We start from the raw sequence: 65426 nt of genomic DNA on the forward strand, positions 1-65426 counted from the left end.
ACTAATATATAATAAAAATGATAAATTACTGATTTATTAATTTTTGAATAAATAATAAAACAATTACATTTATTAATTAATATTTTATTACACTCAAAACTCATCCCATGTCACGTATCACTATCTAGTTGGAGGATTAATTTTATTTTAATATAATATATTTATTTTTACCAATCAAAGAGTGACATGTGTCATCCTTTAATTGAAAGAAAACAAAAGAAAGTAAATTATGTTAAAATTTATTTAAAAATATGATTAAATTGAGAGAATATGTAAATAATAGAGATTGAATGTGTGATTATACCTATTACTATCACGTCACATTAATTATTAACAACAATTAATCCGTAATTACTACGTCTTAATTAATATTTTATTACACTCAAAGCTCATCCCATGTCACGTATCACTATCTAGTTGGAGGATTAACTTTATTTTAATATAATATATTTATTTTTACCAATCAAAGAGTGACATGTGTCATCCTTTAGTTGAAAGAAAACAAAAGAAAGTAAATTATGTTAAAATTTATTTAAAAATATGATTAAATTGTGAGAATATGTAAATAATAGAGATTAAATGTGTGATTATACCTATTACTATCACGTCACATTAATTATTAACAACAATTAATCCGTAATTACTACGTCTTAATTAAATAAAAACAAAAGTGACATATCTTATATTTTTTTTAAATTAATAACCAGACAAAACATAAACGTAAGTGATATTCTATACAATTAATCATGATTATAAAATATTATTTATTCTAAATAATTTCAATCATTTCATAAATAAAATTCAATCATGCTATTACAACTTATAACTTACAACGGTGACGTTGGAATCTATAACTGTTAAAAATAATAAAAGTTTTTATCTACTAAGGGACTGTTTGTTTGCCTCTTAATGGAATCATTAAATGCTGAATGCTGAATCGTTCAACATTCAACGCATTTGTTTCGTACCTCTGAATGATTCAGTACTGACTAATTTAACAAAACAATGTTGAATAATTTAGCACAGAAGTACATTCTGAATGATTCAGAGTCATTATTAAATAACATGTCACATTCATAATTAATTCATATAGAATCTCTGAATAACACTTAATCATTCTAAAATAAACAAACATCCTCTCAAACATTCAGTTTCAGATTATAGCCTTCAAGAAATATCAAAATATCAGTCACAAAATTTTACCCACCGCAATATACCCCGATGGCTCTTTCACTTAACCACCCTCACCATCTCAAAAACAGCAAAATAAATAAATAGATCAAAATTCCCAAATCCCAAGGCAACCGTTTACCGATTTCTCCGTTTATTGCTCTTTGAATCTATCGGAAAAAAAGCTCCGTTTTGCTTTCCGGTGGATGGAAGCGATCAGAAAACAAGCTACGCGACTCCGTGAACAAGTCGCCCGCCAACAACAGGTCCATCTATCTCTTTATCCTAATTCGAACTCGAACTTCATTTTTCTTCATAGTTGCTTTAGATCCAGGTCAACGCCTATTTCTCAGCTGCCTACATGATGTATCTCTATATTTTTTCACGCTCACGCGCTCGCGCACATACACACACATATTTGCGTTTTGTCGTCGATCTGATTTTCTTTTTAATCTGCATAATTTCGAATCAGTGTTCGAATTTCAAGTAAGTGTCGGATCTATTTCCACGTGCCTAATAGCGCGTTTATGATTCGTGAATCGGATCAAAATAATTCGGAAATAATTGGAGTAGTTGTTGTGTGAGTATTAAACTGAAAATGAAGAGTTATTGAATGTTATATTATTAGCTAAATTGAAATTTTTGAAGTTGAAGGATGGAATTTGAAATTGAAATCTGTAGTCTTTTGAAATATTGTGTTTCAATCGAATGATAAAAGTGAAAATAAATGTAAATTGTTTATCTTTTTTCCTTTTGCAATTTGTTAGAAACTCCTCAGTATGTTTTATTTGTTTCGGATTGCCATATACGCGGAGAGCTTATCTTGTTTTAACTTGAAGGCCTTACTATGTTCTTGTTCTTTTGAATTTATTCTTTAACTTTTCCTCCTGAATGTTACTCCAGGCTGTCTTCAAACAGTTCGGGGGATATGTAGGCTCAGACAATGTAGTTACTGATGAGGCAGAATTCCAGCAACATCAGAAGCTTGAGAAGCTTTATGTCTCGACTCGTGCTGGCAAGGTTGCTAAGTTGTTCTACTGCATCAGATTTTGTCTCCCGTGTTCTCTTCATTTACCTTTGCCAATTTTGTGTTTCAGCATTTTCAAAGGGATATCGTCCGTGGTGTCGAAGGATATATCGTCACTGGGTCCAAACAAGTTGAAATAGGCGAGTTCATGAAGCATTTTTTAATTTTTAAAAGTTTCCACTTTGAATTCAATGGAACTGACATTATTGTTCTGTCATGTACATCTTTTCTTGACAGGGACAAAGTTGTCTGATGATAGCAGGAAATATGGTTCTGAAAATACTTGTACCAGTGGTAATACATTATCGAAAGCTGCATTAGGTTATGGACGTGCTCGAGCTCAAATGGAGAAAGAACGTGGGAATCTGCTAAAGGCTCTTGGGACACAGGTTGGTGTTAGTATTTTCATTACTAGAACATAAAACCGTAGAAAGTTAGTCTATTAAGTTCATGAATACATGGAAGAAAACTTTTTTGTTAATATTGGTTGTTCGATGAGCTGTACATGGATTACTCATTTTTACATTTGTTTATCTTTTATCCCTAATTATATAATAGACCATAAAATCATCTGGATATTTTTTCAATGATTTGAATGTTAGGTTGCCGAGCCACTAAGAGCAATGGTAATGGGAGCCCCTTTGGAGGATGCACGACATCTTGCTCAGCGTTATGACAGAATGCGACAAGAAGCTGAAGCACAGGTTTTATAAGCTATCAATTCCCTGCTGATTGGTTGAATACCTGCCTGTTTTAGTTTCTGAGGAATATACACTCATTTATGTAAATATAGTTCCAAACAATTAGGGGTATCACGTGAAAGGCTGGAAAGCCAGCTAATAGTTGGGAAGATGGGCTTATTGCAGGTCTATTCACGATGTTTTGTGTTCTATTTTCTATATAATAGTTGGGAAGATTCCTTGCGTTTGATGATTATGAAATCTTAAATTTGAGAGGCTGATTGTACTACGTAGTTACACCATTTCTTGAACATACGACAGGCAATCGAAGTTTCAAAACGCCAAGCAAGAGTTAGGGAAACACCAGGAAATCCTGAGAATGTCATGAAACTGGAATCTGTGGAAACAAAACTGCAAGATCTGATGTCAAACATGGCAATATTGGGGAAAGAAGCTGCCGCAGCAATGTCTGCTGTTGAAGCTCAACAGCAGAGGTTGACACTTCATAGACTTATTGCTATGGTAATGCAAATTTCCTTCTGTATAAAATTTTAATTTTATTTTAAATGTCTGCGAACTTAATTTTAATATTTTTTTCCTATTTTATCTTGAATCGGAAGGTTGAAGCTGAACGTACATATCATCAACGAGTCCTTCAGATACTCGATCATCTTGATGCCGAAGTATGAACATGCTACTGAATCATTTCTCAATATTCTTTTGCTGAAACTTACGGTGCAATATTAGTACTACCATATAATTTTCTCCATCTTAATAGATGAGATCCGAACGACAACGAATTGAAGCACCTCCTCCCCCAAGTGTAGACACCATGCCTCCACCTCCACCTCCACCTCCATCATATGAGGAAGTTAATGGAGTTTATGCATCTCAAACAACTAATGGGTCAACAGACAGCATGGGCTACTTTTTAGGCGAGGTTTGTGACTTGTTCGTAAATACCATCAGCAGATTGGGATCAACAAGTTGCTTTAATCTGTGCGATGGCCAACTAATCGATGTATTACTACAGGTCATGCACACATATAACGGTGAAACCGATGTGGAGCTATCTTTGTCAGTTGGTGACTATGTAGTTGTGCGAAAGGTTTGACGACGACTCAAGTTTTAACAATTTTACTTTCGTATATGATTTCCTAGCATCTAGTATAAATCCAAGGATCCATTTTGTATAAACTCGTGGGTCTTTTACAGGTGACGAACAATGGCTGGGCTGAGGGTGAATGCAAGGGGAAAGCGGGTTGGTTCCCTTTCGGATACATCGAAAGAAGGGACCGTGTCCTTGCAAGCAAAGTAGCAGAAGTTTTCTAACACTTTCCCTGCGTGTTGGTGTCCGGGAAGACTGATTTTGTATGTGCATCTTCTCTCTCTTTTTTGGTGGTTTATTTGTGCTTATATGTGTATTTGAGTTGGAGAGTTCGTCACAAATAGAAATTTTCTTCTCAATATGTGAATACGTTTTTGCGTTTCAGTTCATCTTTAGGGTTCATGTTTGATAAATAGTTCTTGAATGGTTTGATTTTTGTTTGTTTTTCAATTTAATTAAGCCAACACAAACAAGATTTTGAAGTTTGTTTATTGAATGAACCGAACGCCATCAAGGCTTATTCGTTGTTGATGATCAAAACTCGTTTATGATTTTTTCATTTAAAGTTTATTTAGTAAATTACTTAAATCTCGTAGAATTTGTTTTAATTTTTCAATTATTATTATATAATTAATATTTTTTGTATATGTATTTATTTAATTTTAGTTATAATCAAATTATTAATATTTAAAACATAAGAAATATGATTTAAGTATTTATGTTTAAAATCTTGTTTTTATCTATCCATTGTTATATAATTAATAATATTTTTCTTAATTATTTGTTAAGGGTCAATTTGACATTACTTTTGAAAAGTGAAAAGTGAATTTTAAAAGTGTCGTAAAAATTATTTTTTTTTAAAATGTTAGTTCAAAAGTAATTGTTATTAAAAAATGGGTTTGAAAAGAAAATTTTCATTACAGACATTATGTGTAGATTAAAAATATAACATTTAAATTATATTTACATTTGTATAAGAATTATATCAATTAAACTATAATAAATTCATAAAATATTATTATACACAAATTATATTAATTTAAACTATAATAAAAATATAAAAAATTCAAATAAGAAATATAATTATAATAAAAATATATTTATATAATTCATTATTAATATTTTATTATATAAATTTTGAATTTTACTTATTTTTTAAATAATTAAAATAAATTGTTTGTAACCCCTTAGACCTGGCCTGGACATTACGACCGAATCTAGGTGGTCACATGTCGTATACAAAAATCATTTTTCAGTGAATAAAATTCGTATAATGGTAAATATACAAAAATTCGTATAACGGTAAAAATGTGAAAATGTGCAACAGTAAAGTTCAGACGGTAAACATATACATATACTATCATCGTAAGTTTGTATAAAACATGTCCAGAAACAAAATATCGATAAGATAGATACATAAAAACAATAGTAAAAAATGTGTCACCAAGATATAATATAAAAGACATATAGAAAGATATAGTGGGTACAAAATGGAGAACTGCAGGTCCTCATGATGCCAAGTCTATTAGCCTATGGACTGGTAGTATCTGAAAGGTTAAAAATTAAAGAGTGAGCTATAAAGCCCAATGTCCTCTTTGCGGTGTATAAAAACATTTATATAAATACTTCGATAAAAATTGATTTATAAAATAGGTTTTGAAAACATGAATACTACCCTCATCCGAACTTCAATCTTACACCCACATGTACACCCAATAAGAACCTTATACTAATAACATAAGGGCCTGTGGTAAGGACTTACCTTATGCACAAAGTAGAGGAGCCTGCGGTAAGGTTTTATAAGTCATAGATTAAGTCTGAGATACTACCTCCAATCATACCCCCAATGATGGTAGATATATATGTATTTGAGTGAAAACAATAGTTTAATTTACTAAAACATTAAAACATACCATATACCAAAATCATATATAGGAATAAGTTAACCAAAGATTATGGTAGAAGTATATAGTAAATAAAATATCATGCAATCAAAATATTTAATAAAATCAGAAATTTAAAACAATTTAGACAGATATTTCAAAACAACACTATAACACCAATAGGAACACATATGCATCGATCTGAGAAGTCTGGAACGATAGCCTACTCTTGGGTCTGACTATCACGGTTGACGACAGTATTAGATCGAGTAGCTATCGAAGAACGTGGACCGTACGAATCTGCTGAACGAAAAGTGTCGAACCTAGTCGGCCCTCGGCTAAGGGAATCATGAGTACCTTCATAAAAATATAATCCTAGATTAATCCTATAATTAAATCCCAAATAACTATGCAGATGCTAAAAATACTAAGCAGTTTCGATTTAACGGGCTCAATTCCAGGCTTTTGGGTTAGAATTTGACAAAACAGACCGCAAAATTAGATTCAGGACATCAAAAAACGTAAGGGAGATTTTCAAAAAAAGTCAACGCTGGTCAACAATCAACAGTTCGGTACGTTTGGACCAGTTAGGTGCGGTTCGAAAATAGGCCTATCTGGTTGGGCCGAATGGGTCAGATGGGTCGAACAGGTTGGATCGGGAAATCAGGTCGGTTATGGGTTGACCCTCTTTTAGAAGCCCACCTGGGCGATGGATAAGCCCCACGTGCAAGTGCAGTGCATGAGGGGCGTGCGACGACGTTTAATATCGAAAAATTTTAGAAAAATACTATAATTCATTTTAACTGGTTTTGAGACACTTACCTAGCTTGGTTCATAACAATGAACGGCGGGGAGCTCGATTCGATAACGTCAAAAATTTTGTTTCACCTCACCCCTTCACACGCTAGCAACTATGATGAATAAACAAACACCTGTGAACCCAATGTGACACGAAGAATCCAATGATACAAGTGTTGTAGTAAACGGAGCAACGAACACCGTTTTAAAAGTTGCTAAAAAGGAAAGTTTGGAGAGAAAGAGAAAGTGAGGTTTCAAATGGGGAAGGTTTATGGGGAAATTATACAGTACCGCAGTCTTAATATACGACTAAGGAAAGACGCTACTTGAAATGTTATTATTTTTTTAACATTTCTAGTGAAAAATTACCTAAAACATTATTTTTTTACCTAAAACATTAATTTTTTTAACATTTCCAGTAAAGTGCCCAATATTAATATTTTCAGTAGAAAAATTAATGTTTTAGGTAGCGCTTTACCACCTATTTAACAAACCCGGTAAAAAATCCAATAATAACATTTCCGGTAGAAATAATAATGTTTTAGGTAATTTTTTACCGAAAATATTAAAAAAATAATAACATTTCCGGTAATGCCTTTTCTTAACCGTACCCAGGTTTTTAGTTTTGGGTTTTAAACCCAACACATTTAGGAAATGACAAAATTATGCTATAAGTCGTTAAGTCCTTCCTAATTTGTGAATTTGTCCCAAATTTAATGAAAAATTCAATTTGGTCCTCAAATTTAATCAAAATCTCAAATTGAACTCGGAATAAAGTTAAGAAAAAGATTTAACCCCGAAATTTGGGTGTGACATTGCTAAAAATAATAAATTAATTTTTAAGGATGTTAGTATTAAAAATAAAATATAATGGAGCTCATGCATCAGTAAGAGTAAAAATATAAATTTACTTCTAAACACAAAGTTGAAATGAAAAAGATAGAAATTTTAATTTTTTTATTATTTTAAAATTATGTATTCTTTTAATTTTTGTCCGTTTGACATTAATTTTATAATCAATACGAGCTTTTTTAACTAAAATTATTTTTAGACTGCATTACCAAACAGGGCATAAGACTCGTTCAATTTATTTATGTTCTTGAATGAATTTATTTATATGTGTTTAAAAACTTGTGTTTTTGTTGTATAATTAATAATCAGCTACAGCGGACTACAAATATACATGAAGAGTTCATTTTTCATACACTCAGAATGATATATGTTTTAAAAACTTGTGTTTTTATATGAACAAAGAGTAAAGACGACGACGAAATTGTTACATTTTTTGTTATTTCAAGTCTAAAGACTTGAAATTCATTATGCCCTCTAACAATAAAACATGGCCCTGCACAAAGGAAAACGACAAGTGAAACCATCACATCACGGTGAAATTCATTATTTTTACGAGCTATATCGATCTGGATGGACACATTATTTTATATACAATACAAACTTTTAAGAAATTATATTGCACGAAATTATAGAATTTCAAGAATACAAAATTAAATCATCAATAAAAAATATATACATTTCTATGAGAATTTAAAAAGGGAGGTCCATCTCTAGGTATCAAGAAACCATCTTGTATCCTTAATTAATATTTTAATAAATGAAAGAAACAACGGATTTTTTACCCAGCTTGTGTAACTTTTTTTTTTTAAAAATCTATCTACAAATGATAACACTTTCATTATACGGGTAAGAAAACTTACTAGTTGTTAGGCCAATTGGAAATCCGATTAGCCAAAATAACGGCCAATATAATGAAAAGGGTGACGGCCAATCAGTACGTATCCTTGGAAATATAGATAAAAGGATGCCGGAAAACGGTCACGGTAAACTCACCAGAAGTGCAGTGTAATTGGACTGACTCGGAATAATGTAAGATTTCCTCGTAAAAATGTCTTTTCAAGTATGATGATACGAAATAACAAAAATAAAGCAAATAAATATGAAACTTTGGTAGACCTTTCATTCAGGACCCCAGAGTGCCTGCAAGTCTTGAGGATTGAATCTAGTCTGCTCAACGTTTTTTGTGCATTGGGATCGTTACGGTCGACCTAGAATGCGGGATAGAATATGAATATGAATATGATGACATTATCGTGCTCGGATTAAGTTGGTATACCATTACCAAAATATTAAGAAGAATTGCATACCTTAGCTTTCAACATACAAGAAAAATCATAAAAAGCACAGTAGACATCAGCCATCGTGTTTGTTCGGTCTATGACTTTCGCAGTGAGACCTGGAAACACAGCCAAAGATAAATTCAAGTAATGTTCGACACAAAGTGGCAAATTCGATTTACATAAACAAGTTGAAAGAACTTCAACCCCTTTAAGGGTTGATGCCTCTGATGTTTAAACTTCAAAGAAAACCAATCCGAAGACTAATGAACTTGCCACGTCTCATTTTCACTACGCATCTGAAGACTTCTATGTTGTTGAAGCACATGGCTAGTGTTCCAATAGCCATGACCTAGTAATTGACGGACACAAGGAAAATAGAGATAAACTTGAACAGATCAATATTTGTCAAAGATGACATGCAACTAAATCGATATACAAGAGTGAAAAAGAAGTGATGAAATACTGTCTCAAACCTGAGGTATAGCACAAAATCAAAAGATTGAAGGATTACGTAAAGCAGATAAGTACTTCAGGCAATCGTCCACATGAATTAGAGCATTAGTGATCATGTCATTCAATCACTGCACAGCCTTGACTGAGTTCTCGTATTTACGGGTGAAACTATAATATAAGAAACACATGTGTAAAAGATGTTCCAAAAAATAGATTCATATGAATTTAAAAGTTACCCAAACTGGCATGGAATTTGGTTACGACTTTTAAGTGGAAGTTAAGATGGAAGGTGTAACAGAAGCATACCTCGAGTTTGTTGGCATACTTGCTCCAAATCTCACGAGGCCAAAACATGCGCTACTTTGGTATCTCATTAATATCCTCTAGATAATCTCGGATAATATTTGTTTTCTGACATTTTGTTAGACCCAAAACACAAGGTTAAAGAAACATATCTTTAAACAACTGTCAAAATCCATGCATGAGAAATGTTGCTTCGTTCATATCTGAAGAAATAAACCCATTGAGTTGGAGAGAGAATCGGGAGCCAAATCTTCTGACCCGCAGGCATGGAAAAGTTTGGATAGACCTAATCCCACAAGCCCTGCTACATGGTGACAATATTCATCATAGTCATCGACTGTTTCTACCTGCAATAAAAGATCCTAGGATCATAAATAGGATAATATGAACACAATTAAGAGTTGTATTCATGCATAGATATTGCACAGATTAGGCTAAGCTAGAAAGGTCAAGTTCTTACATATGGCAAGAGACAATCTAGAAGAGATCAACCCGAGATTGATATTCGGCAAACAAAAATTCATTTACAATAGTCAAATATCTAAAGCAAAAAAGCCTCTTTTTCTCATTCATACATCCTGGTATAGGTCAGCACTCAGTAACTCATTAGTCTTGACAAATATAACAAATTCATATTAAAATGTCCATTGGTAAACCCATTTGTAAAGTTCATTCCAGTTTTCAAATATTTCAGATAAATAATGAGCAGGTGAAAATAAATAATGCATGCATGTAAAACCTCCTTGTAAATAAATTTTGCCATCCCTGAACCCATTCTCTTCGTAATGTCCTCGATTGCCTCCTGATTACTACAGAATCGATCGAGAATTGTTGATTTTTTTTGGGGGGGTCAAATTCCAATAAAGTAAACAAATAAATCAGCATTGCATTGAAATCTTCATAAACGAGAAAGATCAAGAAAAAAAATAACTGACCCATTTTCAAGTTCCATAAAAGCAGTAGATACAAGATGAAACTGGTCCATAAGGATTTTGTAGTCCTTTGTACCACCTGAAGAAATAAATCTATATAAGCGAACGAACCAAGACTCTTTAACCAGTGAAGTTTTCGACAATAAAATGAGCCCAATTCTCGTGATACATTGCTATTCCAGGGAAGACAAGAGAACCCTCCGAGGAAAATTTTCAAAATGCTCATAGGAAAAGTGCCAGTCTCGATTGTATATATGTGTCATGGTGGAAGGAGAAAGACGAGAGCACAAAGAGGAATTGGGGGATGAGACGCGAGGGTTAGGGATTGAAGAGGAAGAATTGGGGATTGAGGCACATGAGGGAAAGATAATTCTCACTTACCTTCTGAAGTGGATGAACCGGAGCAGGCTGAACCGGTCCAGGAGAAGTTGGAGCAGCCCGAGTCCAATAGCCAATATCTGTAAAAGAGAAAAAGATAAATGAGTTGTTATAGTCTATTAGAAAAGACAACCAGCTGACAATCCTTAGAAAATTCTGTTAAGCCTTGTAACTAAATAAAATGAGGCTATGAATATATTTTTCTCATGTTATGAATGAAAAGCATTTCCTTCTCTAAAATTCTCTCTATTTCCTATTACCTATTTCTCGATTTCTCTTCTATTTCTCTCAAACTATAACAAATTGGTATCAGAGTCTCAATTCCTGACAACTTTCAGTGGGTATGACAAAGAAGAATCAGAATATGGCTGAAGCTGATTTCTCTACACTACAAAAGCAAATTGAAGATTTAGCTGCGTTGGTGAAACAAGGCCAAGATAACACTAATCTACCTAGATGGTGGGAAACTCAAGAAAATCGAATCACTGCATTGGAATCAAGAATGTCTACTAATCAGGGTTATGTTGAGGAGTTGTTAAAGATTTTAACAGACAGAAATGGTGAGCAAGAACATTCTGTCGATGAACAGGTACAAACTCCTATTACTTCTAAAAATGGGGAGAAGAATCCTATTTTGGTGATTGTAGTGAATGATAAATCCAGATTCACTTATAAAACTGATGAACCTGGGATTTTAAAAGCTAAGCCTGATGCTTGTTTGGCCCTTAAGAACAGTTATAGACATGAGAATCAAATGGGTGAGAATAGTGAATCTAGACCTCTTATGTTTGGTCCAGAAGTAGAAAGAAGAGGGCCAGGAGGTTCATTTAACAATTCAGGAACTATGTGGCATAAACCTAAAATTGAATTACCATTTTTTTGAAGGGATAATGCCTTAAGTATTTTTCTCTCTGTAGTGTTTCTGTAGATCAGAGAGTTGAAGTGGCCACTATGTATCTTACAGGAAAAGTATAAATTTGGTTTGATGGCTATATTATACAGAAACATCATGTAACATGGCATGAGTTTGAAGCTGATCTTTGTCACAGATTTTGTGATAGGTCTTTTTCTGATATAGTGGAAGAATTCATTAAGCTGACTCAGAAAGGATCTGTTGAGGATTATCAAGAGAAGTTTGAGGAGTTACAACCACACATGTTATTACAGAATCCTACCTTAAATGAGGATTTCTTTATATCACTTTTCATTAGTGGACTTAAAGAAGACATCAAACATAGAGTCAAGGCTCTAGATCCTAAAAATTTGTCTGAGGTATGCAAACAAGCTAAGCTTTATGAATTGTCTGTTGAGTTTGAAAATAGAAGATTGAAGCCTTCTTTAAAACCCCACCCTACCCAAACCCCATAAATACTTCCAAGACAAATTCAGTGCCAATACCCACTAAAACTACATCAGTTTCCAATCCTAAACAGAACCTTATTGACTACAGAAGGCAAAATGAACTCTATTTTAAGCGTGGAGAAAATTTTCTACTAGGCCATCAGTGTAAAACAAGAAATTTAAATATGATGATTAAGGAGGAAACTACTATTCCTACAAAATCTTTACCTATTGATTCATACCAGCAGATAATCCAAGAAGATGAGAGCCTAAAGATATCTATGAATGCTATTACTGGCTGCATTAGCCATAATACATTAAGGATTCAGGGGATAATTCAAGGCAGACCATTGAACATTCTGATTGACAGTGGTAGTACCCATAGTTTTTTAACACCACAATGGGCTGATGCTGGAATTCAAATGCTTACACCATACTATACCCCTTGGCTATCACAGTAGCTAATGGTCAATAACTCTACAGTTCAGCAAGATGTAACAAAGTAGAGTGGCAGATACAAGGACACTCTTCCATACATGATTTTAGACTACTTAAATTGGGTGAGAGTGATATGGTCTTAGGTGTTGATTTGATGAAATTATTTAGTCCAATTTTGATGGACTTCAATCAAATGACAATGAGTTTTGACCATCAGGGTGAAAATATTGTTATACAAGGACATCAACCATCATTATTATTACAGTAGATTTCAGGGGCTACATTATTGAAAATGCAGTCTCAGATGCACCTATTTTGGGACATGTGGTGCTGCTAAGTATGACTGAGACTCCTAAACCTATTCCTGCAGCTTTACAACCTCTTTTAAAGAGGCATAGCTCTATTTTTGTTGAGCCTAAAGGTTTACCACCTACAAGAAATCATGATCATGATATTTCTCTCAAACCTGGGTCTAGTCCTATTAATATAAGACCCTACAGATTTCCCCATAATCAGAAGGCTGATGTGAAACAACAAATTGCTACTATGCTCTCCTCTATTATTCAACCTAGCAAGAGTTCATTTGTTTCTCTATGCCTTTTAATTAAAAAGAATGATGATACTTGGAGGTTTTATGTTGATTACAGACAGCTAAACAATATGACAATGAAGGATAAATTTCCTATTCCTGTTGTGGAAGACCTATTGGATGAACTACATGGAGCAGTTTATTTTTCAAAAATTGATTTAAGATTAGGCTATTGAAAAATCAGAATTAAAGAGGAGGATATTTACAAAAACAACATTCAGAACTATCAAGGGCATTATGAATTTAAGGTAATGCCTTTTGGACTTACTAATGCCCCTGCTACATTTCAAGCATTAATGAATGACTTGTTTAGTTCATTTCTTAGAAAGTTTGTTTTGGTGTTCTTTGATGATATCCTAGTCTACAATAATTCTATGGAATAACATATTACTCATTTGCAACTAGTTTTGGAGGTTTTGTAAACCAATAAGTTATTTACCAAGTTCTACAAATGTTTCTTTGGGCAAACCCAAGTGGAGTACTTGGGGGCATATTATTTCAGCGGCTGGAGTACCTACAGATCCTACTAAGGTAGAAGCAATGAAGAATTGGCCTCTTCCTAAATCTTTAAAATCTTTGCAAGGGTTTTTGGGTTTAACTGGCTAGTATAGGAGGTTTGTTACAGACTATGGCTCCATTACTAAAAACAGTTTTAAGTGGAACACTGCAGCTTTGAATGCTTTTGAAAATCTGAAACAGGCTATGTGTGTTGCTCCTATTTTAGCTCTACCTGATTTCAGTAAGAGTTTCTATTTGGAAACAGATGCTAGTTCAAGAGGCATTGGTGTTGTGTTATCTCAAGATGGCATACCTATTGCTTATCTTAGTAAGGCTCTCAGTCCTAGACATGTTGCTCTCTCCATTTATGAAAGGGAGTATCTTACTATTTTATTAGTAGTTTCTAATTGGATACATTACTTAGAGAATAAATCATTTGTTATTAAAACAGATCATGAGCCTCTAAAGTATTTACTAGAGCATAAATTAACCACCACAATTCAGAAGAAAGCATTGACTAAATTATTGGGGCTTGACTATACTATTCAATTCAAGAAGAGTAAGTCAAATATTGTAGCATATGCCTTGTCTAGGCAATGAGAAGATCAGAGTCAGTGTTTTTCTTTGGGAACTACTTTGATCATTCCTAGATTGGATCTCTATATTAACTATGAATTCCAGTACTGATCCTAATTAGAAATTTTCAAAAGGGATTCTCATATTTAAGGACATGGTATACATTGGTTCTGCTGGGTCTCTTAGACTACATATTCTTCAAACCTTACATGATTCACCTTATGGAGGTCATTCAGGGACTCAGGCTACTTATCAGAGGATTATATCTTACTTTTATATGCCTAGGCTTAAAGCTATATTAGCCACCTATTTCAGATCTTGTACAGTTTGTCAACAAATTAAGGTGGAGGATATACCTAATCCAGGACTGTTACAGCCCCTACCTATTCCTCAGCAAGCTTGGAAGGTGATTACTATGGATTTTATTGATGGCTTACCTACTTCATTCAAGAAAATTTGTATATTGGTGATAGTAGATAAGTTTACAAGATACAACCATTTTTTGGCACTGTCCCACCCCAACTCAGCAGCTGATGTAGCTAAGTTATATCTAGATAATGTTTACAACCTCCATGGCCAGCCTAAAATGGCCATTTCAGACAGGGATAAGATATTCACTAGTCTCTTTTGGAGAGAACTAATGAAGCAGTTGGGCACTACAACCCTATTCAGTACTGCTTACCATCCTAAAACTGATGGTCAAACAGAAAGGGTAAAACAATGTCTTGAGCAGTATCTAAGAGGCCTCTATTTTTTTCAACCAAAACAGTGGGCTAAATGGTTGCCTCATGCTGGGTGGTAGTACAATACTACTGTAGAAATCAGATTAATTCTCTGTAATTTCTTATTCTCTTCAATAGGACATATTACATATTATATACAAATCATCTCTCTAAAGTAGGGAACTCTAAGAAAGGAAAAATACTAATCCTAGGAGATATGATCCCTTAAAATAAGGGATTATAGAATATTTACAGAATCCCTTAATTAAAGGATATTTACATAATCATATATTTCTATAATTCCTACACTCCCCCTCAAGCTGGAGAATATACATTGTATAATCCCAGCTTGAATAGGAATTTATTGAAAACAGGCTTTGGCAAAGCCTTAGTAAGAATGTCTGCAACTTGTTCTTCTGAAGGAATGTATGAAAGTGTGGTTGTATTTTTGTTAACTTGATCAGCAATAAAATGCCTATCAATCTCAACATGCTTTGTCCGATCATGTTGAACTGGGTTCTTGGCAATTTGAATAGCAGATTGATTATCACACAAAACTTCAAAGTGATCCTCTTGATTAATGACAAGTTCTTTCAGTAGTTTAAGTAGCCAAATTCCTTCGCATATTCCCAATGCTAGTGCTCTGAATTCAGCTTCAGCACTACTTCTTGAAACGACAGATTGTTTCTTACTTCTCCAAGTCGTAAGGTTTCCCCAAACAAAGGTGCAGTAGCCACTAGTGGATCTCCTTTCAGTAAGGTATCCGGCCTAACTAGAATCTATAAAGATCTTAACAGTTCTGTCTTGTGTCTTCTTAAACATTAAACCTTGTCCTGGAGTTTTCTTCAAGTACTTGAGAATTCTATTTGCTACTGCCATATGCTCTTCAGTAGGATTAGTCATGTGTTGACTTATCACATTTACAGGAAATGCTATATCTGGCCTTGTCAAGGATAAATAAATTAGTTTTCCAACTAATCTTTGAAATTTCTCTTTGTCTACTAAGGACCCATCTTCTTTGTTAAATTTCAAGCTTGCCTCTATTGGTGTATCATTCGACTTACCACCAAGAAAACCAGTTTCTTTGAGTAAATCAAGTACATATTTTCTTTGGTTGATCACAAGTCCTTCTTTTGACCTTGGCACCTCCATTCCTAGGAAATACCTTAGCTTTCCTTAGTCCTAGGTTTCGAATTCCTTATTTAACAACTTCTTCAAATTGTAAATCTCTTCTTCATCATATCCGGTAAGAATTATGTCGTCCACGTACAAAATAAGGATAGCTTTCTTATTTGTAGAAGTTGCCTTGATGAAAAGAGTGTGATCGGCGAGGGATTGTTTGTAGCCGTTTTTAAGGATGACTTTAGTGAACCTCTCGAACCAAGCTCTGGGTGATTGTTTTAACCTGTATAGAGACTTGTTGAGCTTGCACACCTTGTTACTTCCTTCAACAGACTTTAAGCCAGGTGGCAACTTCATATAGACTTCTTCTTCTAGCTTGCCATTAAGAAAAACGTTTTTTTTACATCAAGTTGGTGTAATTTCTAATCGCAATTTACAGCCAAACTTAGGAGTACTCGAATAGTATTCAGCTTCACCACAGGTGAAAAAGTTTCTGTGAAATCTATCCCATATGTTTGTGTAAAGCCTCAGGCCACTAGTCTCGCTTTGTATCGTTGAATGCTACCATTTGAGTTATACTTTACAGTAAAGATCCATTTACAGCCAACAACCTTTTTTCCTTGAGGAAGGTTCGTAACAGTCCAAGTAGCATTTTTCTCCAGTGCACAAATTTCCTCTTCAACAACCCTTCTCCATTTTGAATCCTTTATAGCTTCAGCTATGCTTGTGGGAACTTGTTCTTTATCCAAGTTTGCTGTAAATGCTTGAAAAGACGGCATCAATGAATTATAACAAGCAAATTTTTCAGTAGGATGCTTGGTGCATTGTCTAACCCCTTTTCTAATAGCAACAGGGAAGTCATCTAGAGTAGGGGAAGTGGACTTACTGATTTCTTCTTCTATTTTGGAAGCTGGACCCAAATCCAATTCTCGGCAAGCATCAGATTACAAAACAGCCTCAGGAATATGTTTTCTTTTCCTTGTATAGAAACAGAGCTGTTTGATTGGTGTTGTTTGTGGAATATTTTGAATGGGAGTAGGTGTATTTTCAGGAAGGGTATTTAAAGTGGGTATGGGTGAAGTAGTGATAGGTACTACCGGTGGATCAATGGGAGTAGTTACAGGTGACAAATCTGTAGGTAAGAACAAAATTGGTGGTAATTCTGAAGGTTGAGAATGAAGAGTAGGAGGAGATACCTGATATGGCTGAAAATCCTTCCATGTCTCCCCCTGAATTTCAGCCTGAGTGAAATAGGGATCCTGCTCATAAAATGTTATATCCATAGTGGAAAAAATCGTTTTGAAGGAGGATGATAGCATTTATAACCCTTCTTAAGTGAAGAATACCCAACCAGTACACACTTTAATGATTTAGGATCTAACTTGGACTTATTAGGAGCAATGTTTTGGATAAAAACAGTAACACCAAATATTTTAAGTGGAAGAATGGAGGAGATATGTTTAAAATGGGGAAAGTATTACAAAAATATAGATTGAGGTGTTTCAAATTGTAAAACCTTACTAGGTGAAGATATTAATTTTTTTATCTAATTATTATTATTATTAAAATTATTATATTATTTATACTTTTATTATTATTATTATTATATTTATTATTATTATTATTATATTTTTATTATTAATAATAAAAATATTATTATTATATTTCTGGCCCAAACCCAATAAAAAACCCTAAACTCAGTTAGGGTTTATATCTCAGCCAGCTGCCGCCTTGTTTCTCAGCCGCTGGATCTAACTTAGATCCAACGATATATATTTCACCAGCAGTAACCTTAGGGTTCACCAACCCTAGGGAGATTTCAACCACCATGTTCCTCCAACTGCTCCGATGTTTCACCTTCAACCACTCCACCGTTATGTTCCCCATCCAGCTGCTGCCACGATGACCATCGCCGCACCAAAGACTCCAGAAGATATGAAGACAGCCACACACATCGTGATCTATGGTGAGTCACCATCATAGATCCGGTGACTCATCATAGATCCACCATCATTGGGGCTTATAAAAGCCTTTGAACCTGCGATGATAAAAGGGGAGAGGAAAAAGAAAAGAAAAGAGCAACCAACAACAACACCAGCAAGCAATAAAACCAAAGAAAAGAAAAAGAGAAGAAAGAAAACTTACCCTTGAAGCCTCGATCATCGCCGGAAGCACCAAACGTCACAAGAGAACAAAAATACCGAAGGTATTTTCTTAGATATACTCCGATTATGAGATTTTTAAGGGAAACTAAGACTAGTTTTGGCTTTGAGGTGTTTAGAGCTTTGTTGTGGGGTATTTTGGGATTTTTTTGCCACCGGAGACGGTGGCCTGCGACGGTGATCGGCGCCAGAAAATGGTGACCGGCGCTTGTCGGACTTCCTCCAGCTGGAGGAATTTAGAGAAAGGCGAGAGAGTTTTTAAACTCTCTCAGTTAGAGAGAGAATAGGGAAAGAAGAGAATGAGAGAAATTGCTAAGGGCCGGCCATTTTAGGGTATATGCGTAATATTAAACAGGTAAATTATACTCGCTGCCATCTCATGTCTGTAAAATTTTATTTTAGTTACTGAATTAAACTTGTGATCCTTCTGATTCGGTATTCAAATTTTATTTACATTATAATTTAGTCATTAACATAATTATATATATTTTAGGTAAAATAACATATTTAGTCCTCATAATTGTAATAATTAATATTTTAATCTAAATAACATGTTTTAATTTATTTTAATTTAATATCCGAATTTAATATAAGTTCGTTTTAGTCACTAAATTAATAATAAGGTAAAATAACAAATTTAGCCATGTAATTTTATTAATTTATGCTTTAATCCCGATTAATTTATTATGGTTAAATTATATTAATAATACTTATATTTAATAATTTAAAATTATGATTATAATATTTTATAATCTTATAATTTTTAATCACTAACTAATATTTTATTACTATTATTAGATTAAAAAATATCTCAAAATCATAGAATTTCAAAAGCAATATATGTAGGTCCAATATTGTTATTATGTCGGTAAGCTTCATAATTTTAATTAATTATTCAAGTATGATTAATGCCACTAGTTATATTTTATAATAATTAAGCAAAAAGAAGAAATAATATTTATTGATTTTTAATCTGATATTCTAACTAAATAAATATCCTATTTTTATAAATTATATATTAATTTATTTTAATTATTTTTAGAGAAATGTTTTATTAATATTTATTTATTTTTTAATATTAAGAAATGAGTTGTCTTAAAGTACCTAGAAGTCCTTTTATGATATTTCTAAGTAAATAAATATCTTATTTATAAAAATAAAGATATATATATTAATATATTTTCTTAAAATTATATTAATAAATTTGAAATAACAAGATTATAAATTAAATATATTTTTTAATTTTTAGATTTTCAATAATAGAGACAATTTATAATTAATGAGTACCAATTTTGGGTATTATAGGGGTGCTAATCCTTCCCTAAACGTAATCGATCACGAATCTCCTTTTATTTCTAAAACGAATGAATTTTTTGTTAAACGCATATCAGTTTATCTTTTAACTGATGTTTTCTTAAAATCTCTTTTAAAAGATACATTTTAGGTATTCGACTTACCTAACCCAAAAAGGTCGATGACGACTCCCAAAATATTTTTTAAATCAAAATCATTTTTTTATCCACATTATTTTTCTCGCCAAGTAAAAATTTCGTGCCCGGACGAAAACCGGTTACGACAGCTTGGCGACTCCACTGGGGATCTTGGTCAAGCTTTAAAATCAATTATAAATTGTCTATATCAATTAGAAATTCAAAATTCATATTTATTTAATTTATAATTATTTTCTTTCAAAATTTTTATTACTTATGATATTTATTATATATTCTTCTTTATTAATTATTTTTTATTGTTTTCAGATATTAAATTTTATTTTATTTATTTGTCGGGGATTTGAATATTTCTCCTCACACACAACACTTGCATAACATAAGCTCTATACTTGAGTTCTGTCCCTTTTAAGTGGGAGTGAAAGCGACGTCTTCGTGAGAATTTATTCTCTGTGTCAGACCTAGCAAGTAGCTTTCGGGGTTCATATGCTCTATATCCTCGTGAGAATTTATTCTCCGTGTCAGGGATAGAGAAATGTGTCTCATCGAATTGAACTCGATCCATTTAAGTCTGTAGTGGACTAGGATTGAGGGTTAGTAGCCCAAAGGGGCACTAACAAGGACAATTCGGGTACCTTTACTCTTAGAACTAAAACTCAGCATATAGTAAACCCTAGAAACTCTTCCGATTTAAAGCCATACCAAAATAGGCGTACACAAAGGAGAAATGAATTCTAACTTTTTCCTTTATTTATTTATTTTCCTGCTGAATAAATTGCATGTGAATTTAGATTATTTAAAGTATGCTATGATGAAAGCTGTTTTATTTGCGTATATATTATTAAATTAAATTTTCCCTTCTTTATTATTTGAACTAATTCATTTCTTTTTATGTTTTGTTTTATTTTTGTTGTTTGCATAGCATCATACAGGATTAAAGGTATTGATCTTCGAGTTAATCGTCTTATTGGAAAACCTTCATCTATGGATAAAAAGTGTTCAAATCAAATAGTTCCAAACTCAGAAGTAAGACAATGGTCTAAAGACTTATAGAGACGAGGAGGAGACAGTCTGCAGGATGATTATGTACCCGAGGTAACAAGTTATGCTCCGGTTTCTCTGAAAAGAAATGATATGCAAGATTTACTAAGCATATGGGAGAGTTGGGACTCAAACATGAAGTTGCAGTTCTATCAGTCTTACGGGGACATCCCATATTTGCTCTATGTCGAAGTTGATGATGACTTGATTCGAGTCCTGATTCAATTTTGGAATCCAGGGTATAATTGCTTCACTTTCAATAAGGAGGAGTTGGTTCCTACTATTGAAGAGTACACAACTTTGCTACATATAGAAGGGGCTTTGGAGAATCGAATTTATTAAAGGTCAGTTAAAACTCAACCTTTCCGAGTTAAATTAGCAAAGATTGCAGGAGTACGAGAGGAATGGGTAGTGGCTCGTACAAAACAAAAGAGTGAAGGTGAATGAATTGCATGGACCGACATCAAAGAAATTATTCAGAGTCATCCAGATGATAAAGTATGATTTGATCTTTTTACTTTGGGTATATATGGTATGTTCATCTTCCCGAAAGCATTGGGATACATTGAGGCAGCAATAGTAGATTTGTTCGAGCGGCTACCAAAATGGGTTAATCTTGCTTCTGCCATTCTAACAGAGACTTTTTGATCGTTAAGCGCTTGCAGAAGGCTAAGAGGTGGACGATTTTCAGGATGTGCACCATTGTTATATGTATGGATCCATAGCCATTTTTGGAGGACAGAAAAGGTTTCATACCGTTACTTTAGTACGGACTACTCATCATTTAAAGAGTTTCTGGAGCAGGAATGGCCGAAAGAAGTCACAAGAAACATGTGGATAAATGCCCTTCGAAATCTACAAAGCCATGACATTGTTTGGCGCGCCCCGTGGCAAATTCAAAGGGAATTCCTTTACAAATCTGGTGACTACAACTGGGTGATGCTGCTTGGTTTATGGGGGAGGAATTTGATATGCACCACTTCTGGTTATAAGGCAGTACGAGGGTCGTCAATTTATTCCTGTGACTGCTGGGTTATATTAATCCGAGTTTGCATTTCACAACAAAAATTACAAAAGAAACATCATGGAGGCCGTTAGAACTTGGAAAACAACTTTCTGTATTCGAGCCAAGGCAATAAAAGAAATGTTAACTCCTGATTATGAGGAATGGAGATATGTTAGGAAAAATGAAAATATTCCTCTACCAGATCAAAATGAGGATATCTCTATGGAAGATCATATTCGGGTAGTCCCATCAGAGATTGAAATCCTAAGAGCTGAGTTTGAAGCAGAAAGAGAAGATTGGTCGAAAGAGTTAGAACAAATGCGACAAGATAAAAGCTATGCTTGGCGTTGAAATTGACTTTCATTAAGCACAATGTGCAATGCTGAGGGAAATAAAGAAAAAGTTGATGGTGAGTTCAGAACGTTAAAGAAGAATTACCATGAGCTGCAAAAATCCCGGAGAGCATCAGCATCAAGCAGAGCAGCAACACAGATGACCAAAGAGTTGAGCTTTGAGAAAAGCCGAGTCGAAGATTTGAAGGGAAAAAGTAATCTTTTACTCAAAAGCCTTGAGAAAGGAAAGCAAAAAATAGAAGATCTTGAGGTTGATAAAAGAGAGATAATTATAAAACACAAAGCTGAAAGTCGCGAGATTATGAATGAAATGCAGAAAGAAAAGGATCGAGCCAAAGAATTAGAAAATATGAAGAATGGCATGCTTGAGCGATTTGAGGATGAGAAAAACACCATGTTCAAAGGATTTGAAGTTGAAATGAACAATATGATTGTCGAACTTGAAGATATGGGCCAAAAGATTGAAGAGTTCGATGTTGAAAAAAGAAAAATGGGATTTGGAGAGAAAGAACTTCAATACCAGACTCGAAGTAGAACAAGAGGTAACTAATTATTGGATGCAACGATGTAGAAACAAGAATGTGAAAATCCAGAAGCTTAGTCAAAGAACACAAGAAACGCGAACAAAACTTGAAGAGGATTTGGATCAGTGTAGAAATAAAAACACAGAGTTTAATGCCTACATTTTGCAACTTGAAGAATCACTATTCCAAGAGAAAGTTCGTTTGGGACCTAGTGACCTTAAAGAAAGTTATGAGGAGAATGCTTCACTACGAAGACAAATCCGAGATCTTGAAATTACTTTGCACAGTTGTCAAGTAAAGATCACTGAGTTAGAGAAACTCTCGAGGGAACTAATGAGCAATGGCAAAAATCGACTGATTTCTATGAAGGAAGAAGTGAAGAAAGAAACAGTATGATATTTGAGGCCATGGTACAAATGAGCGAAGTTGCCAGATATATTGGGGAGTTATTTGCTGAAGCAAAGATTATTGAGCATCACGTTGATCCAGTTTCTAAGTTTGGAAGGATGTCATGGCTGATGAAGGAAATCATAGAGCTTAATAGGAAAGCTATGTCGTATCTGTAGTTATGAACTATTATATAGAAACTTTTGTATGCCGATGAAAGTTGTTCTATGAAAGTTAACTTTTTGGGATCAATACCTTTTGCATACATTCATTATTCATTGCATTATTTTCTTTATGTATAATTTTTATTTTGCATTAAAATAAACATTCATTAAGTAAAATTTTAAAAAAATAATATGAAAAGGATTTTCAATTGCAGTTACCCTGGCCAAACAAGAAATTCAACATCACTACGGTACTAGAAAAGCTACTAAGAAAATGGAGGATAAAATACAACATCTCGAAGAATAACATAATAAAGAAAAAACAGAGATGAGAATGAAGTTAGAGAAAATTGAAGTCAGCATTGCAAACTCACAAGAAAGTATGATGCAGAAAATAGAGGATATCCTCAAGAAGCAAGCAATAATTGGAAAAATTCATGAAAATCATGTACCTTTCAACCAGGAACCTATGTATTCTTTAGGTTTCACACCGGAACTGGTTTATCATTCTAGCATCACACCTGTACAAATCCATGCTCGCACCTCAACACTTCAAGAGACCAAACCTAATGAAAATCAACAAGTAGATCCTGCGTCTTCAAGCAAAAATCTGCTTATATCAGATGTGAAGATAGGGGAATTTAATGTTGAGCATCTAATTCCATATTTAAATGAGCTAAATGAGAAAGAAAAAGCCAATGAAGAATTGACCATACAGATCAAGAGCTTAGAGGAAAGAATAAAATCCGTAGAAGTAACTGAATCATTCTATGGGTTTGACGCAAACGAGTTGAGTTTAGCTCCAGACCTAATCCTCCCCATCAAGTTCAAAGTTCCTGAATTTGAAAGATATGACGGTACTACATGCTCTTCATCCCATATTACCATGTTTTGTCGCAGAATGGAAGGTCATGTGAAAGATGAGAAATTGTTAATTCGTTACTTTCAAGATAGTCTGGCAGGACCTACATTAAAGTGGTATACTCAACTGACCAAAGCCCACATTAAATCATGGAAGGATCTGGCAAAATCATTTCTAGAGCAGTACCGCCACGTTACAAATATGGTCCCTGATAGATGGACTCTCTAAAATTTAGAGAAAAAGAATAATGAAACGTTCAGACAATACGCTTAGAGATGGTGTGATACAGCAGCCCAAGTTCAGCCACCACTATCAGAGAAAGAAGCCACAGTGATGTTCGTCCACACTTTAAAGGCTCCCTATTTAAGCCATTTAATAGGGAATGCAACCAGAAATTTTGCAGATCTGGTTATTTCTGGAGAACTCTTTGAAAATGTCATGAAAAGTGGCAAAATTGAATCAAGTGAGGGGTCTAGTTCCAAAAGACCCATGTACCGAAAAAAGGAGAATGAAATTAACAATGCGAACACCTACAACAAGGATACCTCGAAAAGTGTTACGATAGCCCAGCCAAGGGTTAAGAAGGAGGAAACAAACACTAATCGAACGGAATCAATAGGATCTCACAGGGAAAATGAAAGGCTTTCATTTACACCCTTACCAGTACCATATGCTGAGATCTATGATTTGCTGTTAAAGGCAGATGTTATCCGGCCATATCCTTTAATTCTCATGCAACCACCATTCCCTCCATAGTATGATGTGAAAGCACACTGTGTTTATCATGACGGAATTACGGGTCACTCTATTGAAAACTATTTGGCATTCAAAAGGGTGATCCAAAATTTGATTAACACTGGAAAACTGGAATTCAATTCACCAGCTACGCCAAATCATCCATTGCCAAATCATGGAAATAAAAGCATGAACACAATTCAGGAAGAGAATAGAAGGAAAGCAAAAACTGATGTTTCTGAAATTAAATCTTCATTTGGTTGGATATTTCAACAACTCTCCATATCTGGTATGATTCAGCAATAATTCAAACCAAAGCATAATGAAGGTGAGAATTATTGCGAATATCATCAAGAAAAGAGACATGGAATTCAACTATGCCCTGAATTTAAGAATTTGGTGCAAAAACTGATGGATGACAAAGAGATAGAGTTATTTGAAGAAGAACCAGGGAAAAAAGAAGATGACATTTGCGTATCAGAAGATTCTAAACTTAAGCAGAGAACAAGTGATCCCGTGATTATCATTGTGAAATCATCTACAGTGAATCCTGCTCCAACAAAATCAAAAGTGGTTATCACAACTCCTTTATCATTTCCATATAAGGATACCCGCAGGGTACCTTGGAATTATACTACCAATGTTTCAATGGTAGGAGGATCTGTTTCTCTGGAAAAAACAGAAGAGAAAATACAGAGTGTGGATTCGATATCGGAATCAGTAAGTGAAGTCGGATTCTTTACAAGAAGTGGGAGGTGTTATTCTCCCAAAACATCAAATGCATCAGAACAGGCAGAAGCAAAGGGAAAAGTTACAGTGATACCTCAAAAAGTGTTTGATGATGAATCCCCACCAACAGTCAATGAGCCCGTAACAGAGAAGCAAGCACAAGAATTATTGAAATTTCTGAAACATAGCGAGTATAGTGTGGTTGAACAACTACATAAACAACAAGCGCGAATTTCAATTCTTGATTTGTTGATGAATTCATAAGTACACAGAAATGCCTTGATAAAAGTGCTTAATCAAACATTTATCCCTGGATATATATATCTCTCAACAAGCTTGACAGGATTGTGGGGTACATAGTTGCTGATAATTACATAACGTTCACTGATGATGAAATACCTGAAGGTGGAATGGGATCAGTGAAAGCTTTGAATATTACCACACATTGTCATGGCCATGTTTTACCAGGAGTATTAATTGATAATGGATCTGCTCTTAACTTGATGCATTTGGTCATACTTCAAAGGATGCCGGTGGATAAATCGCACATGAAGAGTTATCAGAATGTAGTGCGAGCTTTTGATGGCACTCAAAAAGAGGTATTGGGGAAAATGGAAATACCATTGTTGATTGGACCAGTCGTGTACAATATTGACTTTGTAGTAATGGATATCCACCCTACATATAATTGTCTATTGGGGAGGCCGTGGATTCATTCTGCAGGAGCTGTTCCTTCTTTGATGTATTAGAAATTGAAGTTTGTTGTTGATGGACAACTGATATGTGTAAGAGCTGAGGAAGAAATCATTGCTTTTGTAACAAGTGATGCTCCGTATATTGAAACCAATGATGATGCTCTCGAATGCACTTTCCGAGCTTTGGAATTTGTCAATGCGACCTTTATTGCTGAGGGAAGCAAAATTCCACATCCCATACTGTCTGATTGCACTAAGATGACTGTACGACAGACTTTAGGCATAAGAGCTAAAACTGGGAAAGGTTTGGGAAAGAATCTTCAAGGAATCTTAGTTCCTGTAAGTATGAAGATGAAGAAAGATCGTTTTGGGCTTGGATTTAAGCCTAATTTTCAGCAAAGGAATAAAGAGATGAAAAGAAGAGGTGAAAATAGAAGGGTAAGATTTGAAGGGAGAATAAATTCATTGGGAACGTATGTATTTCACTCATTTGAAGTCCACATTCAAATCCGAAGGACTGGTTAATATGGAACAACAACTGGTCGATGCTATTAAAGAAGAAAAGTTGACAAAATATAAAAACATAGTTGAGGAAGCTATGTAAGGATTATTTATCAACATGATTACAAATGACCACAAAACTGGCAAATACTTGGCTGGGATTCACTCTTTTCTTCCTGGTGAAACACTCAACAATTGGACTGCTGAGGATCTCCCTGTAATTTTTAGTATTAACTCAGAGTAATACTCAGAATCAACCTTTATGCTTTAGCCCAAGAATAAAAAAGTTTTTGTTATCTTGTAAGGGCAGTTATGTTAAGTTCACTTAATATCAAATACAAGAAGTTTTGTTAAAATTCTCAAATGGCAATCATTCTTTATACCTTACATTTTTTTTACATTTTTACATTCATTATTTTTCATTCTTTATATTTATTTCATAAATTTACTATATCCTTTCGGAAATATGTCCGACTTAAATTTGCAGGTATCACAATGTTAATAGCATGCTTATTCCTAAATTTAATCATGAGATAAATTTAGAGCGACCCATATGTTTGGAAGAAATCAATAAGTGTGAGGATGAAATAGAATGTGATGTTCCTACTGAATTGTTAAGACTGGTAAAAAAAGAAGATAAACACATTTTACCTCACAAAGAAGAGATTGAGACTATAAATCTGAGAACCAATGAAGAAATAAAAGAGGTGAAAATTGATACTACTTTGTCAACCCATATAAAACGAGAATTGATAAATCTACTTTAAGAGTTCAAAGATATCTTCGCCTGGTCTTATCAAGATATGCCTGGTTTAAGTACAGATATAGTGGTGCACAAACTTCCAATCAATCTAGAATATAAACTTGTTCAACAAAAGCTTAGACGAATGAGGTCAGAAATATTGTTGCAGATTAAAGAGGAAGTGATGAAGCAGATTAATGCAGGATTCCTACAGGCAGCTAAATATCCAGAATGGGTAGCTAACATAGTTCCAGTACCAAATAAGAATGGGAAAGTTCGAATGTGTGTGGATTACAGAGATCTTAATAAAGCTAGTCCAAAAGATAGCTTTTCATTACCTCACATAGACACATTGGTGGATAATACTGCAGGACATGCATGGTTTTCCTTCATGGATGGCTTTTCAGGGTATAATCAGATATAATGAATCCCGAGGACATGGAAAAAACAAAATTTGTAACTATGTGGGGCACATTTTGTTATAAAGTAATGCCATTTGGATTGAAAAATGCAGGGGCAACGTATCAGAGAGCAATGGTGACTCTGTTTCATGACATGATGCATAAAGAGATTGAAGTATATGTGGATGACATGATTTCCAAGTCCTGAACTGAAGAAGAACATATTCAAAATCTAAGAAAGCTTTTCCAAAGATTGAGAAAGTATCAATTAAAGCTCAATCTCGCTAAATGCACTTTTGGGGTAACATCAGGGAAGCTTTTAGGATTTGTAGTTAGCTAAAAAGGAATCGAGATTGATCCAGATAAAGTAAAAACAATTCAAGATCTTCCACCACCCAATACAAAAAAAGAAGTTCGAGGCTTTTTGGGGAGATTAAATTATATATCTCGATTCATTTCTCAATTAACCGACAAATGTGATCCAGTGTTCAAGATACTTCGAAAGAACAATCCTGAAGTCTGGAATGATGAATGTCAAGAAACTTTGGATATTATTAAGAAATATTTATCCAATGCCCCATTTTAGTATCACCAGTGCCTGATAGAATGTTAATTCTCTATTTGACAGTCTTTGAAAATTCGATGGGATGTGTACTGGGACAACATGATGAATCTGGAAGAAAAGAGAAAGCCATTTATTATCTGAGGACGAAATTTACTGATTGTGAAATTCGATACCCACCAATACAAAAATTATGTTGTGCCTTGGTGTGGGCTACTCGAAGACTTAGACAATATATGTTATATCATACCACTTGGCTGATATTTAGACTTGATCTGTTAAAGTTCTTAATGGAATCACCAGGTTTGACATGCAAAATGGCTAGATGGCAATTGTTATTATCCGAGTTTGATATTGTATATGTCAACCAAAAAGCGATAAGAGGAAATGTCATAGCTAATTTTCTGGCCGGTCGTGTATCCAAGGATTATCAGTCTCTGAGTTTTAATTTTCCAGACAAAGATTTGTTATACATATCCATGAATGAAGAAGTCAGAACAAATGATGAATCCTGGAAGCTTTATTTTGATGGAGCGACCAACGCCTTGGGAAGAGGAATTGGAGCAGTGCTGATCACTCCAGAAAATATTTATTATCATTTCACAAGCAGACTGGAGTTCTTTTGCACCAATAACATGGAAAAATATGAAGCTTGTGTTATGGGATTGAAGGCAACCATAGAAAGGAAAATTAAATGTGTCAAGATATACGGAGATTCATCGTTAGTTGTGTATCAATTACGAGGAGAATGGGAAATAAAAGATCCCAAATTACTGGAATACCGAAATTTTACCCTCGAATTAGTGAAAGAATTTGAGAAAGTCACCTTCAATTATCTTCCTCGAGAGGAGTATCAAATGGCAGATGCTTTGGCTACTTTAGCTGCTATGTTTCAGGCAACTAAAAAAGTTGATATGATGCCAATCAAAATGCAAGTATATGAAATTCCTGCACATTGCTATAGTGTGGAAGAAAAAGCAGATGGCAAGCCATGGTATCATGATATCATGCAATATATCAAGTATCAAAGCTATCCACAAAATGCATCTGAAATTGATAAAAGAACATTGAGAAGAATGGTTGCTGGATACTTTCTTGATGGTGAGACTTTGTATAGAAGAAGCAATGATCAAATACTGTTGAGATGTGTAAATACAAGCGAAGCCAGAAGCACCATTGAGGAAATCCATAGTGGGATATGTGGAACACATGCAAATGGTCTTTCCATGGCTAGAAAAATAATGAGATATGTATATTATTGGGCTACCATGCACAGAGATTGCATTGATTTTGCAAGAAGATGTCATAAATGCCAGGTATATGCAGATAAGATTCATGTATCTCTATCGCCTTTACATGTAATGACAACACCTTGGCATTTTTTATGTGGGGAATAGATGTCATTGAGGCAATCACACCAAAGCATCGAATGGACATTGTTTCATCCTAGTGGCAATTGACTATTTTACCAAGTGGGTTGAAGCTGCTTCATATGCCAATATTAAAAGGTCTACAGTTTACAAATTTATAAAGAAAGAAATAATCTGCCGGTATGGGCTACCCGAGAGAATCATTACAGACAATGCTCTGAACCTGAACAACAAAATGATGATTGAACTTTGTGCATAGTTTAAGATCAAACATGCAAACTCAATGGCGTATTGTCCAAAGATGAATGGGGCAGTTGAAGCAGCGAATAAGAACATCAAGAGAATCATTACGAAGACTACTGAAACTTACAAAGATTGGCACGAGAAGTTACCTTTTGCCTTATATGCATACCGAACTACTGTACGAACATCTACTGGGGCAACGCCTTTTTCTTTAGTCTATGGGATAGAAGCAGTCTTACCTATTGAAGTTGAGATCCCATCACTTCGAATCTTGAGAGAGGTAAAATTAGATGAGTCTGAATGGATCCAAGCTCGATTTGATCAGTTGAACCTTATTAATGAGAATAGATTGAAAGCTATTTGACATGGACAGATGTATCAGAAATGGATGATAAAGTCTCATGACAAGAAAGTACATCCAAGAGAATTCCAAGAGGGTGATCTAGTGCTGAAAAAGATCTTGCCTATACATAAAGATTTTCGTGGGAAATAGATGCCTAATTGGGAAGGGCCATATGTTGTAAAAAAGGCCTTTTCCGGAGGAGTGTTGATCTTCGCAGAAATGGATGGAAAAGTTCTGAGAAACCCAATAAACTCAGATTCTGTCAAGAAATATTAAGCTTGAAGAAGAAAAAAAATAAAGGAAAAAAATGAAGAAAAGAAAAAAAATGAAAATGAAAAATGATGAATATATATATATATATATATATATATATATATATATATATATATAGAAAAAGAGGGTCAAGATGAAAACCCGCAAAGGGCGTCTTGCAACCAAAGGAAGGATTTGAGTTGAAAACCTGAAAAGGTTGCTCAAATGCATGTTGATATTAGGCATCTGGCAATCAAACCCTCTTAAGAGCTTGATATTTTGGGAGAAACTTTACATCTACAAGTATTCTGGCAACGTTTGAGATCTTCCAGACATATGCTTACCTCAGTACTCTAAATCACATCAAGTTGATTAGTTTAGAAATACTTATGCTAATAATTTGTTGAATCATTTGAATTTTTATCATTTCTATGTTTTCCATAACTTTGAATATTTCTATATATTTATTATTTATTCCAAGAATATCTTTTTGAAATTCAATTTCTTTTGTTCGAAATTCAATTTACAATTTTTTATAAATATCTTGTAAATGGATTAACATAATCGTGAGACGAACAAAATATTTTTGGTTATTACTTTATGTTAATACTTTTAAGTGCATGGAATCTAAAGTAGGTCTTATCGACACTCGTAATCACTGTTGAAAAGCAAACAAGTTATGTCCATCATAGAGTCATTTGGAAGCGGAATAAGAGGAAATCTGTTCTCAATTGGCAGATTATGATTATAGAATTTTTTCGTGCAGTAGCACAAAAATACTTCGAATTTACAAATTTTGGTTCTACATCATATAAGTACCGTGACATTTCAGTCCAAACACCAACTGGAGCAAGTGCCACGTTCTCGTTGTAGAAATAAGGAGGCCCCAATAATATCTTCTGGAAGTGTTCTTTGAGTTATTTGATCTGGTTCGGTAGGAACCCTAAAACTAATCATTGGATTTGAAAGATGAACTGCATGATCATCTTTATTAAGAAGCTTATTTTCAAGATTCCTCTGCTTCTTCCTTTTCCAAAAATTATAGCCCAAGTTTTGCCTTTTCTTGTAATTGGGGTCATTGCATAATGGTTTCTTATCTTCTACCGGAATAAGTGTGTCATCAGCCTTAGCTTTTTGAGTAGCACATATAAAATCTGTCAACTCTGCAATTAAAGAATCCATACCACATCTTTCCATGGCTATTGAAGCTTCATCCTCTGAGTACCCCATTTTCGTCAAGTATAACAGTTTATTCTCCACATCAGAATCAGAATTCAGGATTTCCTCGGTATTAGAAGAACTATCAATATCTGTGAAATCATCCTGAAAGATAATTTCATAATCAGATAAGTAGTTATCAGAATCGACATGTTGCACGAGTGTGGACTTTTCAAGAGCCTATACCATTGAGTTTTGTTCTCAAGTGGTTTTGTGACTTCATACAAAAATTCAGGCATATCTATATCTACACTCTCTAAAGATAATAGATTCTTTTTTCAAAGAAGAAAGATTTGCTGGATTTCCACACAATTGAAGGAAGACCGAATTTACCACTTTGAAATCAAACAAAGATGAACTTAACATTTATGCATCATATTTAGACATTTACAATTTCATTCATTTTATCCATGTTAAATATTTGACAGGAATTTCAAAGATTTTAGCAAAGATTTGCATTCATCACTCGATGGATCAGTATTTCCGGAAAAGTTCATAATGAGAAGAACTCATCTAAAGAAGGAAGAAGAAGTTCATAATGAGAAGAATTTGTTCAACCTTTTGCTCGATTCTATCAAAGAAAGGGATAGATCAGCATCAAAATTTCCAGAAGTGTTCATAATGAGAAGAACTCATCTGAAGAGGAAGAAGAAGTTCATAATGAGAAGAATTTGTTCAACCTTTTGCTCAATTCTATCAAAGAAAGAGATAGATCAACATCAAAATTTATAGAAGTGTTCATAATGAGAAGAACTCATCTGAAGATGAAGAATAAGTTCATAATAAGAAGAATTTGTTCAACCTTTTGCATGACTCTATCACAAAAAGAGATATATCATTATCAACATTTCCAGAAAGAGTTCATAATAAGAAGAACTCATCTGAAGAAGGAGAAGAAGTTCATAATGAGAAGAACTTGTTCAATCTTACTTTAATTCATCATATATGAAGCCAAATTAACAACCCCTCTTTTGAAGATCAATATTTCCAAAAGAATTCATAATCAGAAGAATTCATATGAAGGAGAAGAAGTTCATGATGAGAAGAGCTTGTTAAACATGTTGCTAGATCTTATCACAGAATAAGATATTTTGTTATCCCCAGTGGAAAAATGGAAGAGTTCATAATGAGGAGAACTAATCCCAAAGAAGAATTTATTCAACATTGCCATCATATTCAAGTGAAGTCAAATGGATAAAAAAAATTTATTATCTTTTCGTCTTTACCCTATTCTTGTTAACACAAGAATGAGCAAAGAGGGGAAGCTGAAGATATTAATTTTTTATCCATTTGTTATTATTATTAAAATTATTATTATTATATTATTTATACTTTTATTATTATTATATTTATTATTATTATTATTATTATTATTAATAAAAAAATATTATTATTACATTTCTGGTCCAAACCTAACAAGAAACCCTAAACTCGATTAGGGTTTATATCTCAGCCAACCGTCGCCTTGTTTCTCAGGCGCTAGATCTAACTTAGATCCAACGGTCCAGATTTCACCAGCAGTAACCTTAAGGTTCACCAACCCTAGGGAGATTTCAACCGCCATGTTCCTCCAACTGATCCGTTGTTTCACCTTCAACCACTTCGTCGTTATGTTCCCCATCCAGCTGCTACCACGATGACCATCGCCACACCAAAGACTCCAGAAGATATGAAGACAGCCGCACACATCGCGATCTATGGTGAGTCACCATTATAGATCCGGTGACTCACCATAGATCCACCATCATTAGGGCTTATAAAAGCCTTTGAACCTGCGATGATAAAAGGGGAGAGGAAAAAAAAGAAAAGAGCAACCAACAGCAACACCAACAAGCAATAAAACCAAAGAAAAGAAAAAGAACTTACCCTTTAAGCCTCGATCATCGCCGGAAGCACCAAACGTCATCGGAGAACAAAAATACCGAAGGTATTTTCTTAGATCTACTCTGATTATGAGATTTTTAAGGGAAACTAAGACTAGTTTTGGCTTTGGGGTGTTTAGAGCTTTCTTGTGGGGTATTTTGGGATTTTTCGGCCATCGAAGACGGTGGCCTGCGACGGTGATCGGCGTCGGAGAACGGTGGCCGGCGCTTGTCGGACTTCCTCCGGCTAGAGGAAATTAGAGAGAGACGAGAGAGTTTTTAAACTCTCTCAGTTAGAGAGAGAATATGGAAAGAAGAGAATGAGAGAAATGGCTAAGGGCCGACCATTTTAGGGTATATGCGTAATATTAAACAGGTAAATTATATCCGCTGCCATCTCATGTCTGTAAAATTTTATTTTAGTCACTGAATTAAACTGGTGATCCTTCTGATTCGGTATTCAAATTTTATTTACATTATAATTTAGTCATTAACATAATTATATATATTTTAGGTAAAATAAAAGATTTAGTCCTTATAATTTTAATAATTAATATTTTAATCTAAATAGCATGTTTTAATTTATTTTAATTTAATATCCAAATTTAATATAAGTTCATTTTAGTCACTAAATTAATAATAAGGTAAAATAACAAATTTAGCCATGTAATTTTATTAATTTATGCTTTAATCCCGATTAATTTATTATGGTTAAATTATATTAATAATACTTATATTTAATAATTTAAAATTATGATTATTAATATTTTATAATCTTATAATTTTTAATCACTAACTAATATTTTATTACTATTATTAGATTAAAAAATATCTCAAAATCATAGAATTTCAAAAGCAAATATATGTAGGTCCAATATTGTTATTATGTCGGTAAGCTTCATAATTTTAATTAATTAATTAAAGTATGATTAATGCCACTAGTTATATTTTATAAATAATAATTAAGCAAAAAGAAAAAAATGGGTCCCATTCCTTTGAATATATCTGTATGCTATAAATTGAATTGTTAAACAATACAAGTTAGGTCCTATGCCCATTACAAATTCAAAGTTAGGTAGTTAATATATTATATATGGTATTAAATAAACTGATAATGCATGCACCTTTACCGCATGTGATAAAAAGAAATTTGTGATGTTGTATGTTTCTGTATACACCGATAATATTTTATATATGATATTAAACAATATTTCAAAATATCTACTTTACTATTTTAGATATAATATTTAATTTTTATTTTTATTTCAATTTAGTCATATTAACATATATATTTAATTAAATAATAATAATTATTGATTTTTAAATATAAAGAAATGGGTTGTCTTAAAGCACCTAGAAGTCCTTTTATGATATTCTTAAATAAATAAATATCCTATTTTTATAAATTATATATTAATTTATTTTAATTACTTTTAGAGAAATATTTTATTAATATTTATTTATTTTTTAATATTAAGAAATGAGCTGTCTTAAAGCACCTAAAAGTCCTTTTATGATATTTCTAAGTAAATAAATATCTTATTTATAAAAATAAAGATATATATATTTAATATATTTTCTTAAAATTATATTAATAAATTTGAAATAACAAGATTATAAATTAAATATATTTTTAAATTTTTAGATTTTCAATAATAGAGACAATTTATAATTAATGAGTACCAATTTTGGGCATTATACAGGTGCTAATCCTTCCCTAAACGTAATCGACCACGAATCTCCTTTTATTTCTAAAACGAATGAATTTTTTGTTAAACGCATATCAGTTTATCTTTTAACTGATGTTTTCTTAAAAACTCTTTTAAAAGATACATTTTAGGTGTTCAACTTACCTAACCCAAAAAGGTCGATGACGACTCCCAAAACATTTTTTAAATCAAAATCATTTTTTTTTATCCCCATTATTTTTCTCGCAAAGTAAAAATTTCGTGCCCGGGCGAAAACCGGTTACGACACTAGGCATTTGATTGATTAAATATGTGGCAGTTAATAAGGCTTCCTCCCATAAATATTTTGGAACATTAGTGGTAAACAGAAGAGAACGAGTAACTTCAAGGAGGTGTCTATTTTTTCTTTTGGCAATACTGTTTTGTTGTGGGGTGTCAACACAAGAACTAATCTGAACTATGTCATTTTCCCTGAAAAACGCACCCAAAGACTTAGCAAAAAAATCACTGCCATTATCAGATTTAAAGAGCTTAATTTTAGACCCAAATTGAGTGAGAACCATGTTATAAAATTGGGTAAAAACACCAGCAGTTTCAGATTTATCTTTTAGCAAATAAGTCTAAGTTATCCTACTGTGATCATCAATGAAAGTGATAAACCACTTACAATTATCAGCATTCTTCACCCGAGAAGGACCCCAAATATCACTATAGATCAAAGCAAAAGGGTGAGAAGGCTTATATGTAGAAGGAGAATAAGTTGATTTAGTATGTTTGGTAAGAGAGCAAACTTTGCAAGAAAAAGAATTTGGCCTTTTATGAATGAATAGAGCAAGAAAAACTTTTGCAAGATAGTGAAAACTAGGATGACCTAAACGATAGTGCCATAAGATAACATTATCAACTTTTTCTAAAGCGGTGAAAGATTTTGAGATTTTGGTTTTAGTAGAGGCAGGAAGAATGTAGAGACCATTATGCAAGCTGGCCTTACCAATCATCTTCTTCGAGTTCAGTGCCTGCAAAGTACAATCAATATCATTAAAAATTGCAGAGCAGTGCAAGTCGGTGGAAAGTTTACTAACGGAAACAAGATTGCAAGCCAGATTTGGTATGAAGAGGATATTTTTAAGTACAATCTGGTCATTGAGAATAACAGTGCCATGTCCTTCTATTTTGTACAAAGAACCATCAGCCGTTTTGACAGCTTTACCAAAGTTTGGAAAAAAATTGCAAAACAAATCCTTATTACCAGTCATATGATCCGTAGCATCAGAATCGAGGATCCAATTAGGGGACGACTGGGAGGAGAAAAAAACTGTAGCATGGGGTTTACCTTCTGGTTATTTCATGACCAGATTACCTTCTAATTGAGCAGCAGAACCAAAAAAAATTTCTGGATTTGAAGTGATCTCCGGAGTAGGAGAAGAAGTTGTGGACATTGTCTAGGTTGGAAAGAAACCGTAACCTAAGCTGATACCATGTAGAAATCAGAGTAATTCTCTGTAATTTCTTATTTTTTTCAATAGGACATATTACATATTTATATACAAATCATCTCTCTAAAGTAGGAAACTCTAAGAAAGGAAAAATACTAATCTTAGGAGATATGATCCCTTAAAATAAGGTATAGAATATTTACAAAATCCCTTAATTAAAGGATATTTACATAATCATATATTTCTATAATTCCTACAACTACCTATCACACAGCCTTAAACCTAACCCCCTTTCAAGCTCTATATGGTTATAAGCCTCCTACAATGGTTTGGCAAACATAAACAAATGTACAGTCTGTTGGGGATCTAATGCGTAGCAGGGAAGAAATCAAACAACTAGTGAAAATAGAGTTACAAAATGCTAGTAATCGCATGAAACAACAAGCAGACAAGAAACAATCAGAACAAGTTTTTGCAGTAGGGGATGAGGTTTACCTGAAATTGCAACCGTATCGTCAAACCTCGCTTGGCCTGCGAAAGAATATGAAATTAGCGGCTAAATTTTATGGGCCTTACAAAATTACAGAAAGAATTGAGAAGTCACTTACAAATTAGACTTACCAGAAACATCTCGCTTGCATTCAGTCTTTCATGTCAGTCTGTCGAAGAAGCATATTGGTGCAGTAGCAACATCCTCGACAGAGCCTTCTGTGGTTGATGAAGAAGGTCAATTTCGAATAGAACCAAATAAAATTTTGGGTAGAAGAATAGTTAATCGCAATAACAAACTAGTCACTCAGTTGCTTGTTTGATGGACTAACCTGGATGATTCGAATGACACTTGGGAAGATTACTCTGTTCTTCGAGGCCAGTTTCCATCATTTGATCCTTGGGGTCAAAGATCATCTCGAGGGGTGAGTACTGTCATGGTAGGAGGAGAAAGACGAGATCACAAAGAGGAATTGGGAGATGAGACGCGAGGGTTAGGGATTGAAGAGGAAGAATTGGGGATTGAGGCACGTGAGGGAAAGATAATTCACTTACCTTCTGAAGAGGATGAACCGGAGCAGGCTGAACCGGTCCAGGAGAAGTTGGAGTAGGCCCAAGATGAATTGGAGCAGCCCGAGTCCAATAGCCAATATTTGTAAAAGAGAAGAAGATAAATAAGTTGTTATAGTCTGTTAGAAAGGATAACCAGCTGGCAATCCTTAGAAAATTCTGTTAAGCCTTATAACTAAATAAAACGGGGATATGAAAATATTTTTCTTATGTTATGAATGAAAAGCATTTCCTTCTCTCTCTATTTCCTATTACCTATTTCTCGATTTCTCGATTTCTCTTCTATTTCTCTCAAACCATAATAATATGACGATAAAAGTCTTCAAGGAAAGGAACTTTGACATCCGTTGCTACACTGGTGTCATCCTCTGCAAGCAAAAAAAACATCAGACAAATCAACCAACACATGAATTTAATTGGTAGTTTCAAACTTGGTTTCTTGTCTAGCCACTAGAAACGGAACTGCAAGTTATATATTATAGTTTAACACAAACTATCAGGCAATGAAGCCAAATATGCAGAAATTATTCCTAATAATTTAGAATCAGTGAAAAATTATGCATACTGGGAAAATGACATAAGAAAGAAAATAAAGGGTTAAAAGACTAAAGAACAAACCAACAGTGTCAAGGGTCCGAAGAACCAAATATAATACGCAGACCTGCAAAACCACAAAAATGGAACAATTAAGATTAGAAAATCAAAACACTGAATTGTGTGTTCCAAGCATGGGATCAAGGTGTTGAATAAAGCATCAAATTGAACAATAATTAGTCCTAACATTAAGGATTAACTCCCAGAATAAGAATCATCGAAATCGACAAGAAATTTTAAGAAAACCCAGAAGATGCCATATAAAATTCAAATGATTAAACAGGGAACACAGACGCTAATTGCTAACGGCGTTTCGAAGCTTGGGATCAAGTTGTTGAATAACGACGGCGAAACTACGAGACACTTTGTGAAGCATGGAGAAACAAAAAGCCCAGTGAGGCTCCGATGGGATCTGTTTCTCGGCATGCCTGGAAGCCATCTTGAGCTTCAACGAAGGATAAAAATCATCTGGGTGTTTCACAAGTGCTCCCAAACTCCCCATCAAATGAAGATTTAAGTTCAAATCAGATCCAAAACCACAAAATAAAATCTGGGTATATGAGGTCTAATGGGGAAATACTAAATGGGTGCTTTTATAGTTTTAACTGAAACGGTGCATGGTTTTGGCCTATTTTTCTGGGGACCCTGACTAGCTAAACACTTTTCAAAGGTTATCTCTTTGAGTCAATCTTTTAGGGGGCGTTTGGATGGAGGTATTTAGGATTCCCGGTAGGAATATTTTTTTCCTAACCAAGTATACCTATATTTGGTTGAATATCATTTCCCAAGTCAAGGTAATATTTGTTTCCCATCCGTGAATATTCCTGGGAATGTTAATCCCTCACACCCCTTAGGTATTCTTTCATTCCGTGTGTTAAGGGCTAAAATACCCCTTTTTTTCCCGTTTCCATTGCGATATCTTTCTGTCTCTCTCTGCCATTTTCCTGATCGTTTACCATCCATTTTCGTGTGTTAAGGCCTCTGCAGTCATCGTCCCAAGCGAAGCTTCACGCCGTTGTCGCATGTTTGCAGACACCAACATGTATGTCTCTCTTCTCCTTCGCACTCTGCCATTTCTTGATCCAAAACCAGCAATTTGTGTGTCATTTTCGCAGCAACATACATTTTTAAAATATTTAGAATTTATCTCCGTTGGGTGCCATTTTCTTCTCTGTTTGTTGTTGTTGTTGTTGTTGTTGTTTGTTTCTGATTAAAAATCCATCGACTGTTGGGTGCCAGTTTCTTCTCCGTTTCTTCTCCGTTGGGTTACAGTTGTCTCATTCGTAAGGAATAAAAACCCTTTTTTCTTCTTCTTTTTTTTGGATATACTTTTGTTGTCTGGTCTATGAAAATGTAGGATGAAGATTGCTTTCTAATCAAAGCAAGTTGATATTTAAGCTTTACTCCAACTTTCTTTGGTTTGAGGCAAATCTAAAATCTTAGACCTGGCCATGTGAGGCTGGAGATAAAATTTTATGTTTTTCAAATCAGTTCCGATTGCAAAATCAGTAATTATTGCATACCATGGCTATGAAAAGTTAAAAAAATAATATTATATCAGTAAAAAATTAGAGAAGGTGGATTAGATTCCAAAATTTCCCCCCTTAAAATTGTAACCGCAGCTGGGATTAGGAACTTTTGGAACCCATCTTCTTTGGTTGATTCAATTTGGTCTGTTTGAGGTTCTTCAATTTTTATTTATTTATTTATTTTTCTTTCTTGATGTGTAGCAATCCTTTGCATTTTTGTGACACCATTAGGACCATGATAAGTGGTAAGATTACATTGAACATTATACTAATCTTAATCTTTAGGTAACTCCAAAACATTATCATTAGAACTGATTCCCTTTAGTTTTGTAAGGTTCTATTCCCCTCAAATGTAGTTTCTTGAAATTGCTTGTAGGAAATCATTCTGTTCATATATAAGCAGTAAACATTTATCATCTCTAAAATATGCTTATCTTGAATGCTAATTTGTATGGAATATAAATATGCTTATCATGTATGGAATAGAGTGGATATTCACCTTACTGTCCAGCCAGTAATGCAACATGTATTAGCTGAAATATTATCTTGAATAATCTCTCTTCAATTGCTCAAGTCCAATTAATTTAGCCGACATATAAATTAAGATGTAGATCATTCTATTCAAGGCATCAACAACCTTCTATTTACTTTCTACTTAAATTTTCATTATGGGTAGTGTGATTAAGTATGTCTTTCCAGGTTCAACAATCTTGTCATTTTTCCTTGCCATATTTGGGCCACTATCATATACTGTTGAACAAGAAAATAGCAAGTGGTAGTCATAGGCACAATGTTACCCCACATATCATCTTTATATACAAAGTTCCATAAAACTGCTAGTAAAAATCAATATGCAGAATTCGGTGCAGTGGTATGATTCTTGCATAGGGTACAAGAGGTCCCAAGTTATATGACCATAAAACTGGGAATTAAGTCAACTCCAAAAGTGGAATAATATAGAAGCTTAACTTGATATGCAGAACATTGATTGAACAGTCATTAACTGCCTAATTGTCCAACAACATCTTCCTTAAACCATTCTTGTACAACATTCAACTCACCAACAACTAAGCATATAGCCATATGACCATCCAAATTTATCAGATTCTTGAAGAAAAGAGCTAATGATTGAAAAGAAATCATGTTAAACATAAAAATTGGGTACTTCAGCTAGTAGTATAATTCCACTAGCATTCATCTAGCAAACAAGTTAGCGGAGAAAATCCAATCAAAATTCACAGGGACTTGAAGAAAAATAGATAACAAATAAAAACACATTCTATTAAACATCAATCATTGAACATGTAATCTAGTCGTATGATTCTCTATTCAAGTATGAGAGGTACTAAGTTCAATTCTGTAAATGCACCAAACCCTTTCTTTTTTCAATTTCCAAAATTTGCAACTGCAAATCAAATAATTGATCATCATAATCCAGCTTCAACTGGAAATCTGCATTGTCAATTGATTAAGAGTATACTGATAGATAAATTCAAGTGTGGCCAGGTGGATGTGACTCTTTTTCTATCATAATATACAAAATCCAAGAACTAACTTAACCCTAGGCTTGAAGCAGTTGGAAAAAAAATCAAAGAATGCTCCTGAAACACTAAAATATATATGTAGAAATTGAGAAATCCTCAGTCGAAAACATCCACTTACCTTGTACAAAAATCACGATAAATTAGTAAATAGTATAATAGAACAAATAACACGAGAAGTCGTTAAGGTCCATAGCAGCAACTAATAATTGGTTACTTGTTAGTTTATGAGGAGTAGGGCGGTCCATTTAAATTACTGGAAAATGGAGGAAGAATATTTTGTACTGCAGTTACAAAATGAATAATAGTTACATCTGCCAAATAATATTTTTTTATATTCACTATAAAAAATGAATCCATAATTTTGATTTTGAACTGTAATTTTGAATTTCATAATGTGATCATGAAACAGCAGGTGGCTATGATATGAAACTCACACCTTCTCATGCCAGTTAATTGCTACCTTCATTTCCTTGTGTATATATTATTAATTTAAATGTTAAAATATACTATCACTGATTCTTGAAAATCAAAATCAGCCAGAATATTTACATAAAATATGAAGAATATATTTTATATAAATCTGAAACGAATCATAATTGTAAGAGTGAGTGGAAGCTAATCAAATCCACGTTTTATAATATTGTTATGAATTGAATATAGTAGGATTGAGTTGGGTCATGTGGTCTCACAGGCAAATATTTGGGACACCAAGGTGTTTCACATCTGCATCACGGATGCTTATAAATTAAATAGTTTGAAAATATCATGTATCACAGGCCATTGCCAACCCTTCAATAATAGTTACATTAAAATATTTTGTACTGCAGTCCATCTTAATTATTCATTTATGTTAATTACATTAAAATATTTAGGGGTCACAGTATATATAGTGGCAGATGTAACTGGAAAACTTGAAGTGATTAATCTCCATGTTTTTCTTGTTCAACAATATATAATAGTTAGACTCTGTAGAAATATGAATAAAATTAGGTCTTATTTTGTACTGAATTTTGAATTATTACAGAAGTCAAAACCACCGAGACTGTTGAATCAGCTAAATAATCAGACGGAGTGAGTAGTTGTTTGATATTGTCTTTCATCTTCTAACTGCAGCCATGTTAAATTACAGAATTTTCTTGTGGTGCCAACTGCCTAGTTGTTTTTAAGGGTGAAACAGGTTGAGGTTTAAAAGCAAAAAAAGAAATGTGTGGCTACCTACTTGTTTTACAGTAACTTGCTGAACTGTATTGACATAGTTGCTCTTATATCATCATTTTGTTATGGTGCCATTTTTATTGTGTTCAATTATTTTTATTGTGATGACAAACAATTGTTCTTGTTAAATATTATTATTTTCTAATATTAAAATGTTTGTTCATAATAACAGTTATGGCTCGTTTACCGATGCAAAAGAAGACGCATATCGCCACAATTCTTATTTTACAACTGGAAATGATGGAGATTGTGTGTCATATGCTTATGGTTATTTCAGTTATTCTTAGAAAATATAAAAATCGACCTAAAATAACTTATGCACATGAAAGACTTCATAGACATAATATTAGATCACTTAATTTACATAAAATTGTATTTGAAAGTGATCGACAAAGTGTTGATAATTGTCGAATGGATAGGAGATCATTTATCAAATTGTGTCACCTATTACAAAGTCAAGGTGGGTTAAAAGAGAGTCGATATATGTCTATAGAAGAAATGGTTATTACTTTCCTTCATATTATATCCCACCATATTAAGATTAGAGTTTTAAAACGTCAAACAGTAAGATCTGGTGAAACAATTAGTAGAGTTCTCCATACAGTGTTAGCTTCAGTCTTGAAACTACATCCGATCCTTTTTAGAAAACCAGAATCGATACAAGATAATTCAACAAACGATAGATGGAAATGGTTTAAGGTATTGTATCATAATTCTGAACTTTCTTTTAAGTTAATTAGTAATGCTTAATACATAAATGGATAGTAATAATGCAATTTAACTTTATTTGATGAATATAGGGATGTTTGGGTGCTCTAGATGGAACGTATATTAAGGTCAATGTAGCTGCAATCGATAAACCTAGATACAGAACAAGAAAAAATGAAATTGCGAAAATTGTACTTGGTGTTTGCACACCAAACATGCAATTCATTTATGTTTTACCTGGGTGGGAAGGTTCTGCAGCTGATGGTAGAATACTCAGAGATGCCATTAGTAGAAGAAATGGTTTAAATGTTCCACAAGGTAAATTATTAGGTCATTAATATATATATATATAAAAGAATGTAAAATTCTTCCAAGTTTTGTATATTAATTTACTTTTTAAATTAAAATATATAGGGTGTTACTACTTATGTGATGCTGGATACACGAATGGAGAGGGATTTCTTGCACCATATAGAGGTCAAAGATACCACTTGAATGATTGGAGAGAAGGACACCAACCTACCACCCCCTCAAGAATAGTTCAACATGAAACATTCTCAAGCTAGGAATTGCATTGAGAGATGCTTCGGCATATTGAAAGCGAGATGGGCAATTTTAAGGGAAAAATCATTTTATCCAGTGAAAACACAATGTAGACTCATTTCAGCTTGTTGTCTTCTCCATAATTTCATAAGATCTGAGATGTCAATCGATCCTATTGAATCTGACTATACTGAGGATAGTAGTCATGTTGAAGAGATTAATAAAGTAGAAATAATCAGACATTGTGAGCCAAGCAGTGCTTGGACTGAGTGGAGAGACAAATTAGCAGAAGATATGTTTACTAGTTGGTTGGCGTCACGTACTTTAGGATAAATGTTATTTTATGTTATGTATGACTTCACCTTCTATTTTATCTAATGTTAGTGGTCATTACTTTCATAAATTTGACATCTTTATATTTTATGGCATAAACTTTATTAAATTTTCTGTAATTCTCTTCTATAAAATTCGAATTTTATTTGTTATGGATATTCATTACTTATGTCATTCACTACATTTGATTTATATTATGTTACTATTTTAAATTTCTTTTATGATTAGTATTGACGATGATGACATGTTTTATTATGTTATACATTTTTTATATACATCTTAGATTGTTTCGAAGAGAAATATGTCAACATCAAATATGGAATCTCAAAGGGGGGAAAAACCACCGACATCTAGAAAGGTTAAGTCTTTAGTAACTAAAAGGACATGGACTAAAGAGAAGGATGCTGCACTTGTTGAATGTTTACACATTTTGGCTGAAGACCCACATTGGAAATCTGATAATGGAACATTTAGATCAGGTTATCTATCTAATCTTGAAAAGATGTTAGAAATCAAGCTTCCAACATCACAAATTAGGGCCCATCCACATATTGAATCTAGAGTGAAGCTACTCAAAAGACAATACAATGCTTTATCTGAAATGTTGAATATTGGAAGTGGATTCGGTTAGAATGAAGAAGAAAAATGTTTAACTGCACCAAAGGATGTATTTGATGATTGGGTTAGAGTAAGTCTTTTAACCGACATCTAATCTTTCTATACTCTTTCTTATCTACTTATCTTTGTAAGATTTATTAAATTTACGATTTCATTATATTGTAGAGTCATCCAACTGCTGTTGGATTGAGAAACAAGTCATTTCCATTCTTTGATGACTTTGTTCATATATTTGGAAAAGAAAGAGCTACAGGAATAGCAGCGGAGACAGCAACTGATGCAGTGGAACATATTGATGTTGAAGACAATGCATTTATAGATGCATTACTTGAAGAAGATGGAGTAAGAGATTCTGAATCAAGAGAGGATGTTGGTGCTTCAACTTGCCAAACATCTGATGCCACTGCCTCTACCCCTGCAATGAAAAAAGTAGCTAGCAAGAAAAGGTCTCGAAGTGATGATGGGTTAACCGAGCTTGTACAAGAGATAAGTAAGTTTGGTGCTGCATACCGAGAAACTGCCAAAGAAATTAAGGATATTACTGCTTTATTGAAAAAGGAGGCAGAAGGAAATGATCGAAGAATGTCGATTTTCACAGAAATCATGAAAATTGAAGGCCTATCCAATGATGAAATGCTTACTGCAAGAGAGTATATTAGCAAAGATGCGCACAAGGTAGATTTTTTCTTTTCTTTGCCAAAAGAATTCAAAAAAGATTATGTGATTAAGCAATTAGTTGAATGCCATCACTTTAGATCATCCTTTTGACTGTGGTCCTTCTACAATTATGTCGATCTCTTTTTGATTATGACTTTAGAATATGGTCCCAACTTTTTTGTGTAGCTTGTCCAGGTATATGTCAAGCTTTTGACTTGGAGAATTTTTGTGTATATAATATAGCCAACATATATGATTAAGTTTAGAATGTCATGGCTATTATCTTTTGTAAGTCTGAACATTGTACAAAGTGTTGATGGTTAATGTTATACATCTTTTTGTTATGTAAGTTTATCTCATGATACTAAAATGAAAGTTTATCTAGTTACAGTGTTCATAGAAAATATTTGTGACAATGTATTCTTTGCTTTATATTTTATTTTTTTAGGTTTGTCGTACATAATCTTGAGCGATGACCTTAAAATATTGTTTTTGAGGTTTTTTTTATTGAGTTAAAGATTGATTTGCATATGTTTTTCCTTTGGATCAACAGTCTGGAATTTGTAGAATAGAAAGGCATTTGTTAGGATTATATTTCTAGCTAAATTTTTGCCTTGAATTACAGCCGATATATTGTGAATTCAGAAGGATTTGCAAATTAGTTGTGTTCTTTCTGTCATGTATAGATATGTGTGTGTTGAATTAATTGAGAAATTGGGTTGCTAGTAGAATACATATGTTGGTAATTTGTGAAAGTGTATATGATGTGGGAATGAATGTAAATAATAGTAATAATGATAACAACAGCAAGTAATCTGTTAAACTTGTTTTAAGTTTAGGCCGGTTATCCCATCTCCAGACACTCTCATTGGTTGGTAATCATTTAAAGGGGGCAATTCCTCCAAGCTTAGGGAATTTGAGAAACCTTGTGATGGTGAATTTAGGGAGAAATTCCTTAGATCATATCCCTTCTACTTTCAAAACTCTTATTCATTTGCAGTCTTTTGATCTCAGCATCTATTTCAAGCACAATTTTACTAATCTTAAGTAGCAACAAGTTTATAGGTCACATTCCAGCATCTATTTCAAGATTGCAGATTCATGTTTTTACAGCACTAGCAACATTGTTTTTACCTTTTTCCACTAGTAATTTCAAGCACAATTTTACTAATAACTATTACGGAAACAAACATTGTTTCAATATGAAGTTTTAACTCTATCTATGATAAATAAGTTATCTTTTTATTACTTACCAGCTTTGCATAACCATTACATTGAGACAATTAATGCTATGAAATAACACTTTTGTCTTCAGAAATGTCGACACAAGAAAATTTGAGGAGCACCTCTAAAGATGAAATCTTGTCATCATCACTACTGCTAATTCATGAAACTTTACTTTAAAGCAGAAAACTCGCTTCAACCTTCTCATGTCAAAGAAGACAATATAACATGATTTCCATTTTAACTAAATTGGTTTAAGTTAATTAAATTCTAGCTCCAATGAATACTAATTTTAAATAATGATTGAATATCAAGGACTTACATCTTCCGACAGACCCATTTTAACAACCTTCCTTTGCAACCTAAATTTCATAAATGAAATGCTTAATATCTAAAAATTAAAAATAAGAACCATCTGAATCACATCAGTGAGAAATGTGTACCCCTGTAATAGAGAGTTGTCTGCCAACTTAAACTCATGGAATTAAGCCAAAAAAGGCTAACAGAAGGGTCCTTACATGAATAAAAAGAAAGCAGTAGGAAGATGTTTAGGGGCATTAGGATCTTCTTTTCGAATATGATAATGATGAATGACGGTGAAATATAAAATTATAGACAATATGATTTTTAGTGTTATATTTTCTTACTTATTTGAATTATGTTTTTGTAATATAAATTAATGAGATAAATAATAATGATAAAGTATGCAGAATTAAGTATAAATATAAAAAGATAAATAAATAAATTATTGTATATAGAAGATATAATAAATATTATATCTTAGATAACAAAAATAATTTACATCTTTTTATTATTATGAATATCTATGAAGAATTTCCATAATATAAACATTTAGTTAAATGTTGATATAAAATTTTAATATATTTTTACATAAATTATGTAAAATTTAATATTAATTAAAATTAAAATAATACATGATATATTTAAATACTCAAGTAATATATTATCAACAAATAGAATTTTTATATAAATAATTTTTATTTAAATATTTAGAATTTCACTTGTTAAAAAACAAATATAGAACAAGGACAATTTGGTAAAATATATATTTCAGTAATCTTTTATTCCTCCAACCAAACACTGTAATCTTACATTCCTGCAAAACCAACCAAACACAGTAATGTAACATTCCCAGTAATCCTATTCCCTGGTAATCTTTTATTCCCATTGGTAATATAATATTCCGTGAACCAAACGCACCCTTAATTCATTTTCGACCTGGCTTTCAAGATTCCATTGACAAAAAGTCTGTGGCTCTGAAAAGTGTTAAATTTTCGGCTAAAGTGAAGTTTTTTGGATTTTGTTAATTTATAATTTACATTAAATTTAACAATTTGTAATATAAATTATTTTTTATTTATTATCTTTTTATTCTATGTTTGTATGAATAAATCTTTTATTTATTGAATTGAAAGGAGCCTAGTTCAAAACGATTAGAACAAGAAAACTAAAACTGGGTCCTTGGCGCTTTGGTGGTAGCATCTTGGAAAAGGTCTGAGACGTCTAACGGGGGTAGAGTATACTGAACCAGATCGAAATGATTCATCGGGGCAAGCTTTGCAATTCTATTGGCCACCCTATTACACGTTCTTGGAATCCATTCAAAAGGCACATCCCAGTCAAAGCTACATAGGTTCACTATCGCACGAACAAGTGAGAGTTGGTTGTATGAGGCGTTCATTTCAGTCACGAGATTGATTGCACGGGAGCTATCAAACTGGACGATCAGTCGGGTGCAACCAAGGTTCCAGGCAAGTAAGAGGCCTTCGTATATACCCCAAAGATCCGCTTGAAGGACATAGCTTGCCCCAATATTTTTGCTGAAGCCAACTTCTCAGGCTCCATCTTGATTTCAGATAACCCCTCCTATTCTACTTGCTCTACTAACGGTCGACACGACTCCATCAATATTCAAACAGGACTAATCAACTGGTGGTTTGGTCGAACCTTTATCCAGTACACTTGGCCTCTGTCTTCGAGTTAAATTTGTCGCAAAGCTATCGTAATACCTTGCCCAACTAATGCTCTGATGAAGAGTCAGACTTGGGATTGTGGCATACCGTTGAAGACATACTTGTTTCGTTGCTTCCATGATTGCCAGGTAATAGAGGCGAACAAGGATGACTGGGAGGGCTCACCACAGCTCAAGGGATTAGCAGCGTTAAGGTTGGTAGTCAACCAGTGGCGGAGGTCGCGGCTGTAGGTATCACCATGTGAAGAGGGAGACACAAACCAGTCCCATAATATACGAGTGTGTAAACAGTCTTTGAGGACATGCAGGATAGTTTCAAGGAAAGCACCACAAGCCGGACAGGACGAGTTATCTTTAAGGAAGCTTTTGTTGCGTTCATAGTTCGTCATTATTTTTTCTTTAAGAGCAAGCCAAATGAATAAGCGAACCCGTTGAGGAAGTCTAAGGGTCCAAATTCGTTTCCAAACATTATCAACAACGTCCCAATCAGTTTCAAGAAGTTTGGAGTGGGCGGATCAAACTTCAAAACGATGATCACTGCTCTAACGCCAAACTCGTCGATCTACGGTATAATGGGGGTCTGAGGGCTTGACATTAATTATAAAGGTGATGGCAGCAGGGCTGACATGCTGCTCCAGCTTAGGAACAACCCACTGTCCATTAACGTTGAGGAAGTTACAAGGACGTAACTCAATGTCAGTAGGGTTTAGAGCTAAAGCATGGTATTGTTGTATCATAAACTTGATCCATTATGGGAGCCTAAACCCAAACCCAAACTAAATCGATATCATTGCTTACATCAATTAGATGAAGATGTCATTGTTTACATTAATTTAGTTAGGTGAGAGTTAGATATTTGTATATTTTAATGGTTTAAATTATTTTATTTGTGCGGTGTAGGATTGTTCTTTAGTAGTATAAATACCCCTCTCCATTTAGTTTAATCATCAAGAAAAATTAAAAGCTTCTAAGTGAGTGAAGAAACAAAGTCTTATAAGAGTGAGTTGTAGTTCTTGTTTTTTGTAATATTTGTTTGAGTTTCAATAAAAGTTGTTTGTGTGAGTGTTTCATTTCCAACAAAGTGATATCAGAGCGGTTGGAAAGATTGAAGGTCTCGACGAGAGGAATCCGACGCCGCCAGAATTTTCTCAATCTGAGTTCTGACGCACCGCCACGCACTGCCGGAAGACTGCTGCAGAAAATCGAGTTGACTCACCGAGTTGAGCCGAGTCAGCTGAGTTGGAGCCCCTTGACCGCGTTATCCAAGTCCCTCCCAAGGTTTTTCGGCGTTCCGGATTCATCCGTGTAATTGGATTTTGCAAATTCTCATTATATTGAGAGATATGGCAAACGATATGGTACCATTCCAAGTTCCAACACTCAACAACAACAACTACAAATACGACAATTGGAGTATCAAAATGAATGCACTTCTTGGATCACAAGATGTGTGGGATAGGTTATAACGAGTTTGCGGATAATGATGCTTTTGCTACTCTTACACCAGACCAAAAGACAACTTTGAAGGATTCAAGAAAGAGAGACAAGAATGCTCTCTACCTCATCTATCAAGCATTAGATGATGATGGTTTTGAAAAGATTTTGAGTGCAAGCTCTAGAAAGAAAGCGTGAGAGAAGCTTCAAACCTCTTACAAAGGATCCAAGCAAGTGAAGAAGGTCCGTCTCCAAACATTAAGAGGTGATTTCGAATCCTTACACATGAAAGCATCTAAGTCTATTTTAGATTATTTCTCAAGAGTAGGAGTTGTTTCTAATCAATTAAAAAGAAATGGTGAAAAGTTAGAATATGTGAGGATAATAGAGAACATACTCTGTTCGTTAGATCCCAAATTTGAGCACATCATCGTGACGATTTAAGAAACTAAAGACTTGGAAGAAATGACGATCGCTAAACTCCAATGATCATTGCAAGCATATGAAGAGAAGCATAAGAAGAAGCATGGGCTTACTGAGCAACTCCTCAAGCTACAACTCAAGGATATGTATGAAAGCCAGCGCAATGATAGAAACCAACGTGGCCTAGGCATAGGTAGAGGCCATGGATGAGGTGGAAGTCGAGATCGTGGACGAGGCTGTAATTACAACAATAAAAATTTCAACAACAACTATGAGAAAGGAGAAAGCTCAACACGAGGCCGTGCAATCCAAACTCAAAGTATGAAAAATCTCAAATTCGATGTTATAATTGTCAGAAGTTTAGGCATTATGCTTCAGAATGTAGAGCTCCCAACAACAAAATTGAGGAGAAGGCCAACTATGTGGTGGAATAGGCAGATGAAAAAGAAACTCTTCTTCTAGCACAAAAGGAAACTGATGGTGGCCAAGCAAATTCCTGGTATCTTGACAGTGGTACAAGTAATCACATGTGTGGAAGGAAAGAAATGTTCGTGGATCTAGAAGAGTCAGTAAGCGAAAATGTTTCGTTTGGAGATGATTTCACAATAACAATGAAAGAGAGAGGTAACATTCTTATCCGTTTGAAAGATGGGAGACATCAATTTATTTCAAATGTCTACTATGTGCCCAATATGAAAAGTAACATCTTAAGTTTAGGGTAACTGGTAGAGAAAGGTTATGATATTTATATGAATAATTATAATCTTTCTATAAAAGATGATAAGAATAACTTCATTGCTAAAGTGCCGATGTCAAAGAATAGAATGTTCTTGATCAACATACAAAATGATGTTGCAAAGTGTCTGAAAGCTTGCTACAAAGATGCATCATGGCTTTGGCATCTTCGATTTGGGCATCTCAATTTTAGAGGTCTAGAGCTGCTATCTAAGAAGGAGATGGTGGAGGGACTACCTCACATCAACCATCCTGACCAGCTTTGTGAAGGATGTCTAGTCGGGAAACAATTCAGGAAAAGCTTTCCAAAAGAGTCAGAGATAAGAGCCAAAAAGCCACTTGAGCTCATCCATACCAATGTGTGTGGACCGATCAAGCCAAGCTCTCTCGGTAACAATAACTATTTTCTTCTCTTCATTGATGATTTTTCAAGAAAAACTTGGGTATATTTCTTGAAACAGAAGTCAGAAGTTTTTGAAGTCTTCAAGAAGTTTAAAGCAACAGTGGAGAGAGAAAGCGGTAGAAAGATCAAAGCCATGAGATCCGACCGAGGTGGAGAATTTACTTCCAGGGAGTTTCAAGAGTTATGTGAAGCAAATGGAATTCGTCGACCAATGACAGTTCCTAGACCCCCCAACAAAATGGTGTGGCAGAAAGAAAGAACAGAACAATCCTCGACATGGCACGAAGCATGCTTAAAAGCAAGAAACTACCCAAGGAATTTTGGGCGGAAGCAGTATCATGTGCAGTCTACTTGACAAACCGATCTCCAACAAGAAGTGTAAGAGGAAAGACACTGCAAGAGGCATAGAGTGGAAGAAAGCCTGCCATTTTCCACTTGAGAACCTTTGGAAGTATAGCCCATGTTCACGTACCAGACGAGAGAAGAACGAAGCTTGATGATAAAAGCAAGAGTTTTATCTTCATCGGTTATGATACTAATTCGAAAGGCTACGAGCTGTACAATCCAAACAATAAGAAGTTTGTGATTAGTCGAGATGTGGTCTTTAATAAAGAAGGAGAATGAGATTTTAACTCTCATGCAAATGACTTCAATTTCTTTCCTTAGTTTGAAGAAGATGAGCAAACAATGAGGGAACAACTACGTGAACCTCAACAAGAGCTTGAAACTCCACCCACTTCACCAACATCAACCACTCAAGGAGACTCATCACCTTCGTCATCGTCAAGTGGGAGTCAAAGTGAAAGAGTTGTGCAACATACAAGAAGCCTTAGAGATCTCTATGAGGTAACTGAACGACAAGATAATCTTACATTATTTTGTCTGTTTGTCGATTGTGAACCAATGAGCTTTTAAGAAGCAGTACAAGAAAAGAAATGGAGAAATACGATGGACGAAGAAATCGAGGCCATTGAAAATAATAAAACATGAGAACTTTTCTCACTTCCCAAGGGAAATAAGGCGATAGGTGTCAAATAGGTGTACAAAACAAAGCAAAACGCCAAAGGAGATATTTAAAGCCACAAGGCGAGGCTAGTTGCTAAAGACTATAGTCAAAAGGCTGGAATTGACAATGATGAGGTATTTTCTACTGTTGCTCGATTGGAGACTATCAAACTAATCATTTCTTTGGCAGCTTAAAATAAGTGGAAGATAAAACAGATGAATGTAAAGTCTGCTTTCCTAAATGGAGTTCTTGAAGAAGAAGTCTACATTCAACAACCATCAGGCTATGAAATCAAATGGCACGAAGACAAGGTGTTGAAGTTGAAGAAGGCTCTTTACGGGCTAAAACAAGTACCAAGGGCATGGAATATCCAAATTGACAAGTATTTCTAAAAGAATGGCTTCAACAAATGTCCTTACGAGAACGCTATATATATCAAGGTCAAATATGAAGATATTTTGATCGTGTGCCTCTATGTGGACGATTTGATCTTCACTGGAAACAACCCAAGTATGTTTAATGAATTCAAGGACATGATGATGAAAGAATTCGAGATGACAGACATGTGGCTCATGGCATACTACCTTGGCATTGAAGTTAAGCAACAAAAGGATGAAATTTTCATTTCATATGAAAGCTATGCAAAGGATATCCTGAAGAAGTTCAAGATGGAGAACTGTAAGCCAATAAGCACACCGACAGAATACGGGATAAATATGTCCAAACATGAAGAAGGCAAAAGTGTAGATCCAACATTCTTCAAAAGTTTGGTGGGAAGTCTACGCTATCTAACTTGCACGAGGCCTGATATTCTTCACGCAGTTGGATTGGTTTGTCGTTACATGGAATCTCCAACAACCACTCATTTTAAAGCCGCAAAGAGAATTCTTCGCTATCTGAAAGGTACAATTGACTTTGGCTTGTTCTATTCAGTTTCTAATGATTAAAAGCTTGTTGGATATAGCGACAGTGATTGGTGTGGAGACATAGATAATTGAAAAAGCACTACTGGATTTGTATTTTTCATGTGATATACTGCTTTCACATGGATGTCAAAGAAACAATCGATTGTGACATTGTCCACTTGTGAAGCGGAATATGTTGTTGCTACCTCATGCGTTTGTCATGCAATTTGGCTTAGAAATCTATTGAAGGAGATAGGTTTGATACAAGAAGAGCCTACCAAGGTTTGTGTCGACAATAAGTCAGCCATTGCCTTAGCAAAGAATCCAGTATTCCATGATCGAAGCAAGCACATCGATATTCGCTATCACTATATAAGGGAGTGTGTTGCAAGAAACGATATGGAAGTTGAATACGTGAAGTCACAAGATCAAGTTGCCGATATTTTTACCAAGCCACTAACAAGCGAAGACTTCATAAGATTAAGAAACTTACTAGGAATCACAAGATCAAGTTTAAGGGGGTGTTGGGTCATAAACTTGATCCATTATGGAAGCCTAAACCCAAACCCAAACTAAATTGATGTTATTGCTTACATCAATTAGATGTAGATGTCATTGCTTACATCAATTAGATGAAGATGTCATTGCATACATCAATTTAGTTAGGTGAGAGTTAGGCATTTGTATATTTTAATGATTTAAATTATTTTATTTGTGTGGTGTAGGATTGTTCTTGAGTAGTATAAATACTCATCCCCATTTAGTTTAAGCATCAAGAAAAATTAAGAGCTTCTAAGAGAGTGAAGAAGAAAAGTCTTATAAGAGTGAGTTGTAGTTATTATTTTTGAGTGAGAGTGCTCTTGTAATATTTGTTTAAGTTCAATAAAAGTTGTTTGTGTGAGTGTTTCATTTCCAACAGGTCTTTAAGAGGCCCTAAGTGCGAAACCCAAACATCATCCCAAAAATTTATGGTGTTACCGTCCTCGACAGTCCAAACAAGTCTAGATTTAAGGGCAAGCCAAGTTTTCGCTTACCCCCCCCCCCCACCAAAGGTGAGTGCATCATTGTCTTTCAATGGTATCCATGAGACCTTTTTGGATTTTATATTTCTGTTTGAAGAAGGTAACCCAATAAGCATTTTGTTTGGTAAGCAAAACACATCCAAGCTTCATTAGGAAAGCTTTATTTTGCTCACTTAGCCGAGTGATTCCATGTCCTCATCTCTCAAGAGGTTTGCAAACAATATTCCATCAAACAAGAGATAGCTTGTTATTTGAGGGAGATGATCCCAAAATAAAACACCTAATATGGAGTTCAATGTCATTACATATACTCTTGGGGAAATTCATAACTTGCATAAAGTAGACCGGGATCGTCGAAAGCACGAACTTAAAAAGCGTAAGGTGACCGACCATGGAAAGAGTTTAAGCAACCCAACCATTAAGTTTACTGTGGATTTTGTCTAAGACAAAGGAGAAGTTGTATAATTGAGCTCTCCCCGTGAAGACCAGGACGCCAAGATACTTCCCAATAGAATCAACTTCTTGAACTCCAAAAGCCGAGCTGATAGAAGTACTTATTCCAACATTGGTATTCGGAGAGAAGAATATTTGAGTTTTGCGTTTATTAACTCTATGTACCAAATAATATCTGAATTGGGTGAGAATTTCATCTATAAGATTAGCCTGATGCAAATCCACTTTGCCATATAGGATGAGGTCATCCGCGAAGAAAATGTGGGAAACCGACAAGCCATTTCCAGCTAGGGAGAATCCCTTCCAAGTTTCGGAGTTGACACAATGATGAATGCTATGTCTGAGACGTTCATTTGCTAAGATAAAGATATACGATGACAGAGAGTCACCTTGACGGATACCCATTTCTAGTCTAAAAGAAGAGGAGTAGTTGTTATTCAACTATATTTGCATAGTAGATGAGGTGATACAGTGCATAATGGTATTAGTAAGAATGAAGGGAAAGCCGACTTCAGAAAACAAGTCTTGGATGAAGTCCTATCGGAGCCTATCAAAAGCTTTTTCAAGATCAACTTTAATTGCCATCAAATCTTGCTTGCTCTTCAGATTCTGCATTGAATGAATGATCTCTTGATTGATAATTATATTATCCGAGATAAAGTGACCATCTAAAAAATTGTCTGATACGGCTTGATAGAAATGAGCATCAAATATTTTCGACAATAAGTGATGATTTTGGTGATGAGCTTGTATACAACTGTACGGAGGCTGATTGGGTGAAAGTCTGAGAAGGTGTCAGGATTATCAATTTTCGGGATGAGAACCAAAACTGTTTGGTTGAGAGAAGACTCAATATTACCACCAATGAAAACTTCTTGAACCATTTTCCAAGGAGATTTCGCTACTACATATCATTGTTTTTGAAAGAATTCGACATGAAACCCATAATGTCCTGGGGATTTTAATGGATCCATGGCATTAAGAGATGCATGTATCTCGGAAGGGGGGAATACCTGCAAGAGACTCCATCATCGAGTTTGAGATCTTAGGAAAACAACTTGTGTAAGGGAACCTACCATCCACAGTTGTATAGATCGTATGAATAGAGTGGAAAAAGCGAGTATCTTCATTCCGAAGTTCATCTTCATCGTGACACCACTCCCAATAAGCAAGTTTGAGTGACATAACTTTATTTAGTTGGTTTTTTTTGGAATCGTTGGTACACCACATGTCGTAGCGATAAAATTATCTGACGATTTCATCAGTGATCCAAGTACGAAAAATTGAATTCAAGAGGAAAGATTGTGAAATTTACCTCAGATTCCTGGAATAACAACAAATCAGCAGTCATGACACGAACAGATCGAATCCTAAGCCTCCACGAAAAAACGTCTCAGCTTCTACTAAGTTCACCCGATTGAAAGAAAATTTTTCTTTATCGCAAAACTGTTTTGATAAAAATGTGTAAAGAGTGAAACGACTGTTAGGCCATTCTTTTCTTTTTATAATGTTGTTGATCTAATCCTTAAGGTTTAATTTCAATTTTTGTTAAAATAAATATAATTACTCTAATTATATCCTTTTAATATTTTATTTAACATGTTAAGTATAATTAAAAAAGCATATATATATATATATTAATGTCAATCATACATTTTATTCATGTACAATAAAATTTTACATGTATAACTCATTATTTGCTCATCTCAACTCCAAGGTGTCAACCTATAGGTCCTGTAACGTTACTAGTAATATTATGACCATTCTAATATTACAAACAATGAGTGACATTTAGCAATATATCATTATCACATAAGTTATAAGAAGTCGTGATTCAACATAACATCTTCGTGACTAACTCTTTCAATGTATTATATCCTTTTGTCAATAGACACAAGTCTTGGAATACTCACACTTGTATAGCCCATATATTATTTCTTGATATCTAGAGTAGACTATAATAAATGAATAATTTGTGATATCTTATATAAACTTATTCAAACATTGCCATGCATTTTTAATCTCACTCAATCAAGTGGTCTGTGATATATTTCTTATTATGTAGGAAGGATAAATTCTATCTTGATCATTCACACCCACTACATATACAATGACGTGTTTAACATTAGTATTTATAGTGCAACTAGTTACAGAGAAAGTTTGACTGTATCAAAACACACGACATATGCTCATAGTGGGTCAATCTAATATGTTGTTTTCTAACAACATATTCATGCATCGATTTTGACATCTCTCTGTCAATGACAACTCATTGTCATCAATCAACAACATATTAGTATTAAACGTATTATTATTGTTCATGCCTATAATAGTACTTGACTAAGGACATTTCAATAATAATCATATTATTATATGGACATTTTTATCTTTTAGTTTTTTTTACTACAAAGAAATATAACTAAAGAAAATAACAGTAATGCCTTTACTTAATAAATCATGTAAAGAAAGTATATCAATACAATCATCACATGATTGTGTTAGAGTATGCCCAAAGACCAATCATATGATGATTGTAATAATACATTTATTTACCGATTTTATTGAATAAAGGCATTGCCACTATTATTTTTAGTTATATGTATGTGTTTAATATAAACTGAAAGATAATAAAGTCCATATAATAACATTATTATTATTAAAAGATCCATAGTAAAGTATTATTAGAGGCATGGACAATAATAATACGCTTAAGACTAACATGTTATTGATTGATGACAACGAGTTGTCATTGGCATAGAGATGTCAGAATTGATACATGATTATATTGTTAGAGAACAATGTACTGGATTGACCCACCATGAGCATATGTCTTGGATTATTATGTGATGATCATAACATTGCTCATGGTGATGACTATATGTATGATCCTCAGACTTGAGATCAATGTTATCCCAACATATATTGTTGTATGTTTTGATACAGTTAAACATGCTCTGTAACTGGTTGCACTATAAATATTGTTATTGAATATATCTCGATATATGTAGTGGGATGTGTATGATTAAGATATGATTTGTCCTTCCTACATAATAGGAAATATATCACATGCCACTTGATTGAGTGAAACTAGAAATGCATGGTCATGCTTAAATAAGTTGATATGAGACATCACAAATTATTCTTTAATTATAGTCTACTTTAGATATCAAGAAACAATAGATGGGCTATACAAGTGTGATTATTCCAAGACTTGTGCTTATTCTAGATATAGAGGACAAAAGGATGTAATACATAAAAGAGTTAATCACGAAGATGATATGTCGAATCATAATTTCTTGTAACTTAGGTGAAAATGATATATTGCTAGATGTCACTCATTGTATGTAATATTATAATTGTTATAATAATTACTACTAATGTTACAAGAACCTACAGGGTCACACTCTAAGATTGAAATGAGCAAATATGTACAATTTGTTGTACGTCACTAAAATATATCTAGAGTTAATATATGTATATTTAATATAAATGTGATTTTAATTATCCTGAATATAATAAGTAAACATTAAAAGAATGCAATTTTGATTAAAACTCTTTTAATAGATATTTAATTCGGAATAATTAAATAAGAGATTAAATAAACGTTAAAGATTATAATTCGGATTATAAGTGTTTAATGAATATTTAATTTGAATTAATTAAATAAGATTTTAATTAATTCAAAATAACTTAAAATTCCTAATATGTTAGGGTAACTCATATATTTAAAGTGAGGTAAGATCTAGCAGCCATTTCTTCTTCAGCTGTTTTTCTCAAAACTTTTTTTGAAAAAAGTAAACTTTGCTCTCAATCGGATGAACTGAGTAAAGGCCGAGACATGTTTTTTTGGAGGCTTATGATTCGAACTGTTCGTGATCACCATTAGCCGCTGTTGTCTTTGTTGTTTTTCAAGGAATCCATTGTAATTATTCGCATCATTTCCTTCCAGTTTCGATTTTACGTATTTGGATCGCTAATGAGACCGTTGAGTTTTTATTTCGCTGCACCATGAGGTGCACCGACGATCCCAACCGATTGGTCTTTGGGCATTTTCTAACAATTTTTGATGGAGGGTTTTCTTGTGAAAATATTTTGTATTTCTGTCTCCTTGGGAAATGCAATCTGATCGTGAACGTTTCTTCCAAGGCTTTTCCTCCAAGTTAAGGAGATTCTCAAGTTCAATGAGGAGTTCGGCTTCAAGGTCAATAAGGAACCTGGGGTGGCCGCGATTCAAGCTTTTATGCGCCCCTCTGAGCCTCACCATGACTGTCCCTTTTATTGCGCCAATATATTCGAAGACTGACTTATTCCAGATAGTGACCATAGAGGTAAATCTCGAGATGGAATCAGAGAGTGATTCAGAGGAGACCCAATTATCCTTCACAAAGCGGTCAAAGTCTTCATGCTTGGACCAGCCAGAGAAGTATCTAAATTGGGCAGCCCGATGATTCGGATGAGAAGCACCAATACAAAAGAGAAGTGGTCGATGGTTTGAGCGCATACGGTATAGATGTCTGCCAGAAGAGTTCGGGTAAGCTTCATCCCTATAATTATTACAGAGAACATGATTAAGACGAGCATAACAGATTCTGCGATTCTAAGTGAACTCCGGGCCTTGGAACCTCATATCACAAAGACCATTATCATAGACAAAGTTATGAAAGTCTTTACTTGGCGGGTTGGAGCTATTACAATTGCGTCTACCCGAAGAAGACAGAGTGGCGTTGAAATCAACCATAACGATCCAAGGGGTAGTAATAGCAGCAGCAACAGAGCGAAGATGGGGCCATAACCGTTTACGCTTAGTAGAGTTGGGGCTAGCGTAAACAAATGTGGCCAAGGTAGACAAACCGGAGGTAAGTTGGAAGATAAGGCAGTGGATGAATTGAAAGTGATTTATCAGAATATCAACTTGAATATGATCATACCAGCATAACTAAATGCCCTCAGAGAAGCTAGCAGCCTCAACCCGGTGAGAGTACGGGAAGCCCATAGAAGCAATAAAAGAGTATGCTTTGTTACCACTTATACGAGTTTCAATAAACACAATCACATTCGGCTTGAATTCCTTCAAGTATTGACAAACGGCTAGTTGAAAACGAGGGTAGTTGCAACCCTGAATATTCCAACATAATATCTTAAAATCCATAAGAGAGATAAAAAGTGGTGGGGAAACCTGTTTATGCTTCCATTGAATCCTCACGCATTAAATCTGTCTTCGCTTGCATGTGGCATGCATTGTCTACGTCGAGAGTGTATTGCTTTTTTATAACAATGAATTTTATCAACTGATTGAATTATCGGTTGTTAGTCTGAACCAAATCTTGTTTTATCTTAACCGGAATAAAAGTCTTCGGTATAAAATATTTTTGAAGTATGATTGATGGATTAATGAATTAGATAATAATGATTATTAAAAAAAATACATGTACCAGGTTGAAAAATTTTACTGTAATGCAGGGGCATGCCTGCCTTTATTAAGAGGAAAAACTATAGTTTTCAGGAACACACACAGGTAACGTTAAGATAGGAACAAAAGTAAAGTAAATAAATGTTTATTAAGTTAAATTAGATTATTTATTTTATCATTAAAATTATAAAATGATGATTATATTTTATCAAGTATCATAAAATAATTATCAAATTAACTAAATTGTTCCAAAATTATTCATAACTTTTTAAAAGTTTGTCATTAGCTTATAGCATGCAATGATTGAAAATATTATATTTATTTTTTTAAAAATAATGACAAAAATATTTTAATGTAATTTAATGATAATTTATTTACTTTATCAAGAACAAAAAAAAGCATAGAGAGTAAGGAAAACTGTACTTTTCAGACATGGAAAAAGAGACCATATCCTGAAAGGATATATCTTAAAGTTGCGTTTGGTTCATAAAATATAATATTATCAGTGGAAATAAAAGATTATTAGTGGGAATAAAAGATTACCAGTGGGAATAAAAGATTACTAGGGAATAGGATTACTAAAATGTTGTATTTTGTGTTTGGTTGGTTTAGCAGGAATGTAAGATTACCATGTTTGGTTAAAGAAATAAAATATTATTAAAATGTATATTTGACCAAATTGTCCTTATTATATATTTATTTTTTTAACAAGTTGAAAAATATTTATATATTTTCTTTTAAAAATTTAAATTCATAAAATTTATATATATTTTTACAAAATTTAAAATATAAAAAGGTTTAATGAAAGGATAAATTTTTATTTTAACCCCTGAATTTTATATAAAATTTTAATTATATATTTTTTTGTAAATCTATAATAGTTTAAAGATAAATTTGTAATTTAACCTTCGTAGAATTTTTATTATTCAATGACAGAATAAATATATTTTTGGAAAAAAAATCAAGGGCATTTTAGTCCAAAACGTCGGTAATCCAACAATACCTAAGAAAAGGGAGGTAATGACATTTCCGATAATATACCCCAAAAATCCACTATTGGTAATGTAAGATTACCGGGAATGATATTCCCGACCAACCAAACGAGAGAATATGGATTCTATTCTCATGAGAATCTCACATTCCCCTAACCAAACACAACGTTGACAATACAAAGTAGTCTTTTAATTTTTTAATTAATAAAAATATTTAAATAATTTATTTTAATCACTTTTTAAACTTTAAAAAAGATTGAGTAATTATTGTAGATTTAAGAGATACTTTTTATTCATTTGAGGTTGATTTTCTGTAATCATTATTTAACGATTTATTCATTGATTTTTCATTATAGATGTTAAATTTTAATTCACTGTTTTAAACACTATAATATTTTATTTTATTTTTTCCTATTACATATTTAGGTGTGCGAATATAAAAGAACCCATATTAATTTTAATAGACAACTTCTATTACACAAATATAAAAATGATTTTTATCATAATACAATAAATTTATTGTATTTTTCACGATTTAATTTTTATTAATAAATATTATCCGGTTTCTTTAGCAGTAATATATTTTTGAGTAAACTACATATTTTGTCACTCAACTATCATTTTGGTTATGTTTTATTAACCTAATTATTTTCTTAAAACTATGCTTATATTATGTTTTAGTTTCGTTTTGGTCACTCATCGTTTAAAAATGAATAAAATTGTTGATGTGATTTTTTTATATTTTTTCAATGATAATGTGATATATCTTCAGAGACGGACATATAATTTTATGTTGGGGGACGAACTTAAAATTATAAAATTCTAGGGGTGAAAACAAATTTTTCATAGAATCACATAAAAAAAATCTAAAATATATGGTGATTTTAACTTATTACCCGCCCCGCCTAGGTTCATCCCTGCATATCTTATGGTGGCACATGAACATCACCGTGAATTTTTTAATGGTTGGTGATCAAAACGGAATCAATATGTAATTATAGGTATGATTTTAAAAAAATAATGGTTAGTTGACCAAAAAAGAACTGAAGTGATAGTTAGATGACTAAATATATAGTAAACCCTATATGTTTTCTACAACGAAGAGATACCATTGACCAGAGGCTAAAAATATTCCAAATATGAGATCCCTTTTGATGCACGTTGCAACAAAAAGGAAATAAGAAGGATTTGATTATTTGGCTTTTTATTCATTTTCTTGCAGCAGACAATTCAGAGCAAAAACCACCAGCTTTCAACTGCTGTTCCTTGTCCGAACGCCGAACTCAACTGTAAATCCTGTTCAGCCGAGAAATATGCAATCAACACCTCTCTTCAATCATCCCCTGAGAACCCCCAAATCTTAAATCACTATCTCGCCGCTATTCTTCAACGTTCTTAAGCAAACCGCCATTGCCAAATCTCTCTTCCCTTCGTTTCCCTTCTAAACACAGTCGTTTTGTGAAAAACTGCATTGGTTATAGTCAAGAGCTACCGCATTTCGACTCTGAAATCGTAAAACAAAATGGTGGGTTTGAAAACACTATCTCCTCGGATTCATTGGGGGACCAAGAAGATGGGAAAATATTGGAGAGCCAGAGTTCATGGAGCCAAATGAAGAAGATTGTAATGTTCACAGGACCTGCAACTGGGCTTTGGATTTGTGGGCCGATGATGAGTTTAATTGACACTGCAGTCATTGGTCAAGGAAGCTCAGTTGAGCTTGCTGCTCTTGGTAAAACCCTTCCTGTGTTTTCTTCTTCTTCTCTTTATTTCCCTTTCGTTTGGGTATTCGTTTCTTCGCTTGTTTAGCTGAGTGTGAATTGGTTTTGCTTGTTGTTTGAAAATGGACAGGCCCTAGAACAGTTCTTTGTGATTATATGAGCTATGTATTTATGTTCCCTTCTGTTGCTACTTCGAATATGGTTGCCGCTTCCCTTGCCAGAGAGATCAGTTCTTTTTCACCTGATAAATAGCTTCACTATATGTGTGTGTATGTATATATATGTTGATGGAACAAGTTTATTTTGTCCGTCATTTTCTGTTCACTTTTTTGATTTGAGCGAAGAGCCAGTGAAAGAATAGCATATCCAAAAATCTTAACTGATGAAGAGTTGTCAGTTTTAGGAAGTGACATTCGAGGTATAACCATGTATATTGTCAACTATCCATTGGTGTAGTGGTAACTGGTAAGTTACTTGCGTTGCTTACGTTCTTGTATGTAAATTCTTTAAATGTGCGTTTTTGTAATAACATTATTTTAGTGAGGTGTCTATGTTAATAGTTACATTATTGTACTATTAATGATTTAATAATTCAGTCATATAATTAAAAATAGTAAAATAAAAAATTTAGTAGTATAAATAATACAATACCTAAAATTCAATGGTATCTGATGTGATTTACCCTTTAGCACACTAAAATGTTAAGTCGTTTAAATAACAATAAAATGTTAAGTCGTTTAAATAAGTTTTAAAATGTAATATTATACATAAATAAAATAAAACTTCTATTATTATCATAAATTTGAATGAGATTTAATTTAAATAAATAAAATATCTGGACAATTATAAGAAAATATTTCTCCACTAATATAAAATCTTGATGACAACCCTCCATTTTATTTTACTTAGTTGTTGGATAAAGATGGGTCAATTCAACATAGCTAGGTGCTAGAAATGGGGATGTACTAATGAACCAAATGGAAATAGTATGTACAGTTTTCCTTCAGACATTTTCACATGGGGTTACATTTTTATTTACATGAATGGGTTTTTTAAACTTTATTTTACATTTTCATCTTTCTTAAAAAATAGACATTGCTAATATTACTCTATTTTTATTTTGAATTTAAATTATACTTTTTAATGAATCAAATATCATTGTTATATATATGAATTATATTTTTAATAAACTATTAGTATCCAAATAACTATAGATTATAACCATAATTGCTTTGTTTATTTTTAATTTATTCATCTATATTTGTATTTATTAACTAACCATTTAAATAAGATAGTGTAAAATCTATTATGAAGACGACCTTTTTAATTTAATTTGTTTCATCCAAAATAGCCGAGTTTGATTAAATTTATGTATAATATTATTATACTTCATGCTTACTAAAGTCTGATCCAATTTAACAGATAAATCCCAAATTTTATTAAAATTTGTTTTATGCCAGTTCATATTATTTAGAAAATATATATATAATTATGCTATTTCAAATTTATTGATTTAATATATTTTTATTTTCATTTTAAAACATAGATAACTTAATACAATGTTTAGTGGTTACGTTACAATATTATTGATTTAATACAATGATCATGTGATATTGTATTATATATTAGAAATTTATATGATTGAATTTAATGAATGATTTTAATAATAAAAGATAATGACCTTCTCTTTGAAGATTTAAATTTAAACAATCATATTTATAAAATGTATATATATTTATCAATAATTAATAAAAATTAATAATATCTTATAATTACTTAAATTATTTAATTTTTTATATAACTACCGAACTTAACTTAGAATTGAATGCTAAAAGTCGACACAGACTTATATTTTAATAAATTTATTTATTTTTTCCAAATTCATTTTACAAACCTAATATTTTTGTCTCAATTTTTTCTATATTTTGAATGGAAATTCGACTTGAATGGTAATCCAATCATTTTTTTAATAGTTTGGGTGAATATAATTGTAATATTTTAATATTTGTTTATTTTTTTTAATCATTAGTA

General features: G+C 33.5%; 2 protein-coding genes and 1 pseudogene across 3 annotated transcripts; 1 reads left to right on the forward strand and 2 right to left on the reverse strand.

Moving 5' to 3' along the window:
• The first annotated feature begins 1235 nt into the window (after window positions 1-1235).
• On the forward strand, window positions 1236-4369 carry LOC120151523 (SH3 domain-containing protein 2-like). Of its 2 annotated transcripts, XM_039163941.1 has the most exons (11): window positions 1236-1436; window positions 2074-2190; window positions 2268-2337; window positions 2435-2586; window positions 2800-2901; window positions 3199-3399; window positions 3498-3560; window positions 3656-3817; window positions 3911-3985; window positions 4093-4238; window positions 4277-4369. In XM_039163941.1, the coding sequence occupies exons 1-10, from the start codon at window positions 1377-1379 to the stop codon at window positions 4207-4209; spliced, it is 1119 nt and encodes a 372-aa protein (XP_039019872.1). In that variant the 5' UTR covers window positions 1236-1376; the 3' UTR covers window positions 4210-4238; window positions 4277-4369. The 2 variants fall into 2 exon arrangements, with proteins under 2 accessions (XP_039019872.1, XP_039019871.1); XM_039163940.1 differs by having other exon boundaries at window positions 4093-4369.
• Window positions 4370-8377: 4008 nt separating this feature from the next.
• Window positions 8378-39085, reverse strand: LOC120151513 (annotated as a pseudogene).
• Window positions 39086-59245: 20160 nt separating this feature from the next.
• LOC120151470 lies at window positions 59246-60010 on the reverse strand. Its single transcript, XM_039163908.1, has 2 exons — window positions 59895-60010; window positions 59246-59816 (listed from the first exon to the last, which is right to left on the reverse strand). The coding sequence occupies exons 1-2, from the start codon at window positions 60008-60010 to the stop codon at window positions 59246-59248; spliced, it is 687 nt and encodes a 228-aa protein (XP_039019839.1).
• Window positions 60011-65426: the final 5416 nt, after the last annotated feature.

The sequence above is a fragment of the Hibiscus syriacus genome, unplaced genomic scaffold, assembly GCF_006381635.1.
Source record: "Hibiscus syriacus cultivar Baekdansim isolate YM2019G1 unplaced genomic scaffold, ASM638163v2 tig00111059_pilon, whole genome shotgun sequence".
Taxonomy (NCBI): domain Eukaryota; kingdom Viridiplantae; phylum Streptophyta; class Magnoliopsida; order Malvales; family Malvaceae; genus Hibiscus; species Hibiscus syriacus.

Bases quoted from the DNA above. Each gene is read 5' to 3' on its own strand.
- LOC120151523 (XM_039163940.1), top strand. From the start codon at position 1,377: ATGGAAGCGATCAGAAAACAAGCTACGCGACTCCGTGAACAAGTCGCC. The intron at 2,338-2,434 runs GCGAGTTCATGA...TTTTCTTGACAG, and splicing joins GTCCAAACAAGTTGAAATAG to GGACAAAGTTGTCTGATGAT. The intron at 2,902-3,198 runs GTTTTATAAGCT...AACATACGACAG, and splicing joins GACAAGAAGCTGAAGCACAG to GCAATCGAAGTTTCAAAACG.
- LOC120151470 (XM_039163908.1), bottom strand. From the start codon at position 60,010: ATGGTTGATTTCAACGCCACTCTGTCTTCTTCGGGTAGACGCAATTGT. The intron at 59,817-59,894 runs GTTCCAAGGCCC...TAATAATTATAG, and splicing joins AATGGTCTTTGTGATATGAG to GGATGAAGCTTACCCGAACT.